The sequence below is a fragment of the Schistocerca cancellata genome, chromosome 7 (genome assembly GCF_023864275.1).
Source record: "Schistocerca cancellata isolate TAMUIC-IGC-003103 chromosome 7, iqSchCanc2.1, whole genome shotgun sequence".
Taxonomy (NCBI): Eukaryota; Metazoa; Arthropoda; class Insecta; order Orthoptera; family Acrididae; genus Schistocerca; species Schistocerca cancellata.
In genome coordinates, this window is record NC_064632.1 from 14839933 (window position 1) to 14912021 (window position 72089).

Consider the following 72089-nt stretch of genomic DNA (forward strand, 5'->3'; position numbering starts at 1 on the left):
TTGAATATCCCAACTGGTGAACAATTGTGACAGCACTACCAACAGAGATGTCAAGTTGAGCACTGAGTTGTTTGATGGTGATCCGTCGATCATCTCGAACGAGTGTGTTCGCACGCTCCGCCATTGCAGGAGTCACAGCTGTGCACGGCCGGCCCGCACGCGGGAGATCAGACAGTCTTGCTTGACCTTGCGGCGATGATGACACACGCTTTGCCCAACGACTCACCGTGCTTTTGTCCACTGCCAGATCACCGTAGACATCCTGCAAGCGCCTATGAATATCTGAGATGCCCTGGTTTTCCGCCAAAAGAAACTCGATCACTGCCCGTTGTTTGCAACGCACATCCGTTACAGACGCCATTTTAACAGTTCTGTACAGCGCTGCCACATGTCGGAAGTCAATGAAACTATACGAGACGAAGCGGGAATGTTTGAAAATATTCCACAAGAAATTTCCGGTTTTTTCAACCAATATTGGCCGAGAAAAAAAATGTGTTGCATTACTTATTGAACTGCCCTCGTAGACTGAAGCGGCGAGTGAAAATTTGTACCAAGGGCGGGAATCGAACCCGGATCTTCTTCTTACCAGACATATGCGTTAGCCACCAAACTACTTTGAAACAGAGGTTCAGACAACTGCGTGGATCACCCTGGCTCGCCTCGCTCCTCCATCCATATTCCCAAGGCGGCTCGGTGGCTGACACATCTGCCTGGTGAGCAGGAGACGCAGGTTCAGTTCCTGGCCTTGGTACAAATTTTCACTCGCCGCTTCAGTCTATACGCATAAAATCTAACCCGTATCAGACCAGTAAAGTCTCTGGTACTGTCATTTCATTTGTATAAGTATCTATATCTAGGTTTCCAGCTGGATCCCCCACTTGCTTTCGACGCTGATGGGCTGTTCCAGAACATAGAGAGCCTCAGTAATTCCGCTCTTCATCAATACTCCGCAAGCCACCTGACAGTGTGTGACGGAGGGTACTTTGATTACCTCTAACGGTTCTCCCTTCTATTCCAGTCTCGTATCGTTCGTGGAAAGAAAGATTGTCGGTATGCCTCTGTGTGGGCTCTAATCTCTCTGATTTTATCCTCATGGTCTCTTCGCGAGATATACGTAGGAGGGAGCAATGTACTGCTTGACTCCTCGGTGAAGGTATGTTCTCGAAACTTCAACAAAAGCCCTTACCGAGCTACTGAGCGTCTCTCTTGCAGAGTCTTCCACTGCAGTTTATGTATCATCTCCGTAACGCTTTCGCGATTACTAAATGATCCTGTAACGAAGCGCGCTGCTCTCCGTTGGGTCTTCTCTATCTCCTCTATCAACCCTATCTGGTACGGATCCCACACTGGTGAGCAGTATTCAAGCAGTGGGCGAACAAGTCTACTGTAACCTACTTCCTTTGTTTTCGGATTGCATTTCCTTAGGATTCTTCCAATGAATCTCAGTCTGGCATCTGCTTTACCGACGATCAACATCATATGATCATTCCATTTAAAATCACTCCTAATGCGCACTCCCAGATAATTTATGGTATTAACTGCTTCCAGTTGTGGATGGACCTGCTATATTGTAGCTAAATGATAAAGGATCTTTCTTTCTATGTTTTCGCAGCATATTACACTTTTCTACAATGAGATTCAATTGCCATTCCCTGCACCATGCGTCAATTCGTTGCAGATCCTCCTGCATTTCAGTACTATTTTCCGTTGTTACAACCTCTCGATATACTACAGCATCATCCGCAAAAAGCCTCAGTGAACGTCCGATGTCATCCACAAGGTCATTTGTATATATTGCGAATAGCAACGGTCCTACGACACTCCCCTGCGGCACACCTGAAATCACTCTTACTTCGGAAGACTTCTCTCCATTGAGAATGACATGCTGCGTTCTGTTATCTAGGAACTCTTCAATCCAATCACACAATTGGTCTGATATTCCATATGCTCTTACTTTGTTCATTAAACGACTGTGGGGAACTGTATCGAACGCTTTGCGGAAGTCAAGAAACACGGCATCTACTTGGGAACCCGTGTCTATGGCCCTCTGAGTCTCGTGGACGAATAGCGCGAGCTGGGTTTCACACGATCGTCTTTCTCGAAACCCACGCTGATTCCTACAGAGTAGATATCTAGTCTCCAGAAAAGTCATTATACTCGAACATAATACGTGTTCCAAAATTCTACAACTGATCGACGTTAGAGATGTAGGTCTATAGTTCTGCACATCTGTTCGACGTCCCTTCTTGAAAACGGGGATGACCTGTGCCCTTTTCCAATCCTTTGGAACGCTACGCTCCTCTAGAGACCTAAGGTACACCGCTGCAAGAAGGGGGGCCAAGTTCCTTCGCGTACTCTGTGTAAAATCGAAGTGGTATCCCATCAGGTCCAGCGGCCGTTCCTCTTTTGAGCGATTTTAATTGTTTTTCTATCCTTCTGTCATCTATTTCGATATCTACCATTTTGTCATCTGTGCGACAATCTAGAGAAGCAACTACAGTGCAGTCTTCCTCTGCGAAACAGCTTTGGAATAAGACGGTCATGTTTAAGGCGGGAATTTAAAGCAGACTGGGGTGGCAGTGAGATTTCGATGAAGGAGGGATGCGTGCCAGGATAATCCGTGTATTTGTGTGGACCGCTGTGCCAAGGTCTCACAGTGGCTAACACGTCTGCCTACTAAGGAGGACACCTGTACCCAGCCTTGGTACAAATTTTCTCTCGCCGGTTCAGTCTACATACATAAAATCATATCTGTATGAGACCAGTTAAGTGTCTGAAAATGTGTCATTTCATTCGACAAGAATGTGTGTATAAAATAAGGGACTCCTGAATAACGATACAAAAAATAATAACATCGAAGTCGTAAGGAACGTAAAATGATTATCTTAATATAAAACGCTTTGGACAAAAGAGTACGGTGCAAATGGAAAGTTAGAAGAACAAGTTGTAACACCTGAAGAGAAGTAAGACCTGAGTGTAAATAAAATAGGAATGACTGAATTCAGAATATGCTGCGAAAAACTAAAAATAGGAAGGCACCAGGAAGTGACAACCTAAACATCGAACTGATCAAATACGTCAGTCCTCTTACGAAATCTAGCTTCCATCTCTTCATCAACAATGCTGGACAACGAAAGAATTTCCGAAAAGCTGGAAGTTAGCCGTAGTAACACCCATATTTAAGAACGTAGTTGAGAACTACATTGAAAATTTTAGGAGCACTACTGTTCTCAACATTGGATATGAAATATTTTCGAAGATCATAACACAAAAACTTGCAGTAATTGTAGAAAATAAATTGCTGGAGGAGGAAGCTGGCTTCAGGAAGTGTAGGTTCTGTTCAGGTAAGACGTTTGTCATCAGACGGTTGAAAAACGCATGGAATTTAATACAGAAATCATCCGCTATTTATTGCCTACAAGATGGCCTTTGATAATGAGGATACGAAAATGTTATGGGAAATACACTCCTGGAAATTGAAATAAGAACACCGTGAATTCATTGTCCCAGGAAGGGGAAACCTTATTGACACATTCCTGGGGTCAGATACATCACATGATCACACTGACAGAACCACAGGCACATAGACACAGGCAACAGAGCATGCACAATGTCGGCACTAGTACAGTGTATATCCACCTTTCGCAGCAATGCAGGCTGCTATTCTCCCATGGAGACGATCGTAGAGATGCTGGATGTAGTCCTGTGGAACGGCTTGCCATGCCATTTCCACCTGGCGCCTCAGTTGGACCAGCGTTCGTGCTGGACGTGCAGACAGCGTGAGACGACGGTTCATCCAGACCCAAACATGCTCAATGGGGGACAGATCCGGAGATCTTGCTGGCCAGGGTAGTTGACTTACACCTTCTAGAGCACGTTGGGTGGCACGGGATACAGGCGGACGTGCATTGTCCTGTTGGAACAGCAAGTTCCCTTGCCGGTCTAGGAATGGTAGAACGATGGGTTCGATGACGGTTTGGATGTACCGTGCACTATTCAGTGTCCCCTCGACGATCACCAGTGGTGTACGGCCAGTGTAGGAGATCGCTCCCCACACCATGATGCCGGGTGTTGGCCCTGTGTGCCTCGGTCGTATGCAGTCCTGATTGTGGCGCTCACCTGCACGGCGCCAAACACGCATACAACCATCATTGGCACCAAGGCAGAAGCGACTCTCATCGCTGAAGACGACACGTCTCCATTCGTCCCTCCATTCACGCCTGTCGCGACTCCACTGGAGGCGGGCTGGACGATGTTGGGGCGTGAGCGGAAGACGGCCTAACGGTGTGCGGGACCGTAGCCCAGCTTCATGGAGACGGTTGCGAATGGTCCTCGCCGATACCCCAGGAGCAACAGTGTCCCTAATTTGCTGGGAAGTGGCGGTGCGGTCCCCTACGGCACTGCGTAGGATCCTACGGTCTTGGCGTGCATCCGTGCGGCGCTGCGGTCCGGTCCCAGGTCGACGGGCACGTGCACCTTCCGCCGACCACTGGCGACAACATCGATGTACTGTGGAGACCTCACGCCCCACGTGTTGAGCAATTCTGCGGTACGTCCACCCGGCCTCCCGCATGCCCACTATACGCCCTCGCTCAAAGTCCGTCAACTGCACATACGGTTCACGTCCACGCTGTCGCGGCATGCTACCAGTGTTAAAGACTGCGATGGAGCTCCGTATGCCACGGCAAACTGGCTGACACTGACGGCGGCGGTGCACAAATGCTGCGCAGCCAACACCGCGGTTCCTGGTGTGTCCGCTGTGCCGTGCGTGTGATCATTGCTTGTACAGCCCTCTCGCAGTGTCCGGAGCAAGTATGGTGGGTCTGACACACCGGTGTCAATGTGTTCTTTTTTCCATTTCCAGGAGTGTACTAGACAGGGGTGCCTGCCATACCACCTACTAAGAGTAAACCATCAAATCAACCAAGACTCCGGAACTGCCGTTGCCAGAAAAGAGAATGTTAAAGTAATAACAAATTTAGGCTAGCGATAAGAGCCCAGTTTGTCTCCGTTACTTCCAAATATCCGTATTGAGACAATGGAAAAAAAATATAGTTTTACACTCATAACTTCAACCAAATAAAATATCTGGGGGCAAAACTCTTTTCTGACGATCAAATTCTTATAGCTGATTGCGAGGACACCTTTCACATAGCCGTTTTCTAATTAAATATAACGAATAAATATAGCTTGTCTCGACCCAAAATCAAAAGTCATAGTTTTTGAACGGGAATGTCTGGTCTCAGGCAAAATCGTAATTAATGATAAGAAAATAGACTGAGTGAATTCAGATTGCTCTCCCCTTCAAAACGGAAAATACATGCCGAAAAGAAATAAAAGTTGAATTTAGGATCATGTACATGACATTGAATAAAATGGTAAGAAAAGAACCCAAATAAAGTTCAATAAAAATGGCAATATCATTTACACTTTATGACACTTGGACAATGAAAACTGAAAATGAAGAAAGAATACAAGCTGCAAAAATTATTTTTTTAAGAAGAGCACATACCTACAGAGCGTCTCGTTTTATAAGGGGTACAACAGTCAGACAATAACAAGGACTTAAAAGCCAAATGAACAGATCAAAGGGATTGAAGTAAAAGAACATGTCATAAGAATGAATGAAAACAGAATACGTGAATTAGTAAGAAATTCTCTGCCAATAGGGAAAAGATCAGTACGCAGATTCAAGAAAGAGGTGACAGATCAAATAACAATTAACAGCGGAAAATATAGACACTGGACAAGAGGACGTCGCTGGCAAACGCCTAATGCTTAAAGAAAGAAGGAAATGATAACAATATGGCGAAATACTGAAGCTGATCGATAAGGCTCATGACAGAAACAAGTAAAATAACCGACTTAAAATCCTTAGGATTGGAAGCACCTAGGATTACTGAAATAAATTCTTCTTCTATAAAACGATTCCTCTGTTATTCCATAGTAAATGGTGCAATCCTGATAGCTGATTTCGGTACAGTTTGACAATATGAAAACTTCCGTTTCAATTTTATCAGTGGTGTAGTCGCTCAATCTAAGACATTCTCTGAGTCCTAATATTATACAAAAATGCAGCTACTTGCCTTCAACATCGCTTTTTCTTGATTGTTAATGCTTTCATCAAAACGTAAACAGCAACTAAACATTCACACCGCATCCTTTAGGAGCAGAAAATCTTGCAATAATTTATTATTTGTTTACGTTTCTCCACCACTAAAAGAGGAAATATGATAATACCCTTTGCCAGAAACGTAGCTGCAAGTACTGAAAACGATTATACTTTAAATGTAACATATGCCTCAACCATCACAAAGAATAATACTGTTGCGATAAATATTCACCCAAGTCCTATAATGTCGCATTGTTGAGGGTATCGAGACTATTACCAGTGTTGCCAACTCTAAAAAACCTGAGTCGCTAGATTCAATATCAAAAGTCGCTAGATAGTCGCTAAAACTGATTTTACTAGTAGTATACTGAAAATTTCGTGCTGTTAATGGTGCAATAAGCCAGTGGGGGGTTAATAAAATATTAATAAAAATTGACTCATACGTAACTGCTATATTGTCTTAATTAAAGGCATCGCTTGCAACAACATACATATAAAATACGCTAACGTTTAATTAAACATGTTATCATTATTGACACATCACATAAATTGTTGTTTCAATCACAGTAGTCAAATATACTAGAAATATACAACTGTATTTGTAACAAAAGGAAGCAAGAACTCAAATTAGGTTACAAAATATATACATACCGGTATGTGAGCTGTTCATCGTCGTCACTCAGAAGATCGAATAACTCTTCCGATTCATGCTCTGACAGAACTGTAGTTGATGTAGAGGGTTGAACGTCGCTCAAAAGATGATGTTGCAGTTCGACTGGTTTTGTCGCAAAAGAGTAACTTTTGTTCGTTCCAAAAAGCTCCAATACATCTGACGGTATGTCAAAAATGCACAATCTTTATTTTGTTTCTTCAGCTGGTCTCTCAATATGATCAAAGCATTAATTGTCTTTAACGATAATCTGTTACGTTGTTTAGTTTTTATAATGTTCATAGAACTGAATATTCTTTCCACTTCTGTATTTGAATGCGGTAGGCATAGAACAGTGATTTCTAGCTGTGAAATCAAAGAAAAAGGATTTTCCCCTGCGGCATTTTTATCCTGCAAAACCTCACTCCAAAATCGAACAGTGTTAGTAATGTTATTCCACCTAATGAAGTTGATATTATGCCATTCTTGCAGCATACCGTCTATGAAATCGCCACTAAAACCCAATTCTTTGGCTACATACGCTACAGCATTATTTTTATTCACTTTTAGTGTTTCTTCAACATTCAGCATTGACATTTTTTTCAGGTAAGGTGGTTTGTATTTTTTTAAATCAATTTTTTGTTTATGCTTAATAGTTTTCGAATGCTTTCTAATATCACACAATTTAGCATAAAACTCTCTTGCATGTACTTGACATCTTGCCTTAGATAAGTCTGGTTTCAGCCACCCATTGAATTCAGGTTTTGCTTCCCACGCATCCCGATGTTTTTGAGCGTACTGCTTCTTCTTCTGCGGTAAATCCATTATGTAAGCCAGCACAACATAAGTTTCACTAATTTATAATCACTGAAAATACATTCAAACTCAGGCGAACTAGAGGTCATGAAACAATCTACTCATTCGGTAACTCGATATCAGTCCTATTGTTCATTGTTTAAAACGTAATAATGTCTGAGATACCCCCACCGAATTGTTCTTGCGTTACCACTGTGCATGTGGTAATAATTTGACTGCGAGTTAACATTTCGAAAAATTAGAGGTTGCTAGACAGAAATGTATTTTATTATACTTAATATTACGTATGTTTTTTGTCAATTCGAAAAACAAAGGGAGTTCAAAAGTTGAAGAATTATAGATCGATACGCTATCGACGACAACAGGCTAGTGGGTAATGAATAATGAATTGTTCTATAGTCAAGGTTTTCTTACTCTGTAGGCAATTCCCACATTCAGGTTTACTAAATGCTGAACAATGCTACATGATCTGCTAAGAACTTAATTTAACTTGGTAAGTCTAGAACAAAGTCAGTGTAGTATCCATTCTATAGTTAAAATCTTAGTCCCAAAATAGTTTTGATTTGTACTTAAAAAGTCGTCAGTACCTCAAAAGTCGCCAGATAAGTCGCTAAATAATTTTTGTCGCTAAAAAGTTTTTTTTTTTGTCACTAAGACGAAGGCAAAAGTCGCCATTTCTAGCGACACAGTCGCTAAATTGGCAACACTGATTATTACGCATTTCACATAAAAATCATACCATGTATGGTATGAGACCTGAAATGACTTAAGGATTCGAGAGAACGAAGCGTAATGCCAAATTTCCACAAATTCGTGCAATAACTGGAATAATGTGTCCTTTCAGAATCCATACAGCAGGTACGTAGATTAAAGACAACGTCGGACATATCGTAGGGATTGTCTCAGAAAAATTATGTCCATACTGCTCAGACCACTGTAAAGGGCAGGGCACAAGTTAATCACCATTGTACCAGTTATTAGAGTTTCTTCCCATTTCATTCACGTACAGAGGACGGGAACAATGTCTATTTAAAATGCCTCTGTGTGCGCTGTAATTAATATAATGTCGTCACGATTCCTACCAAAGCGATACATAGCACGATGTAGTATATGCCTAGCGTCATTTAAATCTGGTGCTTCAAATTTTTAGGCTTTCTCAATGAAAAAAAAAAACCTTGCTTTATCTCAGTTACTGTGCGAATTTGAGGACGGTTTCGTTTACGCTTCGTTTAGCTACTTAAAGTCTCATGTTGATTACATTACATAGTTTTTATGTTAAACTCGGAAAAACTTCGATTCCTTCAACAATGCGTCTATCTGTGTCTACCTGGTCAGTTTCTTCAACATCTCTGCGACACACTCCACGGATCTAAAAGATCTGTGACAATTCGTACTACTTTTAGTACCAGACGGTGATTTAGATTCCCTGCCTACCTCGTGCATCGATATGGAGCACTGGCAGAGATACTTGACATTCAAACGCCTTCCGCAGTTTGGTCCCGCGAGAGGTGCCGCCGCAGACGTATCACGAGGACCTGCGAATGGCGCGAGTTTGCTGGTAGATGCCGCGGATTCACAGTTTCCAGTCCGCCCCGCTAGTTGATTGCATCCTTAGTCCGGTATTACAAGACAGACCTATCGCACACAAGTCTGCACCAGCGCCCCAAGCGTTTTTGTCTGGAACTTGTAATGGTCGCCTGGACGTAGATATTGCTAATTGCTATAATCGCACTATTTCACTCCCCTTTACGGAGCTTGTTAGCACTTGATGTTAGGTTGGCGCCATTACAATGCATTGTAGTACTCACTGCTGCTTGCTGGATCGCTGCTGTGTCTCGATGTTGATGCTGGCTCTAAATCTGGTTGTCTAGGGTTAAAAACATGAGGTCCCGTGTTTTTTATGTGCTTTTGATGATAAAGAATGAACGAAACCAACAAATATGTAAACTTCAAATATTTATTTCTCTGGTGGCCATCTTAATTCCACTGTCCACCAAAGACTATGACACAACACAACTTCCTTTACATATTCTTTGCATTGTTTTTCCACCTCAAACAATAACACACAAACACACTGTACCAAAGTGACATTCCGACTGCCTCTCGACCCTTCTTGCTGCTCGTATTTATAACCTTGTCAAAGAACTACTAAAAAGAGATATAGTTTACAAGTCACATGTACATCTGTTATCATAATTTGTGCAGAAAAGTTATTAATTTGCATCAAGTGACATAATTTAACATGTTATTAAAATGACAGACAGATTTGTTGACTTGACAGAATAATTCTTTGTTACAAAAAGTCCGTTTTTTAGAAGTTTGTCAATTGACTTCTCTAATTTGCATAAATAAGTAATTAACATGAATTATTAAGAAATACATTGGTTTTCGTCTAAAACAGGATTGATTTCGTGAATACTAAGTGAAACCGCTCCTAGTGAACAAATAGGTTTCACTGGGTGATTTTTGTTTAAGGAGATCCAAAATACCTAAGTTGTACACTATTTTTCGTACTTCATATTAATTATTTAAGATGAACTCAGTGTTTTTACATGATGACATTTGCTGTATCAGTGATCAAGTGATATTAACTTTTGTGTGGGTTAGTTATTCAGTATAATTTAATGGGTTGACTGTTTATGGAGACATGTTACGCAATCATTGTCAACATACACAATAACTTTTCTATAATCATAAATACTCGTTAAACTGGTTGAATTTGGCGGGTATCGCATACTTCGGTACAGTAAAGCCTTTAATATGTTCCGTTAAAATACCCCCCTCGGGTAATATCATTTACAGAATGTTAATGATATTAGCCGACTAGGACAAATGTGTCAAATGGTTAAAATTTGGAAAAGTACTACTTTAATAAAAATTTTTGTTTTTTTTTGTTTTACTATGCATAATGTGAATGTATGCAATGACCGTTACACCGTTCCAAAATGACTTTTTCCCGCAAATATTTTAGTTGTGTTGTTTCAAATGCACTTTGTGTTATGTCATTCAGTATGACAGCATAATAAAAATAATTAGTAATATATGAAAGTAAAAAAAATGTTAATCTTTGCTCCCAGTGAGCCACATGGAAAATGATTAAAAACAGACACAAATATATCACATGCGATTTTAAGATATATCAAAAATATATGTAAATTATTTCAAAGTCAGTTCTCATTGAGTCACAGATTAATCAAGATAATAGAAGGAACATAAATATATTACATAGATGGACAGGTCATATGTCCATAGGAAAATATTGCAACTGTCTGCTGTTTTTGAGCCACATAAAAGAAATGAAAACAAAGAACATAAATATAAGTATGGACATGATATATAAACACAAACACTAGAGAAGTCACATGTATGAATATAATATGCACTTGCAAAAAAAAGGAAATATTTAAAAAACTTGTCTCCCATTGAGATGCAGTCAAGACAGTACAAGAACATATTAATACTAAAATTGGACACTTAAATTGGTCACAACATAACACAAACATCAAACTTGGTGAACATCTGATTAACTGTAGAAAATTGTACACAAATCTTATGCCTAAGAACACAATAGTCACAAAATGATGGGTCTTGCACAACAATTTTTTCATTGTCTTTTATTTGGTGCAAGTATGTCCCATATTCAACAATACAAAAGGAAAGTAATAAATGTTTGTCACCTTCTTGCCCGTTGCAAGTAAAGAAGATGTCTCAAAATTTAATATTCAATAGTGACAATATAAATATAAAAACATTCTCTCTGAGATCTGGAACTTCTCCAGGGTCTGTAGGATGAGTGGTAGTTGCTATTAGACACACCCAGTAAAAACCTTTGCTGATAACATGCTTTATGGAAAATGGGTAAGTAACTGTATTCAAACAGGGAAATGTGCTTAATCATGTTTATATGGTTTCAATTCAGTGATGTTTCTTAATCCAAATAACCTTCTTGATCTGGGAAAGATAAGTTTATAAGCTTTAGGATGTGGGCTTTCTTTTATTTCAAATGGACAAATGTCAATGTTTACTTTAACATATGGACAACCTAACTCAACATCTTTGTCTATTTCTGTATTTTCAAACAATAGATCATTTTCAATTTCTTTAGTTCCTAAGTCTAATGTCTCTTTCCTACACGTAGACACATCCCTCTCTGTTTGCAAAGCATTGACATTTAAACATGAACCTTTATTTTCATCTGTTCCTTTTAACACTGTGTTGTCACTTAAACTACTGTTTTCACCCCCTTTTTTATAAAGTCCACTACGGATTCTTGTCCACCATGTAGGATACAAGGTTGCACTTACCTTTGCTAATTCTTTCCAAAAGGCATCTTTGTTTATACAGTTTCCATAGTTGTTCCACAAAACTTCTAAAAACTTTTCCCCTTTCTCTTGAAAACATTTACATTCCATCCCTTTATATTTTCTTTAATATTATTATTATTACCATTCTCATAGATTAGTGTTTCATAGTTCCCAATAGGCAATAGCTTGTCCTCAGATACACATTCCCTAGTCTGCATTTCACTTACATTAACCTCATTATGACCCATGTTTGTCACACCACTTACCTTTACCTCATCATCACTTTTCAATTCTACAAATACTTTTATTTCTTCCTCCACACTCTCATCAACAACATCACTTGATTTAGGATCATTATTTAAATGTCCCTCTATTACTTCTTCCTCCTCCTCCGCAACAACCCCATCTTCAGTTTCCCCCCTATGTATCTGAATCTCAGCAATTGAGTCTTTGGCTCCATTAAACACTTCGTCATCCCCCTTCTTATCAAATAAACCCCCCAAAATAGCTTCTATTTGTGGTGTGTCTGACTTGATATTAACACCAGTATCTTTTTCAGCCCAACTATGGAACTCTGCAATACCTTCAACTTCTGCACTTTCACTAACTACCTGTGCTTGAACACTGTTTTTATTAACTGTATCACTTTTACTCATAGTATCCCAAAACCTTTTATTAAATTCTAATTTATTCATTCTAACAACATCAGAGTTTTCATGGTACTTACTCTTTACATTGTATCCTCTCCTTTTCCAGTTTTGGTTATGTGTTGTCCTATCATAATATTGTCTAGCCCCAAAACTACGGACTTCTAGTGGGACTGTCCACCGTTTCCCGGCTGGTTCCCTCGGTCTGTCCGTTTGTAGTTGTCGTTTTGTTCACTAGTTTCAGCAAACCCCCTTCTATCTTGTTCTCTTCCCCAATACCTACTTCTATCATTCCTGTTATCTCTCCTCCATCCTCCCTCCTGTATATTGTTTCTGAAATCATTTCCATATCTATTTGGAGCATTATTTCCAGAATTTTCAAAGTCTCTCCTCCCATAATAATCTCTATTTACATTCCTGTTCCAGCCCCCATACTGGTTGTTGCCAGAGCCAAAACTTTGGTTATTTTCTCTTTCCAAGGCCCTATCTAATCTATCTACAAATTTCAGGAACTCTTCCATTGAATCGTCTGGTCCATGGACCAATTCCCACTGCAGTCTCTCTGGTAACCTTCTTTTTAAAACATCAATTTGTGTCATAATATCAAAAGAGTTATTCAAGTGAGCAAGCTTTTTTCAATTGATCTCTGCAAAATTTTTGCATTCCCCTACTTTCCCTCTATACACTGGTCCATTTAGAAATTCTGACTTTAATCTGGCTTGTATGGATTGAGACCAAAATTTGCAAATAAACTTAGCTTCAAACTCTTCAAAAGTATTCCAAGAATCATTATTCTCATTTGCCCAGGATAGGGCCTCCCCTTCTAGAAACCGTTTTACTAACTTGATTTTTATGTTATCTGACATTCCTACCACAAACATATCCTTACATTGGTGAATAAAGTCAATAGGGTGCAGATTTTCACCAGGAAAGCATTTCACTTGGATGTGCCCATACATTGTATTTTGATTGTAAATAGTTTGTTTGGACATCAATGCGTCCTCCAATTGTGTACATTTAGTGTGTATATTTTCTACTTTTGTATCTACATTAGTGGTATACAGGTTGTATTCTTGTTTAAGGTTTTCTGAAGTTTTGTCTATTCTCTGATCTAATCTTTCAACTTCAGTATCTACTCTGTTGTAGATGACAGCAATGCTGTCTGCGTTAGCTTGTATGTTTTCATTTAAACTTTCAACTTTAAGTTGAAATTCTTTTCTGAAGTGTATCAACTGTTCTCTAGTGTCCTTACTGAGGGTAGTTTTAATTTCCTCACACTTCTCATTGAGAACTTCTTTCAGTTTCACACTTATTTCTTCACTGGATTGTTTAAGTTGCGAGCTTATTTGAGTTGCAAACCCTGCTAGCCACTCTGTTAAGTTTAATTGTTCACCATCCCCTGGTTCAATTTTTATATTTCCTATGATCTCATCACTCTCAGGTAGAGACATGTTAACTATTAATTATTTTAAATGACAACAACAACAAAATACCTTGCTTTATGCTATGATGTCGTGATCGGTGTTCCTGTTGGTTTCTTCACTTCTATTCGGTTTTATTGAAGCTGAGGTCTTGATTGATGACTTCTGTTGACATAATCCAGACGTTAATCTTCCGAGCGGTGTGATGATGGTTTTAGGTAGTCGCACAAACACACTTTATTTATTTATTTATTTTTTGACATATTTTCACTGTTGCCACACTGCACAAATAAACTTTTTTTTTTGGAATGCTAAGCACTTACGAAATTTATCGCTGCACTATTATCATCGATGCACTTAAAGATCCCGGACGATTCCCCACTTTTGTAATGGTCGCCTGTCATAGATATTGCTAATTGCTATAATCGCACTATTTCACTCCCCTTTACGGAGCTTGTTAGCACTTGATGTTAGGTTGGCGCCATTACAATGCATTGTAGTACTCACTGCTGCTTGCTGGATCGCTGCTGTGTCTCGATGTTGATGCTGGCTCTAAATCTGGTTGTCTAGGGTTAAAAACATGAGGTCCCGTGTTTTTTATGTGCTTTTGATGATAAAGAATGAACGAAACCAACAAATATGTAAACTTCAAATATTTATTTCTCTGGTGGCCATCTTAATTCCACTGTCCACCAAAGACTATGACACAACACAACTTCCTTTACATGTTCTTTGCATTGTTTTTCCACCTCAAACAATAACACACAAACACACTGTACCAAAGTGACATTCCGACTGCCTCTCGACCCTTCTTGCTGCTCGTATTTATAACCTTGTCAAAGAACTACTATGTACATCTGTTATCATAATTTGTGCAGAAAAGTTATTAATTTGCATCAAGTGACATAATTTAACATGTTATTAAAACGACAGACAGATTTGTTGACTTGACAGAATAATTCTTTGTTACAAAAAGTCCGTTTTTTAGAAGTTTGTCAATTGACTTCTCTAATTTGCATAAATAAGTAATTAACATGAATTATTAAGAAATACATTGGTTTTCGTCTAAAACAGGATTGATTTCGTGAATACTAAGTGAAACCGCTCCTAGTGAACAAATAGGTTTCACTGGGTGATTTTTGTTTAAGGAGATCCAAAATACCTAAGTTGTACACTATTTTTCGTACTTCATATTAATTATTTAAGATGAACTCAGTGTTTTTACATGATGACATTTGCTGTATCAGTGATCAAGTGATATTAACTTTTGTGTGGGTTAGTTATTCAGTATAATTTAATGGGTTGACTGTTTATGGAGACATGTTACGCAATCATTGTCAACATACACAATAACTTTTCTATAATCATAAATACTCGTTAAACTGGTTGAATTTGGCGGGTATCGCATACTTCGGTACAGTAAAGCCTTTAATATGTTCCGTTACAAACTGTTGCATTAAACTTTCTCAGACTTCTTGGCCAGTCAGTTCAGGGTAAAACGTCGCGCTTTCGACGATTACCTCCATCTTCTTCGTCACGAGCAACTCACTGTCAAAACTGCTGCTGTGGTCGCCTTACATAGTCCGAAGACGGCTTCTGATTAGTCGGTAATTACGTCATGCTGTCGCAGATGACGTCAACGACTGCACTGGTGGCGCCACCGTTCCCGCCGTAGCGTAAACATTGCGACGAATATCACTACTTCTTTGCATCGAGAGCTCCCTTCTCCCTCACCCACTTCAGATTTGGTGGTAAGATGGTCCAGTTCATAGCTGAACACCGATCTAGCATGAAAACATGAAGACGGCGTAATAAACTGCGAAAAAAGAAGCAAAATCGAAACAGTGAACTTTCCAAGCTCAAGATGCGCAACATAGTGCGAATCTGAATAGAAACGGCGTGGTGGTTATGTGGTCAAGGTCTTGGACTGTCCTGCGGGAGACCAATGTTCACATTTGCCCAGTTTCCCATTTTTTCCATAAAATTATGAACTGTCCATCCAGTCATTGACGTATCTGTTCGCTGTATTGGTGTCTGGTCGTGGTGTAACGTCTGCTTGCAACAGCGCCGTGTACGGAAGAGACCTCCGTACATACGTACCTCCTATTTGTTCTACAGAATTACATGTTGCGACTCTTGCGTTCCGTTTTGGAAGTTTTGACTTGAGCCGTGGCGGGACTGGTGCCAGGGCTATCTTTGGTTAGGCACTATCGATTCCCTCTGGCCGAAGTTTGTCTTTGGAGCCTGGGTCGGCTCCTTCGACCATAGATACTAGTAGACTGGCCTTGCTGTGCAGAAGCTATAGGGCTGGTGTGGCTCCAACATAAACCACGTGACTGTTGGCAAAACGTGGAGGGATTTCAAATCAGCGGTCTTCCATCCTATGTTTGTATCGTATTTTCCCCCCATTTATCAACTGACTGCCAAACGCTTCCAACAAAAATTACTTTTTTATTTGCGAAAAATTATGCCAGAACAACATTTGACCTGGATTTGTTCACAGTACCATTTATAAAATCTAACAAATACATCGAACGCCACTCTGGTGGGCAGCGGGACGAAACTACTATAAATTGTCAATTGAAGTAAAATGTCGTTAAAATTCTTTTAAACTGTAAGAGTGGGCTCGTGTCAAAATTCTAAACATTTGATTCGCCACGTTTTGAGCTCTAGTCACTTATAATAGAAAGTGGGATAAGGGAATTATGTCAACTATAGGTGCCAAAATTGTCGACTTTAGGAGCAGGTCCATTTTAGAGTATCAATTTCAGGTGCACGTCAAAGGTTCAGTTCCCACTATTTTTACTAAAGTTTAAACTATCAGTTTAAAAAAAATTATATTTTAGATGGAAGGTGAGACTTTGAAGTTCCAGAAAATAATTTTGGAGCCTAGGTTTAAAAATGACAGAGACTGTAAATATAACTTGTAAATATACATTATAAATAATAACTAACTTATCAAAACACTTCTCCGCGAAGTGCTTCGAGCAAAGGCGCGTATGTGCAGATGGCTTATAGTTTTTCCGTTTCAGGGCCTGTATCCAAAGCTGCCTTCGGTTTTCATCCTTAGGGAACCTATGAGTAGGAACGAGAAACAATTATACTTACTTCTGTAACCGAATTATCACAGATACTTTCCAACATGTAATAAGAGTCTGACATTACAGGCATCACTTTGAACACTTTAATTTACGTGATACTCTATTTCCAAGTGTAAAAAACATATAAAAGTCACTTCAGCAGAAATCAATAAAGGCATCTGCACTATCATAGAAACACAAGTGAAATGTAGTGCCATTTCCCCCGACAAAACGCCGAGTACAGCCATAAGCGTAACACGGAACAACCATGTTTTGCCAACATTCACGTGACTCTAGCCCAGAGATGTTGGAGCCAGGAAAATGACGTCAGGGCCAGTCTATTATATTTATGGTCGAAGGTCGGCTCAGAATATAGCGGGCAGTACGGAGTGGAAAGGGACAACAACGGTGGGCACGGCACGCGGAAGTGCGCGTATTGGAGAGACGTTGGAGAGAGGACAGCGAGCGCGGCGTGCCCGAGTACGGGCGGCAGTTGGTGCTTGATCGTACTACGTAACGTTAGCGACAGCCCCGGACGGTGCACAAGTCCCGCCTATTCACCCCCCCCCCCCCCCCCCCACACCAATCCATATCCTAAGCGCCGGCCATGGTCTGCCGCACGTTCCAACATCAAAGTTGTTCGTATCACAGATATTCCAGTCATAACAAGGGAGAAAATCAGTAGTTAGTACGAAATATAGTTTTTCTGGTAGCATTGTGAAAAGAATTAGAAATATGTTCATTGAATATGCGAGTTGAAAAATCATCAATAAGAAATAAAAATAAAAATGGCATCCACACTGTCTTTTTTTACTTCATGAGCTTTCATCTGCACTATATAAAAAAAACCTGATATTTGTTAACTGAAGTGAGCGCAAATTTCCGTCACCTCGCGTAGTGTAAGAAATTCTGTTGGGAAATATTAATTGGTAGTATCGCCAAGGATGCTGTCCATTATCTCGATTGTCTAAAGCCAATGTTGTGCATAAACAAGGCAAAGTCGATGTCTGTTAAGACTAAAGAATATAAGAGTGGGGTATCGTAGAAATGCGTAATGCAAGCAGTCAGATATTTATACAGTGACATTCTCCATTAATATTTGCCTGTGTAATGGGTGAATTTTTACTTGTGAACTCGTATGACTGCTTTCTTATAACAGACACGAGATTACTTTGAGTTCTTCTTCAGTGTTTGAGAGCTTTAGAGGTGTCTATTGTTAAACATATGTACATAATTTCATCAGTGTCATTCCAACACATCTTATCGTACTTTAATGTCTGTCAGAAGTACTCATTTTAAATACCTTTAATTACACAAACTGCTAAGAAGTTTAATTACAGAAACTGCTAAGAAGTGCTAACAGCACAACACTACTAGTATGAACAACCACGGTTAAACAAAAAACGACGAACAAAAACACGACAGCGACGAGGACTACCAAAGATCATATTGATGCGCTGTTGGTTGGTGTGGCGGGGGGTAGGTGTGGAGGGGGGTAAATGGGCGGGACTTGTGCAAATGGGGCTGTCGCTAACGTTTCCTGATCGTACTGGGGTCAGCAACAGCGGGCCGGCGCTGTGGCCTCTTGGCAACCTCGTGAAGCAATGCATGTGCTCGCTTTCGTGAAGGAACACGCTGTTACTATCGGACTAAGCAACGTCTGGTGTCTTCGCCACATCGATCCAGCAGCGGCATAAAGTTAAGTAATTCAAGTCCTACCAACGACTACTGGAATATAATGATGATTGCTCTTGAGGCAGAAAAGCGCTGCAAGGACTGTGATGTGATATTTCATGCCTCTTATTACGTGTGTGCTTCGCTCCTTAATAGTATTCTTCTTACTTCAGCTGGCAAGTGTCTAAAACACTGATACGTGTGCGCAGCCTTACCGAACGATATATATTCCGTGTCTGAAGATTTCCGTGTGGTACCTTACAGGCCCACATAAGGTGTTCCATGTGATGCTTGGGTTTTAATGAGCCAGTTCCGTTTGAATCATTCGTGTACGTGGCTCTGCTTAAAGGAATGAAATCAGTTTTATTATTGTCAATTTTATCGAAGTAGTTTTCTGTATAAGTTTGAGTATTAAGGTGAAGGAACGGTTGTTTGGTTCCCTGTTGTCGCTTCTGATTTATGTCTCAGAGATCGGAAGCAGTGGGCCACCGGAGTGCAGAGCCTCCCCTTTTAAATTACTTGCGGGCGTACGGGCGGTGGACTTCGCCTGAGCTCGGGTGTGCTGTTTGGTTCCGATTTCGGCGTTCTGAACGGGGCGGAAGTACGAACGGAGTCCACACCTTAATTCGAAGATGAGTACTCAGTCGCCTCAACCGTTCGTGGCCAAGTCGCGGCCTCACAGTCTCGGGCCTCAGTTATTGTACAACGTTTTCTAAAACTTGTGGTGGCTCTGCAAGGTTGCCCGGGTTAAATGTTTTAAATATTTGTCTTAACAATTTTGAGGCATTTCTAGAAGATGTGTCTCAATTGAAACCGTTTTCTAAAATTACGGTGCAATTCAGCCTAAGTGGCGTATGTCAATTTTGTTCGGGAAGTAACTGGCTTATTATTGATCAAACTGTCTATAACCTTGTAAAGTTGTTTGGTAATATCTCGCCCGGGAGGGGCGGTTTTCAATCTTTGTGGAAATAATAATTCATTTCCTGGTTATTTGATGTAAAGTTCATTTTAAATGATTTACTTGGCCCGAGTGGCGGTTCTTTCAAATGTTTGCAAAGAGATTAATTCGCTTGTGGTTTCATATAACAAGCAGTTTGTAAAATTGGCCTGAGTGGTGGGTTTTTAAATGTTTTTAAAGAGATTAATTCATTTGTGGTTTTATATAACAAGCAGTTTGTAAAGTTTGCCTGAATTGCGTTTCTTAAAGAAATTATTATCTGATTTATGATCGTAATTCTCTAAATGATTTATCTATGATGGAAATAAAGATGTTGAAATGAAATGGTCACTGCATGGATCAAGTCCTTCCACTACATTTATATTAAAGGTCAAGGAAATTGCAGTTCAAAATAGAAATACCGTACCATGACTGTTCAATTCCTTTGTTGTAACATAGTTCACACCCATTTATTTGTTGTCTTTTCTCACTATTTATCACATTTACTTGCGACGGTAATACATCCTTTCCACATGACTCATATTCTATAGCCAATGTATAGTATGACAATTGCCAGGACAACAGAAGGAGAGCAGACAAGTCAATGACCGGACAGAAAGTTCATAATTCTATGGAAAACAAAATATTGGGTACGAGAGAGATCTGTTGACGGATCTCCCGTATTGTAGTCCAGCACCGTGACCACAGAACCACGACCCCGTTGTCATTCAAATTCGCTCGATGTAGCACGTCTTGAGATTGGACCGTTCACTGATTCTATTTAACTTCTTTTTTTACAGTCCAATACACCTTCTCGTTCTCGAGCTTGATGGGTGTTATGCTTCTGACGGGCTATCGACTAGACCATATTACGACTAAATCTGAGTGGGTTGCTATGGGGGGTTTCCCTCTTAAGATTATCTGCAGTTGCTGGGCACAGATTCACAAACATGAAACACTCTTTGACGAAACAAAATTTTCGTCCTGTGCTCCTACACGCTGGGGCTCTGTAATCAAATAGGCTGTAGAAATAAGAATTCGTGACGAAATCTTCGACCGAGACAGCGGATATAATCTTAGCGGTGCATGGAAGCTAGCTCTACGGCAGAAGCGGTGACGCCATCACCTGCGACGGCGTGACGTAAGTACCTACCAGTCAGAAGCCGTCTCTGCGCTACATTAAGATCACCACAGCAGCAGTTTTGACAGTCAATCGCTGCGCACGGAAACGATGGAGGTAATTGTCGAAGGCTCGAGGTTTTATCTTGAACTGACGCGGCAAGAAATCCGACAACGTTTTATAATGAAATTACTTTATGACCGTACAGAGTGTTCGTTTTATGGCATAATGGCACAAGCAAACGATTATCTATGTTCACGTTTCACAGCATTTCACACAATAAGGACGCAATTTTCCATGCAGCATTTGCTGTAACAGATTCAGCCATAGTCAGTGCGAGAGGAGTAGAACGACGACGTAATGCCGGGAGTGAGAATTGGCATCGACGCTGGCTGGGAAGATTGGGTGCACGCTGGGACGTATACTTCCTGTTAATGGAGGAGTTGAGCCATAAGATCTACAGGGATTTAGGAACTTCGTCAGAATGGACGTGCCTCGTCGATCGTACATGACGGGATTCACGAAAGTGATACAGTAATGAGAGAGGTGCGACAACAAAGACGCAAAACGACTTTTTACAGTCCTCACAGGGAGTACGACTGCTCTCTCTTCTTTTCCTCTCAGCATTATCCTTCGTGGCATGCTGAAACAATACGAAAGATGCAGTCAAATCAAACACATGCGTTAGTTTTAAGATGATACGAAAGTAATACTGAATGCTAATTTACGTAACACTTATAAATCCAGAGTTACACATTTGCAGACGTACCTTATTGTGATACAGCGTATCTAGAGAATCTTATTGACAGACGCCTTTCCTCCCTGTATGTCTCAATATGCACGCCTATGCTTTCTTTGTTTCTTTCCATTTCTACAATAAGCAGCTGTCTCTAGATATACAGTTTTTGTCAACGGTAATACAAAAATGAATTTTGATTAGTCTTGTTGGGCCGGCCGGAGTGGCCGAGCGCTTCTGTCTGGAACCGCTCGACCGCTACGGTCGCAGATTCGAGGTTCGAATCCCGCCTCGGGCATGGATGTGTGTGATGTCCTTAGGTTAGCTAGGTTTAAGTAGTTCTAAGTTCTAGGGGACTGATGACCTCAGATGTTAAGGCCCATGGTGCTCAGAGCCATTTGTCTTGTTGTTGTATAGACAAAATATTACTCGTTGAAGAATGTCAAACAACGGAAACTCCAGGTAAGTGTATCAACAAAGTAGGAAATGGCATACCGGCCAGAGATGCTGGACTGGGCGATCGTGTGTGCGTCAGGTGTGCTTGCTTGTATTTGTGAATTGTGTGTGTGTGTGTGTGTGTGTATGTGTGTGTGTGTGTATGTGTGTCCTTTACTGATGAAGGCTGTGACCGAAAGCTTTATGTAAGTATCTTTTAACTATGCCTGTCCGCAACTTGTTTTCTTTACGGTAACAATCCATCATTTCCAACATTGTTGATTGAAGAATGTCTTGAATATACCTCGCAACAGCCAAAAAGTCCTCAAGAGCTCTCTTATTTCTCGCCTGCTGACCACATGTATAAACAATAAGCAGATAGCCCTCTCGAAGTGGTGTTTTCTATTCTCACACACACACAAACGCGCGCGCGCGCGCGTGCGCGCGGATCTTATTTCTCCCCGGCGGATAAACCATCTGTTGAAATGGGAGGTTCAGCCGTTCTGCTGCTAGGTGACAGCCCTCTACACCTGATTTGTACACGTTAGGTGTGTTGTGTAATACCTTCATTAGATACGTGCCGTTGATTACGTTCTTATTTTGGATTGCTCCGTGGACTGATCGTGTACGCTTACGACGGTTTTTTCTACGCTCTTGACTTGTTTTTGGCTAGCCATTCACTTCGTGAACTCTGCAATCATCGATCTGAGGGAACGCCTGTTTGTTCCACCGGTCTCTGCGTTACCGCCTGTGCGAGTGATCACGAACTGCGTTCTTACGCATAGAAGGGACAGTAGTAGCGACGAGTTCTCACCGTACAACTATCTACGGAGACGCGGATGCCGTGTTTCTGAAGTTGCACCTACAACAACAGCTGCAGCAACAGCAAGAAAAGCAGTGGTAACTCAAGAAGCAGCAACAATTGCAGCAATAACAGCAGAGGGAATTCCAAATATCAACAGAATGAACTGCTGCAAAACCAACAATAGTCTGCAGTTGCAGCTTCATCGCCTTCCTCATCGCCATTCGCATGCTTTAACGAGGCAACCGCGAGTTATGGAGCGGACGGGGGTGGGGGTGAAGATACGTCGTTTTCTTCTCCACTGCAAGGCAAATCAAATAAATGACTTTATCTGCACACTCTTACTGTCTTCTAGTAATGAATTGTATGAAGTAGTGCACAAATTACGTCCACTCGTGTACTCCAGTGGTTTGAGATTTTCTGATGTTTGTGGTTTGCTGACTGACAATTACAGTCACCAAACCCAGATAGCTGCAGCTAGGCTCAAATTTAAGCAGTGTGTTAAGCAACGTAAGCAAAAGGTTGACACACAACGCTTAGCGTGCGTGACTTTTCCTTTAAACAGTGTGGCGCATCATATGCAGAGTCATTAATCGGTGATATTATTATACACTTCTCTCTTGATAGAAAAGTTAGTGCGAAGGCCTTTTAGTTTGGTCAAATCCTAAGCGTGTGCCAAAATTTTCTGAAGATACAAAGTAACAGCATCAGCACCAGCTATGTTTTATGGTGTTCCTTGTATCACCTTTATTAGTAGTATATGTATGATGCAGATCTGTACATTTTACTACAGTCTAGGCTGTGTGCAAATAAATATTTACTGGAAGAAACTTATACTACATGCACTTAGCGCATATAGAACAGCAAATGGCTGCATGAACAGGTGCAAGTAGGCAGTTTAGGTTTTTACGTTGGTAACGCCAAGTAGTGCTCTGTATGAATCACTGACTGCTGTGTGCAGTCTGTGGCTGGTTGGGATTCCTGGAATATTCGCTATTGTAGTGTTGGGCAGTTGGATGTGAACAGCGCGTAGCGTTGCGCAGTTGGAGGTGACCCGCCAGCAGTGGTGGATGTGGGGAGAGAGCAGCTAGAGTTTAGAGATGTTAATATGACCGGACGATCTGGACGTGTGTCCGTCAAACTGGATGTCACAAATTATATATATATATATATATATATATATATATATATATATAATTTCACAAATATGTCACAAATTATATATATATATATATATAATTTGTGACATATATGTAATTTGTGATATATATATAATTTTTGACACCCATAATATGGCTTTTTAACACTATTAGGGTAAATACATTGATTGTTCTCTATCAAAATCCTTCATTTGCTAACTATGCTATCAGTAGTTGGTGCCTTCAGCAGTTAGAATCTTTGATTTAGCTGGCAGTATTGGCGCTCGCTGTATTGCAGTAGTTCGAGTAACGAAGATTTTTGTGAGGTAAGTGATTCATGAAAGGTAAAGGTTATTGTTAGTCAGGGCCATTCTTTTGTAGGGATTATTGAAAGTCATATTGCGTTGAGCTAAAAACAAAAAAATGTGTGTCAGTTTAGCGATGATCAGAATAAATAAAGAGAGAAATGTCTGAGTACGTTCAGTTTTGCTCAGCTGTTTTAAAATTAAATAACGTAAGGGGTTTACCAGCACAGTCATTCGTAATTTTTCTAAGGGAATTTTTCACTTTACAATAAAAGATAATTGAAGGTAGCAACTCAGGAAAACTGCTATAATTATTAACAATATTTGTTAGTAGAATTAATTGCTGTTTTCTCTGCGATCGAATGTTAACTTCGAGTCAGCGTCATTACCCGATTTACAGAGCACCCGTTCGTCTAGTATGGTGACTCGGAATTCAGCGGTTAGTGCGGTAGTTAGTGATTCACTGTTCTCATCATTGTTTGAGCTGCAAAAACTCGTTCGCCAACGGCGTGCCGCAAATTGATAGGAGACTCATTACAACAGTTTCCGCCACTTCGTTGTCAAACGATCCCAGGAAAGTTCGTCATCAAATCAAATAGCATCCCGATTGCAGCACTTGGCATCAGTGGCATCACTGCCTATGCTGTGCAGTCAACGGTTTTGCTTTACCACAATTCTGGGCATCTCATCAGTGTCTGCCTTGGCCAGTGTGCGAAACAACCGCCGGCGCGCTGCGTACTATCTTTGCCGGTGCCCATAGCAGCAGCAGCAGGCGGGAGGCGGAAACTCATGCTGGAACTGGAAATTCTTGGAGCAACGGCAGATTGAGCGGTGATGGTGGGGTTGCAGGCAGCCGCTGTAGGGGAAATGCTGAGCGCTGGAGGGGAAGTGCTGTTCAACCCTGAAGTCTAAGCTAGCATTTTTTTGTTGTTGTAAATATTAAGTCGAGCCCCCCCCCCCCCCCCAACCACACTTGCATGGTGACCATTCAAAAAGATCTCCCACCTCTGCTTGGGTTAGTATCTAAAAATAATTCCACTGAAGATGCAACAAAAGCAGCGACTTATTTCGTTTGGATTGTTAACCACTCGTAACTTTCAGAGAAGCGTCAACAGCTGCGAATTTTGAGTGTAACCTACTTTTTTCTCTTGCTGCCATGTTAAAATTTGCTTCTTTTGGGGAGTTTACACAGTTCACCTCACTAACACTGTGAGGTAACGGGCGAGTCGTCGCGCCCTGAAAATATTCTAAGTCCGGAGGAAGCAGCGGCCATACGGGCCGCTCGCCAGGCCGACCAGGTGGTGTTTGCCGGACGCTGGCTGAAGCGAGAGGGGTCCAGCCGCGTGGCTGGGAATTGCATGGTGACGCTGTGTCCATGAAGGACACACGCTGGGAGTGTCAAAGATGGCGGACTTTGTGAAACCTTAATGGCAGACATTTCACAGTTCGTATAGAAATCAGGAGTAGCCAGATGAATCGTGATACCTCAAAAAGAAACATGTACATTACCTTTATTTGCACAACGATTCTGATAGTGTAATGAGATTTTCAATATCTTTATTAGTTTAAAGTTTAGTATCTGACGGTAAGTTATACAAGTAACACCCAGCAACGAATTTCCAAAATATAAACGCTTCACCCAATTTTGTCGATCGCTGTGTCTTGAGAAAGCTCTTAGTGTAATCCTAAATTGGTATGAAATACAGGTATTTAACGTCAGTAGTACATGGGATACTGGGGGGTCAAAGTGGCCGATTACTATCGATTGTGTCATGCCATAAGTACTCCACAGTTACACGAAAAACCGGTAGCAGCATTCTTATATATATATTTATTCATCTATGTCGTTGTCTATATCCGATATATACTATTCATGAAGAAATTGGTTAAATATTTACTGGCCGCAGGACCTGATGGGATACCAGTTCGATTTTACACAGAGTACGCGAAGGAACTTGCCCCCCCCCCCCCCCCCTTCTTGCAGCGGTGTACTGTAGGTCTCTAGAAGATCGTAGCGATCCAAAGGATTGGAAAAGGGCACAGGTCATCCGCGTTTTCAAGAAGGGACGTCGAACAGATGTGCAGAACTATAGACGTATATCTCTAACGTCGATCAGTTGTAGAATTTTGGAACATGTATTATGTTCGAGTATAATGACTTTTCTGGAGACTAGAAATCTACTCTGTAGGAATCAGCATGGGTTTCGAAAAAGACGGTCGTGTGAAAGGCAGCTCGCGCTATTCGTCCACGAGACTCAGAGGGCCATAAACACGGGTTCCCACGTGGATGCCGTGTTTCTTGACTTCCGCAATTCGTTTGATAGAGTTGCCCATAGTAGTTTAGGGAACAAAGTATGAGCATATGGATTATCCGACCAATTGTGTGATTGGATTGAATAGATCCTAGACAACAGAACGCAGCATGTCATTCTCAATGGAGAGAAGTCTTCCGAAGTAAGAGTGATTTCAGGTGTGCCGCAGGGGAGTGTCGTAGGACCGTTGCTATTCACAATATACATAAATGACCTTGTGGATGACATCGGAAGTTCACTGAGGCTTTTTGCGGATGATGCTGTGGTATATCGTGAGGTTGTAACAATGGAAAATTGTACTGAAATGCAGGAGGATCTGCAGCGAATTGACGCATGGTGCAGGGAATGGCAATTCAGTCTCAATGTAGACAAGTGTAATGTGCTGCGAATACATAGAAAGAAAGATTCTTTATCATTTAGCTACAATATAGCAGGTCAGTAACTGGAAGTAGTTAATTCCGTAAATTATCTGGGAGTAGGCATTAGGAGTGATTTTAAATGGAATGACTATATAAAATTAATCGTCGGTAAAGTAGATGCCAGACTGAGATTCATTGGAAGAATCCTAAGGAAATGTAATCCGTAAACAAAGGAAGCAGGTTACAGTACGCTTGTTCGCCCACTGCTTGAATATTGCTCACCAGTGTGGGATCCGTACCAGATAGGGTTGATAGAAGAGATAGAGAAGATCGAACGGAGAGCAGCGCGCTTCGTTACAGGATCATTTAGTAATCGCGAAAGCGTTACGGAGATGATAGATAAACTCTAGTGGAAGACTGTACAAGAGAGACGCTCAGTAGCTCGGTACGGGCTTTTGTTAAAGTTTCGAGAGCATACCTTCACCGAGGAGTCAAGCAGTATATTGCTCCCTCCTACGTATATCTCGCAAAGAGAACACGAGGATAAAATCAGAGAGATTAGAGCCCACACAGAGGCATAGCGACAATCTTTCTTTCCACTAACGATACGAGACTGGAATAGAAGAGAGAACCGATAGAGATACTCAAGGTACCCTCCGCCACTCACCGTCAGGTGGCTTGCGGAGTATGGATGGAGTTGTAGATGTAGATGTTTTAGAAACCACCTAGACATTAGGCTAGTGGCCTACTTTTTCTTGCTATTCCTTTGATATATGTTTATTTAATTTGTTCATATATTTAATAATGTGTGTTACAGCGTGTTTATGGTCGAGCCGTAGAAATATTTTTTTAATTTCAAGTATTTAAATGTAAAGCCGGTATTTCGTATGTGCTTAAATATGTTTGTGAGTGTACGATCACTTGGAGACATGGAGGGAGCGATCTAGCCAATCACAGCGCTCGTTAATGGCGAGACTGTATGGAAGTGGGGGAGGAGGATCGTTTGCAGAGAGGACACGAGGTAGTTCTGGCACGGCGGTAGTCCTCGGCAGGACGGCACAGGATTGAGCGCCCGCGACGTATGGACAGTCGGCGGGAAGACTTGGACAGTGGAGCAGTTTGCGCGTGGTCTACATTTACATCTACGTGATTACTCTGCTATTCGCAATACAGTGCCTGGCAGAGGGTTCAATGAACCACTTTCATGCAGCCTCTCTACCGTTCCACTCTCGAACGGCACGCGGGAAAAGCGAGCACTTAAATTTTTCCGTGCGAACCCTGATTTCTCTTATTTTATCGTGATGATCATTTCTCCCCATGTAGGTGGGTGCCAACAGAATGTTTTCGCAATCGGAGGACAAAACTGGTGATTGAAATTTCATGAGAAGATCCTGTCGCAACGAAAAAACGCCTTAGTGTTCATGATTGCCACTCCAATTTACGTATCATGTCTGTGACACTATCTCCCCTATTTCGTGATAATACAAAACGAGCTGCCCTTCTTTGTATTTTTTCGATGTCATCCGTCAGTCCCATCTGATGCGGATCCCATACCACACAGCAGTACTCGATAATAGGGCAGACAAGTGTAGTGTAAGCAGTTTCTTTGGTAGAGCTGTTGCACCTTCTAAGTGTTCTGCCAATGAATCGCAGTCTTTGGTTTGCTCTTCCCACAATGTTATCTATGTGATCGTTACAATTTAGGTTATTTGCAACTGCAATCCCTAAGTATTTAGTTGGATTTACAGCCCTCAGATTCGTGTGACTTATCGCGTAATCGAAATTTAGCTGATTTCTTTTAGTACTCATGTGAATAACTTCTCACTTTTCTTTATTCAGGGTCAATTGCCAATTTTCGCACCATACAGATATCTTATCTAAATCATTTTGCAAGTCGTTTCAAACACTCTAGGACGGCTACACAGATTGTCTCCCACGTCGTTAATATAGACCAGGAATAATAGAGGGCCTATAACACTTCCTTGGGGAACGCCGGATATTACTTCTGTTTTATTCGATGACTTTCCGTCTATTACTACGAACTGTGACCTTTCTGACAGGAAACCACGAATCCAGTCGCACAACTGAGGCGATACTCCGTAGGCACGAAGTTTGGTTAGAAGACGCTTGTGAGGAACGGTGTCTAAAGCCTTCTGGAAATCTAATAGTATGGATTCAGTTTGACATGCCCTATTGATAGCACTTATTACTTCATGGATATAAGGAGCTAGTTGTGTTTCACAAGAACGATATTTTCTGAATCCGTGCTGATTACGTGTCAATAAATCGTTTTCCTCGAGGTACTTCATAATGTTCGGATACAGTATATGTTCTAAAACCCTACTGCAAATCGACGTTAGTGATGTTGTTGTTGTTGTGGTCTTCAGTCCTGAGACTGGTTTGATGCAGCTCTCCATGCTACTCTATCCTGTGCAAGCTTCTTCATCTCCCAGTACCTACTGCAACCTACATCCTTCTGAATCTGCTTAGTATATTCATCTCTTAGTCTCCCCCTACGATTTTTACTCTCCACGCTGCCCTCCAATACTAAATTGGTGATCCCTTGATGCCTCAGAACATGTCCTACCAACCGATCCCTTCTTCTGGTCAAGTTGTGCCACAAACTTCTCTTCTCCCCAATCCTATTCAATACTTCCTCATTAGTTATGTGATCCACCCATCTAACTTCAGCATTCTTATGTAGCACCACATTTCGAAAGCTTCTATTCTCTTCTTGTCCAAACTATTTACCGTCCATGTTTCACTTCCATACATGGCTACACTCCATACAAATACTTTCAGAAATGACTTCCTGACACTTAAATCTATACTCGATGTTGACAAATTTCTCTTCTTCAGAAACGCTTTCCTTGCCATTGTCAGTCTACATTTTATATCCTCTCTACTTCGACCATCATCAGTTATTTTGCTCCCCAAATAGCAAAACTCCTTTACTACTTTAAGTGTCTCATTTCCTAATCTAATACCCTCAACATCACCCGACTTAATTCGACTACATTCCATTATCCTCGTTTTGCTTTTGTTGATGTTCATCTTATATCCTCCCTTCAAGACACTATCCATTCCGTTCAACTGCTCTTCCAAGTCCTTTGCTGTCTCTGACAGAATTACAATGTCATCGGCGAACCTTAAAGTTTTTATTTCTTCTCCATGGATTTTAATACCTACTCCGAATTTTTCTTTTGTTTCCTTTACTGCTTGCTCAATATACAGATTGAATAACATCGGGGAGAGGCTACAACCCTGTCTCACTCCCTTCCCCACCACTGCTTCCCTTTCATGTCCCTCGACTCTTATAACTGCCATCTGCTTTCTGTACAAATTGTAAATAGCCTTACGCTCCCTATATTTTACCCCTGCCTACTTGATCCTCTGCTGAGGCACGCAAGCCTCCCCACCAACGGCAAGGTCCATGGTTCATGGGGGGGGACGTTAGTGATATGGGCCTTTTAATTCAGCGGACTACTCCCACTTCCCTTTTTGGGTATTGGTGTGACTTGAGCAATTTTCCAGTCTTTAGGTACGTATCTTTCTGTGAGCGAGTGGTTGTACATAACTGCTAAATATGGAGCTATTTTATCAGCATACTCTGAGAGGAACCTGACTGGTATACAATCTCGACCGGAGGCCTTGCCTTTATTAAGTGATTTAAGCGTTGTTATCGCGCAGTGAAGGTATTGATTGTGTCTTGCCACTGGTGTGCTTTATGTATGACCAGAGTCTCTTTGGGTTTTCTGCCAGATTTCGAGACAGAATTTCGTTGTGGAAATTATTGAAAGCGTCTCGCGGAGGATAGAGATATTTCGGAGTGCGGACTTGTGACATTTGCGAGGTTTCTACAGTGAAGAAGCAGCGTGCGTTTAGAAGTGAATTTCTCGCGAGCTATGTTGTTGTTGATAACTAATTACGTGCAGTAGAAATCTATTCTTTCCCTGTTATTCAACTTATATTTTATTTAATTGCTGTACCATCGACACCAAAAAGTGTTTTGCAGAAATATACTGCATTCTCAAAAGCACTTCTACTATCGTACTCATCATTTAATGTCGTTAAGATAGCACCTGCAGAGTTTGTTTAACTGCAGTCTTTCATTTATAAATTTATATGTTACATTCATAATTTGTAATTGCCGAGTGATAGAAACCTTCGACTATTCGATTCGTGTGTGTATTCTAATTCTATACTGTAGACTCAGCAGTATTTGGCTTGTAATGAGGCAACTACGTATCCCAGCCCCTAGACGACGAAACGACCAAAAAATATATATATATATTGCATCTCTGAGTCGGAGGGTACATGGTTGAGTGCCACTCAATACTCATTTCATTCATTATTGTTTGACAGACCGCAACACGTTGTGCAGACGAAATTGCGAGAGAATTCTGAAACAATGGTTTATTAAGTGAGGAACTCAGGAAAAGTAAGGTCAGCATCTTATGAAAAAGCAGATACTCAGTACAAAAATAAACATTCAGCGTCTTCACTTACGCTGTTCCAAAACCCATAGCATTTCTCGTTTCACCTTGCTATCGATGGCCCTAAAAAGTTACTTTCTTTCATAGAAAAAGTCTGCAGCTATTGGAATAAAACGGTAGATAATGAAGTATTGCATGATAACCAATGCCAAAATACTCTCCTCTTTGTGTGCTATAATTTCCCGAATTTTCATTTCGATATCTCAAATCATTTTTGAAATATGAGGAATGTTGTAGATATTTCACTCTGGTTTTATCACTAGCGCGAGCGATCGCAAATGATACTGCTGCATGAGATCAATTTTCTTGAGACTGGTGACAGAGAACTCCATACAAAACTCAAGAAAAATTCAATATGTTAGCTAAATTTCATGTGCAGCAACATATTATGTAATGTGCACCAAACGCAAAATCATAGTGACCTCTATTTTTCGCTGCAAACTTATTCGAATTTCCGACAGTGTCTCTCTTGAATGCAAATATCACAATAATAATGATCATTAACGAAATGATGGGCACATCGTCATAAAGCTCACATATAAAGCTATAATAACACAAAAGCAAAACTTTTTACCGAATACTTCCTGTAAAATTGTTTGAGAAAAATTGCAGGATGTACGCCTCGGTTCCGTCATCGCTGACTGGCCGAAAGGAAGCGAACACTGTCGGCTTTTCCTTCCAAAAAGCAAATGAGCTTTGAAGTTCTCTGAGGAACCTTAATTCACTAAAACTAAGACGAATTTCGCGAGACGCCACGTGGCTCTCTCAGTGCTAGAGAATGGTAACTAGGTATTCAGTGGATCACTGGTTCGCATCTTCCTATCGTCTTTTAGGTGTTTAATTTTTGCATTCATTTCGAATGCCTAATCATTTAAACAAAAATATCATGAAATATCTGCTAATTAAGACATATCTAATCATCATTATTTATGAGAAATGTACGTCTCTTTGTTTGTATTACACGTTGCATGCAAAATTCCAGTTTTCTTTGCAAATATAAATTGTGAACCGTCGATATTTTACAAAAGATGAATAAATTTGTAATGTTCGTTAAATTAAACAATCTTTTTAATTTAAATTCTTACTAATCTATATTTTATAGAAGATTATTAGTAAATCTGTGCCATTTGTTTAACTTAAATAATCTTTGATTTAAATACTCTTCATTATCTTTTATAAAATACTGATAATTAACATTTTATATTTGCAGTGCATTTGATATGTAATTAGAAACAAAAAGACGCGCATTTTTCATAAAAATGACGATTATATATGAGTTAATTAGCCTATATTTGATGAAATTTATATATAAATGATGCAGGTATTTGAACTGACCGAAATTAAAACGAAAAAAGCAGCTATCCACGGATTACCCATTTACCACTCACCATCGCTACCGAGTGAGCCATGTGCATCATTGTGAAAAATCGCCTGAACTTTGATGAATTAGAAGTCCCTCAGAACTGTTAAAAGTCGATTTTTTCGATAATTTTTGGGCGTTGATATTTCATATTTGATTTCTGGAATTCACGTATCATAAACATAAAAAAATACAAAAATACAATTACTGGGGGGGGTCTTCTTAGACGATTTTGCGCTTTTAGGTTTCCAATTTCAGTATTAAGTGAATCTAGCTTCAAATGGAATACCGTTCATAGACGTCATACACCATGTTGGCAACATAAGCAACTGTTGATCGGACAGTGGTTCTGCAACAAGTTTCCAAGCCTATCTGCCCTTAAAAGAATCATCAACGCCTAACTTTTACAGAGCAGATCCAGTGCCTTTCACCAAATGAGACCAAATTAAAGTGGAACTAGATAGATTGCGAAGTATCAGAGTAATATTCCCAGTAACATCTATCCAGTAGTCATTCGCCATAGTCATAGTAACAAAGGCAAATGGATCACTTAGAATTTGTGGTAATTTTAAGCCTACCATCAATATTCAAGCAATGTCAATATGTATCCAGCTCCTCGGTCGGAGGAATTATTGGCAAAATTGCCTGGGGACCATTATTTTTCTCAGGTAGATCTCACAGATGGATGTTTTCAGTTGCCTGCAGATGTTCAGACGAAATATTTTTTAGTGATTAGTATGCGATTCGGCTGCCATTTGGAGTCGCAAGCGCTCCACGATATCTCAGAGATATCTCGAGCAACTCGTTCTGGGTATCCCAACCTGTGTTAATTATTTAGACGACTTGCTAACTACTAGGGCCACGCTGCCCAATCACGTTGAGCGGAGAAAAGCCCATGCTCTGCGCTGTCGCCTAGACAATGTAATTCCTTTGAGCCAAGTGTAAAGTACCCAGGACATACCTTGTAACCTCCCCACAGAAATATTTAAATTTAAAATATTTACCACGTATAAACTCCCCACGGACATATTTATTAAATGATTTTTAAAGTATTGTAACCTCTTAATAAAATTCGTTCCCATTTATAGTCTCTGTGCAGAAATGCATTCACATTTAATGTTCCCACAAAATTCTTTCCTCATTTAATCTTAAGTTCGAAACACAAAAATTCCTAAACACCAAAAATAATTTAAAAAATTCAGTAACCTGGTAAATTTTATGACGACAGCAGCGCTGCCTTTCGGCCCTGTATTCTGAATAAAAAAGGCAAAAATTCTTACCTCAACAAAAACTGCGAATATATCTGCTCTTACCTAAAAAATTTTCGGCACAGCTCCGTGCAATGCTAGCCTATGCTTTGTGATTCTTGAAAAGAATGATCATGGATTGTATATATTCTTTAAATTGAAATGAATGCTTCTTTTTAAAAAATTACTTTATATCATAAAAAATTATTATTGGGGCATTTTTTTAAAAGAAATTGGATGACAGTTGACATACATTACTAGATATGCGCAAGGCTGCTTCTTTACCTTCTGCAATAATACTCATCCTCCAGACTACCGACCAGAGCAGACTGCCGACACGCGCCGACTACTGTCGACTACTGCCGACTCACGCAGACTACTGACAAGCAACAGCTAACTACATACTGCTCTCTGGTCAGAGACTCTCCTAAGTCTTGCCTGTTGCAGGCAGCGCATACATCGCATACCTCTTACAACCTTCTCGATATGTATAAACAGAATTCGCCACCTCGCGTCCGTCTGTACGTGTAGGCTAATCTCAGCAACTGCTATAGGGATTTTGATCCGGTCTTGACTAGTAGATGAACTGATTCACGAGGAACGACGCCATTGCTCCTTAGCGGACAGCCGCCATAATTGGAGAGACTGGCAGTGGTTTCAGAGAGCAGGATGCGTAAAGAGAGTTGCATCAGGTGTGATGGAACAGCGACGCCGATACGGCGGCTCAACGTATTCTGTAATAAAAAGAACTGAGTGAAATCTTCAGTGGTAAATTTGAAGGGGGTGTTCTTTGCCTTCCACCCAGACCAAATGGCGAGAAAAGTTACGAAAAATGGTGTGAAAAGTGGAAAAGCGATTGTCAGAGAACCCAAAGGTTGCAAGTTCGAACCCCACCTGGGGCACTATTTTCTTCACTTTGCCTTTTAATCTACAATTCACGACTCAATGATACTGAGATTCGCCAGAAAGGAAACGGGGCTCGGATTCCACTTTACACTGTAGCTCCCCTTTTCCCAGTTGTACAATTGGTGAGGGACATGCATATGCCTAAGTGACATCCAATTGATTGCAATCTTTTCGAAACAACTGCAAAGCGAAAAAAATAGAATCCAAAACCCGTGGTTTTCACTTCATGCATAAAGTAAAACGCAGCATGAGGTGCAGCTTTGGTTTGTTATTGTAATGAAGTACTCGAACAACGCAGAATATGACACAGCTTTAAGCTTTCTGCTTTTCTTGAGTGAAACATAGATGCGGGCACGATACTCAGGGTGGTGTTGCGATAGACATTATTTGTTTGGACAAATGGTTCAAATGGCTCTGGGCACTGTGAGACTTAACATCTGAGGTCATCAGTCGCCTAGACTTAGAACTACTTAAACCTAACTAACCTAAGGACATCACACACATCCATGCCCGAGGCAGGATTCGAACCTGCGACCGTAACAGCAGCGCTGTCCCGGCCTGAAGCGCCTAGAACCGCTCGGCCACAGCGGCCGGCTTGTTTGGACTCTTGCAAAGTGTACTGACGACAAAGAGCTTTAGACCTTTTAAAGATCATAAAGACGTGGACACGATGTTCTTGAATGAGGTTCAGAAATTTCTTCTGGATGAATACACTAGGTTTCGGAATACTTCTACAGACGCATTTCGAAATATCACGACAATTTCAGAATGCGATTTTCTCCTTCCCTCACATTAGCAATCGCAGTTCTTGCTCTTCATTCTGTGCAAATTATTCGAACAACTGGCTGTGAGTTACTCAAGTTTGAAGTATTCTAATAATAATGACAAGTAACGAAATTATCATCTCCTCATGTGATGTGAGACTTAAAATAAGAAAGAATCAAGGATTTTTAACCAATAGCTCCCCTGCAATCGTTTGAGAATAATTGTATAGCGAAAAAACATCCGAATCCGATATATGCGGTGTTTTCTTTTTAATGCTTCAAGCAAAACTTTTCCGAAAAACCACTTCAGCAACTTTGCTTCTTTTATATGTAGTACATTCTTTCAGAAATGCAGGAGATGACTCAACTTTCAGCTTCCTGCTTTCCTTGGCTCAAACTAATATATGGGCACGATTCTTTGCTTGGCCCTGCGAAGAAGTTTGCCGTAAAGAATCCACGTCAAAGATGGGCTTAACATACTATGCTCCACAAGAAAAGTGCTGTAACACCGTGCACAAGCATATTATGTGCGTTTTTATTATTTTGATCATTTTTTATTTTATTTATGCCGTCTCATGCAGCCTCCGATACATATTGAAACACACACACACACACACACACACACACACTCACACACAGACCCCCCCCCCCCCCACACACACACACACATGATTTGCATACAATATTTACGTTGGTTGTAAACATATTACATACGTCACGACGCGCTCCAGTCACTGCCATGAGATGCCACTCCAAACGCCATTTCTATATTGAACACACAACGTTTATGCCCCCAGACAATTTGCATGCCTGCCGTGTACTGCTTACTCCGAAAAGTGGATATTCACTACTTAACGTTGTTCTCCGAAAAAAATTTATTCGTGCCCTACAAACAAAAACGCTACGTCAGTCCAGTCGTCTGATCGTAGATAATTAATACTGCCCATGCGAAGTTGAGCCAGATCGCTTGAATTAAGTAAAAGCGGACCTACAGTCACCAAGATCATGTGGACACAATCACTAACCTACCAGATGCTAAAAATTTAACAGAAATACTGTGGCTCCTGTGAAAAAAAGGAAAAAAATGCAATTATCTTTCCCAATGCGGCACAGAATTTTACCAGTCGCTTAATCAACTGTGTAAAATGGGTGTTGAATTTGTGAGGTCAGAGACATGCCAGAAGGCATTCTTCCAACTTAGAAAATAGCCGTTGGTCAATCCCTTGTTTAGCAACATAATATCCTGAAAAATGCTTAACGCTTGCCACTGGTGTATCAAACTCTGGCAGAGGTGTCATGCTGTCCCACTAATACGCCAACGGCACGGAAAAGATCACAGCATTTTCATTTAAAACGTCACATGCAGCACAGAAGAAATATTCCGAAACAGCACGGAAGAGGTCAATTTGTTCGAGATACCTTGTTACATTGGAGATCAGAATATGTTTTAAGATTCTACTGTAAATGGATACCGGTATCAAGGATACTGGGCACCTCTCTCCTATTTTTCAAACTTTAGCACTTTCACATTGGACCCAGATGTGCTAGTCCTCCATGGTATTGCCCACTAAAGACACGCGTTTACGTTCGAGTTTAAGTTAGGCACTAAGATTTAATACATGCAGAAGTTTCATAACAGCGCGCATTCCGATATCGAAAGAAAGGTTCATAGTTTTGTAGTTTTTTGCTAAATTTAACCTTTGCGTATTTCGGTGGTTAATCTCTAGGCTGTGGGCAAAAGTAAATTTCGTATTGTTTTGTTCGTTGAGAAATTTCCTAGGGACTTTAGCCCTCAACTGCAAAAGAACTCTTACTTTCATTCGGTGTTGACCATCCAACTGGGAAGAGTCACTCTTGTATGTTTAAAGGTAACTGTTCGTTGACAGAAGACACTAGCGGACCACTGGCATTTGATTTTCAAGTGCATCAGTGTAGTATTCTTGTTAACCATTCACCAGGTTGTCGAATCTATCAGAATAATTGCAGCTGTCGGCATGAGGAGCCTCATAATAGTCTTCCCAACACACAACAGATCAATACGTGGTGTCTACGGACGCATACTGCCTGGGGTGTTAATTATTATATATTTCATTGCTTATTATCCTTTGGTTTGGATCGGTTCTGCGGCGAGAACGTGTTGTGTAGACGGCATTTTGCTTCTGAAACAAAATTATTATCATGGCTTTTAACCTCCCAACAGATGAAAACATAATGACCTCCCAACAATAAAAAATATAACATTCACATTCAGCGTAACCTACCAACAGATAAATTCCGTAACCTACCAATAATAAAATGTGACTAATCTCTCAATAAAATTGTGGCTCTCTTATAACCTTTCAATAATTGACTGTGAATTTAAACTGGTAAATTTTCGACGTCAGCATTGCTGCGTCGTGGCCCTGAAAGATCATTCTGAATAATTGATAATTCTTACCTCAATGAAGTCGCCGGATAACGCGTATATATCTGCTACTATAAGAACTTTTTCTATCACAGCCCAGTGCAATGCTGGCCGATAGATTTGTCACGTATAAAAAGAAACAACTGATTTTTCTTTACAATAATCGCGTTGACCATGGATTGGAGAATTGGAGAAATTAGTAAATTCTTTAAATTGAGATGAATGATTGTCAAAAGTTAATTTTTATAAGAAAGATTATTATTAAGAGATTTTTTTTAAAACATTTACATGGGACTTGATATAACAATAATACATATGCTCGAGGCTGCTTTTACCTTATACTACATCGCTCAGGCACCACCATCGCTCCCCACGACCGGCCCAGCCAACTCCACACACACGACTGCTAGCAACAACTTACTACTACTACTGCTACACAGTTCCTACTGCAGCCAACACTGCTCTCTGGTCTGAGATTCTCTTATAGCTTACATATCGCAGGCAGCACGTGAGCAATCCAACGAAATTACACCTGCTCGAGTGCGCTAGCAATAAAGTCCGTAGCCATGACCTCTTGCAGCCTCAACAAACGATTTTTAAAATATTCGTGCAAATCACAATAATTGATTCTTAGACCAACGTCACTTGAACGTCCCCTAAAGGGACGATCATCAGTTGCATATAGATGCCAGAAATCAATTTAAACTCCTGAGCTAAGGACGTGAAATTTGTATCCACAAGACTTGCAGTCGACTAAAATAACTTCATGAGATCAGTAGTACGGCGGACAAGGCGAACGTTCTACGAATGCTACTGTATCGAACTTTGTACCTTGTGGCAAAACTGGAAAATCTGAAGAGAGAGTAGGAGAGGCTGAAGTTCGTAAGGACTGCTGAAATTAAATGGAAAGACCACTAGAAGATAGTAACAACTGCATAGCTGAAGGATGTGGAAAGCATTAGTATTGTTTTGAATATGTTGGTAGCTTTAAAAAGTTAATTAGTACGAGCGATTCAGTAACGATAGAAGCCAAAAACCGTTGCACGCTTTTACCTGCCCATGCATTATGAAGTATAGAGACAACACCTGAGGAGACAGAGACACTGACTTGTGAAGCAGGTGACACTACAGGAGTCTTAGGTGTCTCGATCACTGTGGTACTGGAGACAAAAGAAGGTAGAATTACTAGAGAATGTAGACTGATGTAAAGAAAGGAGATAGGTAAAGGTTGCGCTGTTGTGCAACAGACTGCAACATTTTAGAAACCTAATAACAGACTGCACAGCTCACCTAGATTTGAATCCGGATTGAGGTCGTTACCTGGTGATAATGTATCGTATAAAACAAGATAAAGAAAAGTAAGAGTAGTACGAAGTATGATAGCCAAGTTATAACAAAATGTGTAACTCAATCAGGAACTAATGGTCCACGTAAAAGATCTGAGGAAGGCTCCTAGAAATGTATGTAATAATGAAGTAAATAAATTTTGCCTGTGAGGCCACCAAGTCACAAAAAATACGAAGACAAAAGAGCCATGAATTACTCAAGAAATCAACTTATCAACGAATCTTGGAAATAAGCAAAACTAAATAGACTGGGAATCAGAAGTACTGCATAATACGCATGGGAATTACACTCCTGGAAATGGAAAAAAGAACACATTGACACAGGTGTGTCAGACCCACCATACTTGCTCCGGACACTGCGAGAGGGCTGTACAAGCAATGATCACACGCACGGCACAGCGGACACACCAGGAACCGCGGTGTTGGCCGTCGAATGGCGCTAGCTGCGCAGCATTTGTGCACCGCCGCCGTCAGTGTCAGCCAGTTTGCCGTGGCATACGGAGCTCCATCGCAGTCTTTAACACTGGTAGCATGCCGCGACAGCGTGGACGTGAACCGTATGTGCAGTTGACGGACTTTGAGCGAGGGCGTATAGTGGGCATGCGGGAGGCCGGGTGGACGTACCGCCCAATTGCTCAACACGTGGGGCGTGAGGTCTCCACAGTACATCGATGTTGTCGCCAGTGGTCGGCGGAAGGTGCACGTGCCCGTCGACCTGGGACCGGACCGCAGCGACGCACGGATGCACGCCAAGACCGTAGGATCCTACGCAGTGCCGTAGGGGACCGCACCGCCACTTCCCAGCAAATTAGGGACACTGTTGCTCCTGGGGTATCGGCGAGGACCATTCGCAACAATCTCCATGAAGCTGGGCTACGGTCCCGCACACCGTTAGGCCGTCTTCCGCTCACGCCCCAACATCGTGCAGCCCGCCTCCAGTGGTGTCGCGACAGGCGTGAATGGAGGGACGAATGGAGACGTGTCGTCTTCAGCGATGAGACTCGCTTCTGCCTTGGTGCCAATGATGGTCGTATGCGTGTTTGGCGCCGTGCAGGTGAGCGCCACAATCAGGACTGCATACGACTGAGGCACACAGGGCCAACACCCGGCATCATGGTGTGGGGAGCGATCTCCTACACTGGCCGTACACCACTGGTGATCGTCGAGGGGACACTGAATAGTGCACGGTACATCCAAACCGTCATCGAACCCATCGTTCTACCATTCCTAGACCGGCAAGGGAACTTGCTCTTCCAACAGGACAATGCACGTCCGCATGTATCCCGTGCCACCCAACGTGCTCTAGAAGGTGTACGTCAACTACCCTGGCCAGCAAGATCTCCGGATCTGTCCCCCATTGAGCATGTTTGGGACTGGATGAAGCGTCGTCTCACGCGGTCTGCACGTCCAGCACGAACGCTGGTCCAACTGAGGCGCCAGGTGGAAATGGCATGGCAAGCCGTTCCACAGGACTACATCCAGCATCTCTACGATCGTCTCCATGGGAGAATAGCAGCCTGCATTGCTGTGAAAGGTGGATATACACTGTACTAGTGCCGACATTGTGCATGCTCTGTTGCCTGTGTCTATGTGCCTGTGGTTCTGTCAGTGTGATCATGTGATGTATCTGACCCCAGGAATGTGTCAATAAAGTTTCCCCTTCCTGGGACAATGAATTCACGGTGTTCTTATTTCAATTTCCAGGAGTGTAAATCAATAGAGTTGAAAATTGGGAAATTATAATTAATGAGTGAATCGTGAAAGAAATTATGATCCTTTACGAGGAAACATTTATGCCTAATACAAAAAATCTGGCTGCAATGTAACTGGAGAGAAAATAAAGGGGAGCTGCTAGGAAGTCTCCTATAAGAGTGGAGCGAAGCCAAACAAAATGGCAGCAATAGATCGGAATCCTGTGCGACGGAGAAGAGATGTACTTTAGCATGTCATGAGTAGAGTGGGAGTGTGTTGGAAGGAAACAGACTAATCACGAATGCTACCAGAATCTTAGCACTAAATGATTAGAGTTTTAGCCGCATCAGCAGAAGCCCATGGCGAGATACTTCCGGAGATACAGAAATCTTGTAAGAATTAAATGATTATGATTGGTTCGCAGGAGAGCTTCTGTAAAGTTTGGAAGGTAGGAGACGATATACTGGCAGAAGGAAAGCTGTAATGACGGGGCATGAGTCGTGATTGGGTAGCTCAGATGGTAGAGCACTTGTCCGCGAAAGGCAAAGGTCCCGTGTTAGAGTCTCGGTCCGACACGCAGTTTTAATCTGCCAGGAAGTTTAATATCAGTGCATACTCCGCTGCAGAGTGAAAAATCTCATTCTTAAAAGACTGTGTCTGTAATGTCAATGAAACAATACTTTCCACGTGCTTTTCAAATATGCTTCACCATCACCGCCGAAGAAGGTGAGGGATATTAAGTGTGACGACTATGGAACAACCTGCGAAGTTTCTGACTAGAGTATTGCACCGGAGAACAGAAAGGAAAATTATGTCGTCCTCATCGAATGTTCGACGTTTGGAGAACAAGGACGAAAAAGTATTGACAAACGAGTAGTTTGTAATATTCACTCAAACGGTAAATGTACTGGAGAATTTCCGAAGTATGTGACCAGGAATAAAATTGAAGGGGAACCAAACACCAATTTTAATGTCCGCTACGCATCTGTACAGAAGTAAATGGAATTTTAAAAGACTGTCCAGTGTAATGGTTAACCTAACCTCAAAATTTACGTAAAGAATTAACAAATTAAATATTAAAGAATTATGAACAGAGTAAAGTAAAATAGCGACTTGCTGAACAGAAATTACGGAAAACGCGGGTCTCAAAGTTGGACATGATATAACAATAGAAGAAGAAGAATAATGCGGAATAAAAAGCGGTACTTCATTTTTAAAACTATTTCTACAGTTGAAGTATGAAATGAACAGTCATTAGGAAGAGCACGCTAGGAAATAAATCGAATGAAAACCCCTGTAAAAGTAAGAAACAACATAGTGAGACACGTGCAGGGTGACAATTATTGAACTATATGAAAATAAACTTCAATTAGTTGCAAACTACGGCGTGCACACACTTTATTCAACATGTAAACAACACTACAGATATTCGGATTTAGGTTATGACGTGTTACATATGCCTGTCATCATTGGCGAAATTCTGCATGACCCGCTGAAGTGTCGGAAAACCGGTGCTGTCAATGACCTCCTGAATGGCTGTTCTCAGATCAGCAATGGTTTTGGGGTTACTGTTGTACACTTTGTCTTTAAAATAGTCCCACAAAAGGGAGTCCTATGTGTTCAGATCCGGAGAACATGGCTGCCAATCGAGGCCCATGTCAGTGGGCTCTGGGTACCCCGGAGTCAGAATGTGGTCCCCAAAGTGCTTCTTCAGGACATCAAACACTCTCCTGCTTCGATGATGTCGAGGTTCGTGTTGCATGAACCACATCTTGTCGAAATCAGGGTCACTTTGGATAACCTTCACGTACCGTTCGGTAATCACCGTGGCATCAAAGAGTATCTACATCTACATCTACATCCATACTCCGCAAACCACCTGACGGTGTGTGGCGGAGGGTACCTTGAGTACCTCTACCGGTTCTCCCTTCTATTCAGGTCTTGTAATGTTCGTGGAAAGAAGGATTGTCGGTATGCCTCTGTGTGGGCTCTAATCTCTCTGATTTTATCCTCATGGTCTCTTCGCGAGATATACGTAGGAGGGAGCAATATACTGCTCGACTCTTCGGTGAAGGTATGTTCTCGAAACTTTGACAAAAGCCCGTACCGAGCTACTGAGCGTCTCTCCTGCAGAGTCTTCCACTGGAGTTTATCTATCATCTCCGTAACGCTTTCGCGATTACTAAATGATCCTGTAACGAAGCGCGCTGCTCTCCGTTGGATCTTCTCTATATCTTCTATCAACCCTATCTGGTACAGATCCCACACTGCTGAGCAGTATTCAAGCAGTGGGCGAACAAGCGTACTTTAACCTACTTCCTTTGTTTTTGGATTGCATTTCCGTAGGATTCTTCCAATGAATCTCAGTCTGGCATCTGCTTTACCGACGATCAACATTAAATGATCATTCCATTTTAAATCACTCCTAATGCGTACTCCCAGATAATTTATGGTATTAACTGCTTCCAGTTGCTGACCCGCTATTTTGTAGCTCAATGATAAAGGATCTATCTTTCTGTGTATTCGCAGCACATTACACTTGTCTACATTGAGATTCAATTGCCATTCCCTGCACCATGCGTCAATTCGCTGCAGATCCTCCTGCATTTCAGTACAATTTTCCGTTGTTACAACCTCTCGATACACCACAGCATCATCTGCAAAAAGCCTCAGTGAACTTCCGATGTCATCCACCAGGTCATTTATGTATATTGTGAATAGCAACGGTCTTATGACACTCCCCTGCGGCACACCTGATATCACTCTTACTTCGGAAGACTTCTCTCCATTGAGAATGACATGCTGCGTCCTGTTATCTAGGAACTCCTCAATCCAATCACGCAATTGGTCTGATAGTCCATATGCTCTTACTTTGTTCATTAAACGACTGTGGGGAACTGTATCGAACGCCTTGCGGAAGTCAAGAAACACGGCATCTACCTGTGAACCCGTGTCTATGGCCCTCTGAGTCTCGTGGACGAATAGCGCGAGCTGGGTTTCACATGACCGTCTTTTTCGAAACCCATGCTGATTCCTACAGAGTAGATTTCTAGTCTCCAGAAAAGTCATTATACTCGAACACAATACGTGTTCCAAAATTCTACAACTGATCGACGTTAGAGATATAGGTCTATAGTTCTGCACATCTGTTCGACGTCCCTTCTTGAAAATCGCACCGATTATTCCGTGACTGGAGACTGCACACCACACAGTCACCCGTTGAGGGTGAAGAGACTTCTCGATTGCGAAATGCGGATTCTCTGTCCCCCCAAGTGCGCCATTTGCTTATTGACGAACCCGTCAAAATGAAAGTGAGCTTCGTCGGTAAACTAAACCATGCATGCGCGTACTAATTCTCACCATGCCCCGCGGTCAATTGTGCAGTCTGAACGTCCTAACGCTTATCGTTCAGAAGTTATGACGGTTTATTTCATATATTTATATAGCTCATTAACTGACACCCTGTGCAAATAGGACGGCACACAGGGAGGTGGGGGAGGGGAGCGGGTGCGGTGCAGGAGGGCTGTACCTGTCCCCCCCCCCCCCCACTTGACATTTTCTAGGTTCACAGTGCTTTCGTAACATTATTCATCCTTGATTATGACAAAGTCAAGTGATAGGAGTTCCATGTGCAAACAAAGTGATACAAAACAGCAGAGAAGGATTCAAGGAACTAAATGAGGCTTCAGAAAAGATGGTGGTTTCATTGTAACGCCAGAAATGCATATCCTCCTATTTCCATCTATTGTACTATATTCTTTCCTTGCTTTGTTCCCTCAAGATACTACGTTTCTGTCTCTTTGTATATTGTAATTGTTTTACTATTTGTATATTTATGCATTTATGTCGATGTATAATTGGTTTGTTTCGTAAATATTATTTGTATTTTTACGCTGGGTCTTGCCTAGGGAAAACTGCTATCGAACGATTACATCGATAGGTCGTATGAAGAATCAAAGTGTGTAGGATCTTTGGTAGTGTTAACTCTGCCGCGTGGAGTGCGGGCTGAGCAGAAAGAGTCTGGCGGGGGTAGCGAGTGGAGCAGGTGTGTTGTGTGACGCTCCCGCGAGTTGCCGCGCTTTCGGGGTTTGGCAGCATGTAATTGCGCTCGACTTGTGATGATAGTTTCTGACATGGTGTCGCGGACGGGAAGCATTAGCTGGCGCACATCAAGAGCCCGTTTCGCCTGGTGACCGTGTCGAGAAGAAGGCGCGCCAACATACAGCTTCTGCAACAGCGACGGCCGACAATGAGTGACTGTCGCCACCTCCTCGATCGACGGCTTCAAACCTTCAATCAACCAACAAGGAAGACTGGAAGCAAGTAAAGTTTTAGAAGTGTATGGCAGACCTCAACTTTTCAAACTGTACCATTTTCGTAACTGTAATTACAGCAACTTAGCATGAACCTTTGTTGCTCATTGTCCCAATTGCATTGCCAAGCAGGGTCCCTTCCTTTTCCGGAATGAGCCCGAGTGTCGTTGAAATTCAGACGCCAGCATTAAAGTAACATCATTTCAATGCTTTAATTTCAAAGTTAGATTACACAAGCACAAATTAAGAGTGCGAGTTTTGTTACCGTATTTTAGCTTACCTGTGACTGCAGCTCAGCTTGGTACGTACTAAATTTTACTATTGTTAATTGTTCAGAATCATTTAATTCAAGTTCAAAGTTAAATCTCTTATTTCTAAATTGCGTAGATTCAAGTAGCTTTTGAAATGATTGTTGAGGTAGTCCAAGACTAACCGTATTTTACTGAATTTCGATGTGCTTCAGAAAGAAAGCTCACTATTAACTTCAGTCACTAAATTAACTTTCGATTTTCCGGTTTTATTCATTCTTTTGCTAAATTAAGTCAGGGTGTAGCGAAATTTATTACTTCTGACAAACTTTCAGTTTTCACACTACACGTGTCAACCTTCAGTTGCCACGCTTCTAGTGCTAATTATATGTGTAATAACCTTTCTTTTTCAGTTGCTATAGTAATTGTCCTTAGGACTGGCAACCGTGATTTCCCCCAAATCTCAAATACCTAATTACCGCTAGTTAATTGTTAACGTAACGGCTGCACATTTACTTTCTTTATTAACTTTACCCCTTTTCAAAATTAATTTCCACCAGTTTCATTAGCACTTTTCCTTTCATTTAGATGTAACTCTTTCCTCCCTCATTACCGACAGATTAACTTCGGTGACGATTGCTTTTCCGAAATTCCCATTAGGTACACGCGGTTTAATTTTTCACTGTCATTAAGGTCGGTAAGTGAGGGGGGAGGCTACACGTGGCGACCTGGTGACAGGACAATCTTCGGATTTGAGGTTGTTCTGGACACGAATTTTGCATTGTGCAAATCTCGTAACAAAGTACTGGTTACGTACAGGCCGTTACGTCAGCGAGAATAAGTAGTGGGAGTAATCCTAATTATATTTGAGATTTGTCATTTATATTGAAAATTATTAAAATGAGTGAAGGCAACAATTACCAAAATTTGGTAGACTTGGATACGGAACAATCGGTCGAACAGTGGGAAACGCGCACGGCGGTTCCCATTGTTCAGGGGCAGGCGGCTAGCATGAAAGACGCGACCGCCGAAACGCAACAAAGAGCAGAAATGGAATTCCAAACTTTAGAAAATGTTTCGGAATCGGAAGCGAAAATCGAATCTGTACCCCTTGATGATGAATACGGGGGAACATATATAGAGGAACCAGCTACGGAAGTAAAACCGGTAGTCTCCGGGAATTTAACTGATTTATTGAATGTTTTGATTAATGAAATCAAGAGTCAATCGGCAGAAATTATAGCTCTGTCTGCCAAACAAGAAGCTCAGTCTGAAAAAATTGAACGAAAGCTAGACAATCAGAACAAAGCTATTAATGTTGTTAACAACAATGTTGGAGTTGTTAATACAAAAGTTGATAAAATCAAAGAAGATATTGTTGTAATTAATACCGAAATCGGTAATCTTAAACAGGAAATGATAGGCGTTCAGGCGGAAATTGCGAGCATAAATACTCGTTTTGATTCCGAAATTAGCAGAATCGAGAAAAGTGTAGGAGAAGCAGTTGCTCCGATCATCGAGAATAAGGTGACGGAACAAATTCAATTAGTGAAAAAAGAGGATCAACAGAAGGTGGAAACTTTAAAGGCTTTAGTGTCCGAAGTAGACACTAAAGTGAGAGAGCAGGCTAATACCTGCGAAGAGAAAAAGAGGGAAGTGGAAACGCTTGCGACAACCACTTGCCAAGTAATTACGAGAGTGTCGGAATTAGAAAAGAAACTTGACGAAAAACAGAGCTATATGCCAATCTGTGCACATATTTCGGAATTGTTGACGAAAGAGGAGCGGTTCGACCCCTTGAAAAAAGGCGGTATACACGCGACGGATTTCATTAAAAATTGTGAAAGAGTTTTACCCAGATCATGGACTAATGAGAGAAAAATTAATGCGGTTATTGATGTGCTGGCTGGTGATGCCAAGCGTTGGGGCTTAAACCTCAACATTACGAACCTGACTTTTGACGAGTTTAAAAATTTGTTTCTGGCTGAATACTGGTCAGAGCAAAAACAGCAAAGTGTCTGGCGCGAATTTGTCGTATCGAGGCCTTTCGATGCGAATTCGCGCGGTTCGATGAGGGAGTTTTGTGAGGGCTGGATGCGCAAGTTGGAATATTTGCGTGATCGCCGCACGGAATCCGAAATAGTCTGGGAACTCTACAAGAAGCTTCCAGATGATACAAAACGCTACGTAGGAAGCAATTACAGGACAATCAATGATTTCCTGGAAAGAGTTGAGGACGAGGACAATTGGCGCAATAATCGCGACAATGGTAGAGGCCGTGGTAACAACAACGGGTACCACCCCAACCATAACAACGATAACCAAGGGAATAATGCATACCGCAGCAATAACAATAATGATTCGGACCGTAATAACAATCGGTACAATGCAAATAATAACAGGAATGACAGAAACCTGTATCATACTAACGTGATACAGGCTTCACGGAATAGTAATAACGCCAGAGGGTGTGATCAGCCGCCTCAGCAGCATCCGGGGAGCGTATCTGCTGGGACGAGACAGGGAAACCATTAGCCGCGCCGGTGAGGGGCCGAGCGGGCGTGGAGAAATTTTGGCGGCCCAATAACAGGAGAAATCCCAGGTATCGTCATTATGAAAATTCCGTGTGGAATAATCAATGGCGGGAGAGTGTGCCAGTGTTAAGAGAAAAGAGTGCGCCCACAAGTAGTAGATCAGCTGTATACACGGCAGTAGAAAATACATTCGCTGTCAGTGAGAACAATTTAAGTAGTGTTCCGGAAATCGATCATAAAGTGGCAGCTGTAATACCCACAGCGGAACTGGAGATTGAGTTTAATAATGATTCACAAGTGTTGAGAGAAGATCAGATGTCGGATAAAACGTCCGTCATCGAGCGAGGGGATGCAGAGAGGGATGAGGCCTGGTTAAGGCAGTTCGGTCGCTTATACGACGAACTAAGAGATTATAGGGATCTGTATGGGAGAAGCGTTCATGGGGAGCGCGGGCAGGATTTGCCGCGTCTCGTCCCGCAGGAAGATAGTGTTTGTGAAATGATAGAAAGTTGTGGCCCTAACCGGCAGACTTTACTAGAAATAGTTGATGTTAATGGGGAGCACGAGCAAGATTCGTCGTGTTTCGTCCCGCAGGAGTTGGATGTTGAAGTAGTAACGGAAAGTTCTGGCCCTAACCGGCAGACTTTACCGAAAGTTATAGTGGTAGAAGTAGCCGACCCATCCGATGCAAACCTCCAGTTTAAACATTGCGAAAGTATTAAGGAGAAAGATTACGAAAATTTCAGTGATAGCCAGACACGATTGGTAGAAAAGCACGTAGATTACAGCGTGTATGAGGTTAGAGCTGACGTTATACGGTCAGACGGTAGCAGTGTGGGTTGCGCAGATCCAGAGGAAGTAATTGCAGATAATACTGGGCGCATTCCTCCAGGTAGATTGGCAGATGAGATTAATCTGACCAAAGTGGAATCAACGAAGGTGACAATTAGTAAATTGATAGCAAAGGGACACTCAATAGTTGACGAGTTACAGGAAAAGGTTTCGGTATTGGAGGCGAAGCTACAGACTAAGCCTAAGGACAAACGTGTTGAAATTAAAACTGTATGTGAACAGAGGCCGAAAAAGCCGCCAGATAAGCCAGATTTAGGATCAAAGCCGGATGGTTTTTTCTGGAATGACCTGGATATAGACGAGGATTTATTGTGGGAAAATAAAGAAACAGTCGAGGACAAGTGTAGACAGATAGTAGTGTCTGCTAATATGCATGACCTACAACTAAACGTGTTGATTGACACCGGTGCAGAATTGAGTGCTGTATCTGGGAAAATATTTGAGTTACTGAAAGACAGACCTGGCATCGTAGTTATGCCAGTAACAGGAGTGAAAATTATCGGTGCTACTGGGAAGGCCAGTAAACCGGTCACAAAACAGATTTTTGTCAACTTCGAGATATGTGGGGCACGATTTCAACAAGAGTTTGTCGTCGTGCCAGACTTGACTACGGAAGTAATTATCGGGTTAGATTGGCTATTAAAGTACCGTGCAGTGATTAATTGTGAAAGCAAAACTTTGACATGTACGTCACAAGATAAAACGATAGTAGTTAGTTTTGACGAGGCAGGAGACGGTGTGCATAGGCAATACCAGCCTATACACATTGTTAACTGGCCGGATGACATTGACGTAGGTATGAATTTGAACTACTGTAATGTGAGGAATCTCGGCATTGACAATAGTGTAGAAAGTGAATTGGAAGAGATAATCAAATTCCCTCCACGGATTGACATTAGTATTGGTGTGAAAAAAGATCGTTTGCGAGAAGTAATGAAGCTAAAAGCTGTTGCTCGCATACGTCGTCATGATGCTAAAGCGCGTTTTGCTAAGTTTGCAATCGGAGACTTAGTACTTGTAAAAGCTCACGAGAAATCGAGCGAGATAGACCATGAAATCTCTAAATTTAAGTTTGTTTATAATGGACCATATAAAGTCATTGGTATACCTCACACAAATGCTTATTGCTTAGAGTATCCAAGCTCTGGAAAACGATTAGGTATACGGAATATTGTAGACTTGAAATTGTACCAACCTAAGATCGATTAATACCACACAATGGGTAACTTGTACAGTATGTAAATATAGAGTGTAAGATTTAAGGATGTGCCATGTTACGATGCTTTTGCCTGACCTAGAGGTCATTAAAGAAGTTGTAATTAATAAGTAATTAATTTTGACTAAATGATTTAAGAGTAACTGATTAGTAATCATCTGAAAAATCCAAGCTGCTAGTTTAAGTTTTCAGCTGAGTCACAGTAGATTAAGGAATGTAAATATGATATTGTAACTTGCTGTAATATTTCATGAATGTGTGTTTTTATTAGTCATTGCCGATGTACTTAGACGCTGTTTTAAGTTTCAGGCTAGTACATGCGTGTCATGATGGACAGTGTTGAGTTATCCGCTGTGATAGTGTTTATGGACTCCTTGAGATTACTCAGGAGTGAGTTTTTCCGAAAGAATTCAGTGAAACGGACGTTCTGGAAACGCCGTTACACAGGCGAGTGAGATCAAGCGTGCCGCACAGGCGGGCGCAACAATACTTGCGAGGCGAAGCCGCTGTCGGCTCTTGTGCCGCTGACGGCTCTTGTGCCGCTGTCGGCATCCTTTGTACTTGCGAGTACGGAAGGTGGAGTTGTTTTTCTCCCCGGACAGCTGATGTGACAGAATTCTGCTGTCAATATTTATGTTTTATTTTATCTGCTGTATATTATTTTCTTGTTTAGCGTTAATTGGACATGACGAGAATATTAATTATGAAAAGGTTACATAAAAATGTGTATTCTATGTAATTAATTATTAGTTTGCGTATTTTGATATACCTGTTTTTTATGACCATGTACTCTGATTAATATTGTGAATTGTATTCCATTTCTTGATACTGTTAGGAATTTTGACGATTTTGGAATAGCTAAACCATTTTCTATATTTTCTATGAATTATAATATGTTGTCAACCTGTTTTATTTTGTGCGAGATGACAGAGTGGAATAAGATTAGGAGTGTCTCCACTCAATTATTATGGTCTAAAAATTGATTTATGGTTAATTAGACGAATGCTAAATTTTTTTTGATGTTTTGAACATATGCATTTCCGCTGTTTCTTTTTTGGGACATTTTCTGAGTCTGTTTACGTTACACGAACATCCTCAGACAATGTGGGGCACGTGTAACGCCGGAAATGCATATCCTCCTATTTCCATCTATTGTACTATATTCTTTCCTTGCTTTGTTACCTCAAGATATGACGTTTCTGTCTCTTTGTATATTGTAATTGTTTTACTATTTGTATATTTATGCATTTATGTCGATGTATAATTGGTTTGTTTCGTAAATATTATTTGTATTTTTACGCTGGGTCTTGCCTAGGGAAAACTGCTATCGAACGATTACATCGATAGGTCGTATGAAGAATCAAAGTGTGTAGGATCTTTGGTAGTGTTAACTCTGCCGCGTGGAGCGCGGGCTGAGCAGAAAGAGTCTGGCGGGGGTAGCGAGTGGAGCAGGTGTGTTGTGTGACGCTCCCGCGAGTTGCCGCGCTTTCGGGGTTTGGCAGCATGTAATTGCGCTCGACTTGTGATGATAGTTTCTGACATGGTGTCGCGGACGGGAAGCATTAGCTGGCGCACATCAAGAGCCCGTTTCGCCTGGTGACCGTGTCGAGAAGAAGGCGCGCCAACATACAGCTTCTGCAACAGCGACGGCCGACAATGAGTGACTGTCGCCACCTCCTCGATCGACGGCTTCAAACCTTCAATCAACCAACAAGAAAGACTGGAAGCAAGTAAAGTTTTAGAAGTGTATGGCAGACCTCAGCTTTTCAAACTGTACCATTTTCGTAACTATAATTACAGCAACTTAGCATGAACCTTTGTTGCTCATTGTCCCAATTGCATTGCCAAGCAGGGTCCCTTCCTTTTCCGGAATGAGCCCGAGTGTCGTTGAAATTCAGACGCCAGCATTAAAGTAACATCATTTCAATGCTTTAATTTCAAAGTTAGATTACACAAGCACAAATTAAGAGTGCGAGTTTTGTTACCGTATTTTAGCTTACCTGTGACTGCAGCTCAGCTTGGTACGTACTAAATTTTACTATTGTTAATTGTTCAGAATCATTTAATTCAAGTTCAAAGTTAAATCTCTTATTTCTAAATTGCGTAGATTCAAGTAGCTTTTGAAATGATTGTTGAGGTAGTCCAAGACTAACCGTGTTTTACTGAATTTCGATGTGCTTCAGAAAGAAAGCTCACTATTAACTTCAGTCACTAAATTAACTTTCGATTTTCCGGTTTTATTCATTCTTTTGCTAAATTAAGTCAGGGTGTAGCGAAATTTATTACTTCTGACAAACTTTCAGTTTTCACACTACACGTGTCAACCTTCAGTTGCCACGTTTCTAGTGCTAATTATATGTGTAATAACCTTTCTTTTTCAGTTGCTATAGTAATTGTCCTTAGGACTGGCGACCGTGATTTCCCCCAAATCTCAAATACCTAATTACCGCTAGTTAATTGTTAACGTAACGGCTGCACATTTACTTTCTTTATTAACTTTACCCCTTTTCAAAATTAATTTCCACCAGTTTCATTAGCACTTTTCCTTTCATTTAGATGTAACTCTTTCCTCCCTCTTTACCGACAGATTAACTTCGGTGACGATTGCTTTTCCGAAATTCCCATTAGGTACACGCGGTTTAATTTTTCACTGTCATTAAGGTCGGTAAGTGAGGGGGGAGGTTACATCATAACATTGTTAAATCTGTATTTGCGTAAAGATTTTGGTGTATTTGAAAACAGGTCACCCAAAGAAAGTGTCTCAGTGCCATACTTAGGAAAAATGTTGGTGGAACGGGGGTGCGTCTGGGCTATTTCGGAACAGAAGAGAATAGTCTCAAAGTTGGTATCTTTGCTCTAAAACTAGTGAAAAGTAAATACATACCTTTCACCTAGAAAACAGATAGCGAATGATTTTAGCAGGAAGGGTCATCTGAAGTGGAATAGACCTATCAAAGCAAGAGTATCTTTAAGCCCTTGTCCATTCATATCAAAGTAGACATCTCCAACCATACAAAAAAGTGGAGCCACTAGCTAGGATTCACTTAACTAGGATTGTTCATAGATAAAGTTATAAGACAGCTTTAGACCCAGTTAGTTACTGGATGGAACGTGTGTGTGAGTGTGTGTGTGTGTGTGTGTGTGTGTGTTACCAATGGAGAAGGCTGTTTCGTAAGACAGCGCATTCAGTACTTTGCGTCTTTACTTCAACTGTGCTGCAGGTAGAAACAGGGTCACCGTAGCAACTCCAGTCAATGGAATTACTGCAAGTAATGCGAACCATTTAATTCTTTATTTCAGTACTTCTAAAGTGAAATGGCATTAAGCATTTCATCCACCCTATAAATATTTCCGAGCCAGGAAAAATTTATTTAACGAGATATGGTGTGGGTTCCTGTAGTCGTGTCCTAGTTCATGGACCACGGGCAACGTATCAGTGGCCAAGTAAGTGGTCCAGACAGTCGGGATACCAGTTACTTTGGAATAAGGCTGGGCATCTCGGACATATTCTGAGTCGTGGTCACCTTTGTGCTCATACGGCAAAGACTACCAAATCCACCGGTTAGTCCCTCAACCGTTAGGGGTAAAACCCAATGGGACTCGGGGCAAGTAAGGCTAGCAACCTGCTTCCCTGGTACTTTAAATATGATGCTGGCAACAATCAGAGCAAAATGCCTCGGACCTTTGGAGGTGACGGAGTCCCACCTCTAAATGACAAACCAGGGACTCCTAAGATACGACTTGGCAAACAAATGGTAATGAGATGGGGAGCTATTAATATCATTGGGGGCTACTCTGGGTAGAAGGTACAGCTGGCAGAGGCTGCAAGTAAGTTGGGGCTGGACGTTTTGTAAGTAGGCTGTTTATGTTTTCTTATTGGCAACGTTATGTAGCCCTCTGTACGAAAAATCACTGGCTGTGCTGTGTGCAGTCTGTGGCTAGTTTGCATTGTTGTCTGCCATTGTAGTGTTGGGCAGCTGGATGTTAACAGCACGTAGCGTTGCGCAGTTGGAGGTGAGCCGCCAGCAGTGGTGGATGTGGGGAGAGAGATGGCGGAGTTTTGAAATTTGTAAAAATGGATGTCATGAGCTGCTGTATATATTATGACTTTTGATGACTATTAAGGTAAATACATTGTTTGTTCTCTATTAAAATCTTTCATTTGCTAACTATGCCTATCAGTAGTTAGTGCCTTCAGTAGCTTGAATCTTTTATTTAGCTGGCAGTAGTGGCGCTCGCTATTTTGCTGTAGCTTGAGTAACGAAGATTTTTGTGAGGTACGTGATTTGTGAAAGGTATAGGTTAATGTTAGTCAGAGCCATTCTTTTGTAGGGATTTTTGAAAGTCAGATAGCGTTGCGCTAAAAATATTGTATGTCAGTTTAAGCTCAGTCCTGTGCAATTTTTCTAAGGGGACGTTTCATATGTCGACCCTTAGCCGAGGATACCTCACTGGAATCTTCTGATTTTTTCTTGTAGTTTGTGTAATTAGTGTAGATTTTGTTTATTGCTATTGCGTAATTGTAGAGAGAATCTCCTTTGTAGTTGCAGTCTTTCATTGTTGTACAGTGAAACAGTTGTGGCATGCATGTAGATTTGCACCAAGTATTTCGCAGCTGCGCTTGCAATTAACTAGATATTATTTTCAGTGCTATGTTAATGTATTCCCCTATTTTTGCTCTTCAAATTGTGTTTTTCTGTGTTGTTGTGTGAAATATTGTGACAATAATGACGTGTGAAAAACGTAGTACTAGGCTCCAAAGTAAACTGAGAAATGACAGTGAAGACGAAAGAAGTGTGTTAGCGCCACCATGTAATGAATTAACTAATGTTCAACATAGTAATTTGGTAATTGTGCATAGGGAAATGGAGCGGGCGGCAAACAATGGCGTAGGCAGTGAAACAATTAGTGAACAGGGAAGCATTATCGATCGATCGCTCGGCAACAGCTCGCCTCAGGAATCCGAAATGATAGGACAGAATTTTGCAAATACTGTAGATTCAGGTTTTGCGTCCTCACCGTTTTCTCAAATAAGTCAAGATACATTTTCTGCTTGTCAAAATGTGAATTTTGCTGGTGCAAATGCACTGCCGAAAAGCGTAGAGGAACAGATTCCAGACACTAATGCATTGTTATTACAATTAATGGAACAAATGGGACAAAATCTTTAAAAGTTAGACACAATGGAACAGAATATTCAAAAGTTAGACACAGTGGAACAAAATCAGAGACAAACACAAGAAAGGCTTCAAAAGTTAGACACCACACTTGAACAAACACGTGAAGATTTAACTACTGAGTTACATAACATTGAATCGAAATGTCAAAAAGTCTGTAATGACGTAAAAACACAAATTTGTGAGCATTTTCAACCTATTTTTTCGCGGCATGAAAATGCATTACAGAATCACGAAGCAGCCATAAAAGAACTGCAAACCATTGTTCATGAAAATCATGAGACCTTGTGGGCTAAAATTGACTCAGTTGCATCTACCGATTCGGTTACGCAACTTCCAAAACCTCAAGAAAACTTAAAGGACACAGTAGATACTCTGAAAATTGGTTCAGAAAGACACACGGAGGAAATTAGTTCATTATCAGAGAAAGTAGTTGAACTTTCGGATCAGCTAAATAATTTATCTGCAAAGGTAGATGCTGATCTGAATGACACAAGACCTGTAGCCATCACTGACACAGAAGAGTGCGAACAAATTAGGAAATTCAAACAAAATCAGAATCAAATTAATACGCAACACCAAAGAGAAATCCGGGAAGTACAAGATCAGCTGACACAGGTAATACAAGAATTACGTATTTCAGAGGCCACTCGCGCTCCAATACGGGAAGAGGGACATAGAAATACGGAACAGCCACAAAATAATAACACAGGGCACTTCGGAAATTATGAAAGAAATTGGCAAGGTGCACCGAATTTTGAAATGGAACCGCCGAAACGACGTAACAATGACCGATATGGGACTCGCCGACATGATGATTTTGACTATAAGCTGTTCATTACTACACGTAAAATCAAAACATTTAAGAATTCTGACAACGACATTCATCCACGAGCATGGCTTCATCAATTCTCTCATTGTTTTCCTCCCAACTGGTCATTGGAGCACAGGTTAGAATTTATGTGTGGCTACTTGGAGAATGAACCAGCTGTAAGAATGCGATCGGTCATTCACGATTGTCACAGTGAAGGAGATTTTTATCATGCATTCCTCTCAGCATATTGGTCTCAAGCTACACACGACCGAGTAAAACATAGTATCATAATGATGAAACATTTCGAACCTTCTGAATTTTCCAGTCTTGTGAAATATTTTGAAGACATGTTGCACAAGAATCAGTACCTGTCAAACCCATACAGCCCCTCAGAACTCATCCGTATTTGCTTAATCAAACTGCCTGAACATTTACGGCATATTATTTTAGCAGGACGTTGCAAAGACGACATTGAAGCTTTTCAGGGACTCTTACAAGAATTAGAAATTGACACAGACAGGCGCGGGATGCGAAAACGGGAAAACAATCACTACAGGTCACATCCGTCACAATTCCGTGACGACAGAAACAATAACTGGACACGACAAGTCTATTCTTACAACGCAAATCGTGACCAAAACAGACACCACCCATATGACAACCACTGGCAGAGTAATACTAGTTACAGAGAAAGATCGCATTTCCGTAGTAATGAATATGACAGAGATTACCTTCAAACAGACAATATGGGAACCAAAACAATTATTATCACGGTAGACAGATTAACTTTAGACGCAACGGTCCAGCGTGCAGTTACGACTCAGGGAGAAATTCTCCACCACGTGACCGACAAGAAAGAAACTATGGAATCTACTGACATGACGACAAACAATATGATCGTAACGACAGACCTGAACTGCATCAGAACTGGCGGGATTTAAACAGGGCAGGGCCCTCTCGTCACGGCGAATTTGTAGAAGTTAGGTCTCCAAATCCCAATAACGACGCGCGTCAACAAAGAGATAATAGGCAATGACTCGCACAGCAGGCTGACGCGTGAGCCGGCTGGCTCAGAGAAAAATAACATAGACGCTAACCTTGAGAAAAATTCCAGTATTCTTTACCGACGTATACCACATGATAATTGCGTTAAAGTTGAAACTCTGCATTCTAAGAAGAGCATAGATTTACACCACATTTCACATGTGAAACCGTTTATTGAAAGATAATTTGCCTTTTAACTTTGTCTTTGCCATATAACTTTTCACTTTACATTGCTAGTATGCTTTGTCAGACTTAGAATCTGTTAACATGCAACAATGTTGGAAGTTAAATATCAAATCAAGAACCAAGAGAACTTACTTAAACAGAAATTACGAATGCATTGTTATATTGAACAGACATCACAGTGTTATTGTGTGTGTACATTCTTGCTTATTAGTTGCACGATTATGTAACGACTATAAGGCTTACATACTTAGAACATATACTGCCAATGAGATTTTAATGCAACATTTTGGTTTACTTGAAAATACATTCTGGATTTAAAGCACTTTCCGAGAGATACCAGATGACACAGTGTTTAGTTTATGTGACAGCTACAAGATTATATCACGATGTTAGGAATGAGTGACAATTTACAATGTTGCTTTTGCGGTGTATCTGTTTTATATCTGCACAGTTTTTCTGAATTCTTCTCGAAAGCAAAACATGTTTTAGTAGTAACTTTTGTGGTATAGCTACTATGAGACAGCCTTTTCCGTAGCACAACAATACGTTACAGCACAGTAATTTCTTCATCACAACAATAAGCGTAATAACTAAGATATCTATACGCAAAGCATTTCACTTTTGTTTATCATGAGGTAAGTACATTGACTTCTGCAGAACTTAGCTTTCGGAGGACAATAACTGCGACACTTCCACAGAGATTATCTTACAGCAAGACGCACATTTGCGCTACAGGACACGTATTAGAGTGATTAATTTTGTACTTAAATCATTTATTTTTAAATATATTTGAAGTACAATGATACAAAGGTTTTCCGTAATACATTTCATTCCATTCTTGTAATCTGTAACACCTGAGGGTATAATTACATTAATCCTCAGGGGGGTATTCGCTTACTTTGTGTACCATGTGTTTGGCAAGCACAAGGAGCCCTAGCTAATATGGTATTTGCTTATACAACTTTACACATCGGTGCCATATTTCTCTAACACGCAAATTACACAGCTATCTGATCATTTAACTGAGAGATAAAAATTTTTTTACTACATCAATGACACATGTTTACGCAATTACACAGTTGGGTAACTTCACATTTACGAAATTGTATTTTGTCTGTACTTTGTGAACTGTTCATATTTTTTTCAGAACCATTGTGATAATATGAGAGCTTTGAATGATGTATTTGGTATAAGATCATGATTATTAAGGTACGTTAGAGGTAGCTGACACTTTTGATATAAGCAGAGAATTTTTTTAGGTTTTGAAATTATTGGAGGAAGCTACGAAGATTTTGAGAGTTGACTGAGGTGTTATGATGTTATTATTACGATGACTAAGTGTATTATGCTGTTGCGGTATGTTTATGATCAATAAGCTGATGCTATATGAGTTATTTGATTAAGCTACATATCTGTTATGATGAAATATTGAAGAAGTGTCGACGAATAAGGTAAGGAATAATGAATAGTGGTTAGGGACTCTGACTTGTGAAAAAGGATGTTGGAAACCAAGAATCGTACTTTAAGAGTTATGAAATGTATGTAAATGTGTCAATGTATCACAATGCCGACGAAAATATTTTGGACACTGTTATATCAATAGGATTTTGTTTCTACACATTTGCAACGCAAATTCTCGACCTGTGAAATATTTTTATATGAGACTGTCACTGTAGCGGAAACTGCTGTCGTAAATATTTCGGTAACAAAGGTAAGTGACCATGATTACACAATGCATTGTGAGCGGCCAGGTGTGCCAGCCACCTTGAGACAAAGCCATTAGGGTGTGCATTTCAGCAGCACAGGCAGAAAAAAGAAAAAAAGAAATGGGAGGCCATTATCCTCGCTACTGACATTTCCTTGTTGAAAGCATACTGTGGAGCTCGTAATTTATGATATTTACTAAAATGCCTAATGAAATGATGAGAAACATTTTACATCTATTGTCTTTGTAGTTGAGAGATTGCTCATTTTGTTTAATATCTGGTTTCCAGCTGTGTTGCAGCATTAGTTTTATAAAATAAACTTAGATGTATTTGCTAATGTGAACACTTTCTGTCAACAGATCTATTAAATAATTATTTTATGATCCACATTCTTCGAAAAAGGAGCTCTTGGAATGGAAAGAACAATAAGAAGGGGCTGATAACAATAACTGCATATATAATTTTCTTTTCGAGTTCTTGGTAATTTTTTGTAGAATTATTTGTGGAGCACCACTTTAATTACATAGACATTAAGATGTGAATATACATTTCCCTTGTCTGCATTATTGTCTTTAGTGTAATGTTTTTTTCTGCTTGAGCTATGCCATGTTTAGATACGTCATTTGCTGCTGCTGTTTGCCAGGCATAGTGTTACTGAATTTGACTTTGTGTTACTCTGCTAAGCCAGTTTACTACTGATTTATTTTTCTTGTTTGCTGCTCATTGCCTTATATTAGTTGTAATATTGTTGCTTACTTTAGTTGTAATATTGTTGCTTACTTTGCCAATTTGAATTTTTTTGTCATTGCTGTTTGCATTAATTGTTTTGTGCTGCTGCATTGCCTCATCCCTTAGTTTATGCATCTGAGCTCAGTAGATTTAAGTTAGCTTAAGAGGGGGTAGCATATAAGAGAATGAGTTGCGATGAATTTGAAGAAATGCACTGAGAGGTTATACGAGAAAAATACAGAAAGCATGCTTGGATAGGATTTTTTTGGTGGAAGCAAAGGTTGAAATAAGCCGAAAGCTCCATGGAATGAAGTTTTGGGTTGGACCGCAGTACCAAATGTTACACTGAAAACAAACCCTGTCCTTTCCTTTTGTGTTATCCCACTATGTGTTTGTGTACCCTTGTGTATTTTTCTTCCTGTCTCTGTGTAGTTTCATTGAATTTTTTCTTCTTCTAATACTAAGCTACATTCACTATGATGAGGAATACTGTTACCCTCGAATATGATTTGCATTAATAATATGTTATTTACTTTGTAAAGATGTTTAGACATTATTTATCTGTTCTGTTTTGTTGCTCATGTGTGAAGTTGACGTTTCAAAAGTTATTCTGATCTTTTATGCAGGTACTTATAATTCCTGTAACACTGATGTATATGTTATTTCGATTCTTTTGTAAAGACTGTATTACTACAAATGTTATCTGTATTATTATGCTTTTAATGATGTATTTTGTACCTTTGTTATTGTATTCTTATGTTATAAAATTGTAATTGACAGCAGTTCATCAAATTAAGTAACTTGTAAGTTCCATTTCACTGCACATGTTTCTGTTGGTCATAGTATATGGACAATATGTGAGATGTAGGGACTGTTAGTGTTTGCACATGTGTTAATAATTCACCAAGGGACTGGATAACAGCATTGCTGGTTCTAAGGACAATTCCAAAAAGTTTTTGAGTGCACAAGTAGTGGTTATGGACTTGCTATATTATCCACAAGACTCTTCAATGGTGATTGTGCACCTGCACAGTCACAACAGATGGCTGCTGACCATCTCTACAAGGACCACAGTGGGTCTGCATCTTTGATGACCCACCAATACCCTTATTTCTACAAGGACTACAGTGGGTCTACACCTTTGCTGACTCACCAGTACCGTTATTTCTACAAGGACTGCAGTGGGTCTGCACCTCTGGTGGCCCACCAATACCATACTCTCTACCAAGACTACAGTGGGTCTACTATGTGATGACCTACCTACCAATATTCATCAACTTCGACTGACTCTGCGGTGGGTTTGCTCTGTTGTGGCCCATTACCTGTCTGCATGTCAAGAGTCAGCACTGTCTTTCCGTTGGAAGGACAACACTACGTCTTCAAGACTGCATGGAAATCCACTACTTCTGTGTGCAATTTCTTTTACTAATGAGACTTTGTGAAAAAAAACTGTAATTACTATTATGGTGAATGATCAGGACTGTCTTTATGGACTGTGAGAAAATTTTAGCTTTTGACCAACATTGTATCAATAATTGTGTGCATTTGATTTCTTTGTTATTGTAATTACGATTATGAAAAATTTTAACAAATATGTATTGCCCAGTGCCCAAAACAAATTGAAAAATTTTTTGTGGGGAGCATGGGGGCTATGTAAGTAGGCTGTTTATGTTTTCTTATTGGCAACGTTATGTAGCGCTCTGTACGAAAATCACTGGCAGTGCTGTGTGCAGTCTGTGGCTAGTTTGCATTGTTGTCTGCCATTGTAGTGTTGGGCAGCTGGATGTTAACAGCGCGTAGCGTTGCACAGTTGGAGGTGAGCCGCCAGCGGTGGTGGATGTGGGGAGAGAGATGGCGGAGTTTTGAAATTTGTAAGACTGGATGTCATGAGCTGCTGTATATATTATGACTTTTGATGACTATTAAGGTAAATACATTGTTTGTTCTCTATTAAAATCTTTCATTTGCTAACTATGCCTATCAGTAGTTAGTGCCTTCAGTAGCTTGAATCTTTTATTTAGCTGGCAGTAGTGGCACTCGCTGTATTGCAGTAGTTCGAGTAACCAAGATTTTTGTGAGGTAAGTGATCTGTGAATCATATTGGTTAATGTTAGTCAGGGCCATTCTTTTGTAGGGATTTTTGAAAGTCAGATTGCGTTGCGCTAAAAATATTGTGTGTCAGTTTAAGCACAGTCATGTATAAATTTTCTAAGGAGACGTTTCAGTTTTAGCTGTTAGTGACATTCGGGTAAGGGGTGAGAAAGAAGAGGAAGTGGGAGAATACAAGGTCTACCTGTCAGGAGTCAAAGCAGGAATAGCACAATGGGGTGTAGGGCTTTACATCAGGAAAGAAATGGAACCCAGTGTAGTTGCAATAAGGTATGTAAACGAACGAATGATGTGGATAGATTTGACAGTGTCTAGCAAGAAAATTAGGATTGTGTCAGTATATTCGCATTGTGAAGGGACAGATCAAGATAAGATGGATAGGTTTTATGAGGAACTCAGTGATGTAGTTGTTAGAGTAAAGGACAAGGACAGTGTTCGGCTCATGGGTGATTTTAATGCCAGGATTGGAAATCGAACAGAAGGGTATGAAAAGGTTATGGGTAAATTTGGAGAGGATATGGAGGCCAACAGGAACGGGAAACAGCTCTTCGATTTCTGCGCCAGTATGGGCTTAGTAATCACAAACTCCTTTTTTAAACATCAGAACATTCACCGGTATACTTGGGAAGGCAGGGAAACCAGATCTGTCATTGACTATATAATAACAGATCAGGAATTTAGGAAGGCTGTGAGGGACACACGTGTATTCAGGGGATTCTTTGATGACACTGATCATTATTTAATCTGCATTGAAATTGGGATTGTGAGGCCGAAAGTGCAGGAGGTCAGGTCCATATGTAGGAGTATAAGAGTGGGGAAACTTCAGGATAAGGAAATCAGGCACAAGTACATAACAGTGATCACAGAAAGGTACCAGTTAGTTGAATGTAGTCAATTAGTCATTGGAAAAGGAATGGACAAGGTACAGGGACACAGTACTAGAAGTGGCTAAAGAATGTCTTGGAACAGTAGTGTGTAAAAGTAGGATGAAGCAAACAGTTTGGTGGAATGACACAGTCAAGGCAGCCTGTAAAAGGAAAAAGAAGGCGTATCTAAAATGGCTACATACTAGAACTCAGGTAGACAGAGAAAGTTATGTTGAAGAAAGAAACAAAGCCAAACAGATAATTGCAGCATCCAAGAAGAAATCTTGGGAAGACTGTGGAAACAGGTTGGAGACTATGGGTCAAGCTGCTGGAAAACCATTCTGGAGTATAATTAGCAGTCTTCGAAAGGGAGGTAAGAAGAAAATGACAAGTATTTAGGACAGGTCATGAAAACTGCTGGTGAATCCTGTGGATTCCTTGGGCAGATGGAGGGAATATTTTGAAGAGTTGCTCAATGTAGGTGAAAATACGATCAGTAGCGTTTCAGATTTCGAGGTACAATGGGATAGGAATGACGATGGAAATAGGATCACATTTGAGGAAGTGGAGAAAACGGTCAATAGATTGCAGTGCAATAAAGCAGCTGGGGTGGATGAAATTAAGTCGGAACTCATCAAATACAGTGGAATGTCAGGTCTTAAATGGCTACACAGGATAACTGAAATGGGCTGGGAGTCGGGACAGGTTCCATCAGACTGGACAAAAGCAGTAATCACACCAATCTTTAAACATGGAAACAGAAAAGATTGTAACAACCACAGAGGTATCTCTTCTCAGCGTTGTGGGTAAAATCTTCTCAGGTATTGTTGAAAGGAAAGTGCGAGTATTAGTTGAGGACCAACTGGATGAAAATCAGTGTGGGTTTAGGCCTCTTAGAGGTTGTCAGGACCAGATCTTTAGCTTACGGCAAATAATGGAGAAGTGTTATGAGTGGAACAGGGAATTGTATCTATGCTTTATACATCTAGAAAAGGATATGACCGCGTTCCTAGGAGGAAGTTATTGTCTGTTCTACGAGATTATGGAATAGGAGCAAACTTTTGCAAGCAATTAAAGGTCTTTACATGGATAGTCAGGCAGTAGTTAGGGTTGACGGTAAATTGAGTTCATGGGTCAGAGTAGTTTCAGGGGTAAGACAAGGCTGCAACCTGTCTCCACTGTTGTTCATATTATTTATGGATCATATGTTGAAAACAATAGACTGGCTGGGTGAGATTAAGATATGTGAACACAAAATAAGCAGTCTTGCATATGCGGATGACTTGGTTGTGATGGCACATTCGATTGAAAGTTTGCAAAGTAATATTTCAGAGCTAGATCAGAAATGTAAGGACTATGGTATGAAGATTAGCATCTCCAAAACGAAAGTAATGTCAGTGAGAAAGAAATATAAACGGATTGAGTGCCAAATAGGAGGAACAAAGTTAGAACATGTGGACGGTTTCAAGTACTTAGGATGCATATTCTCACAGGATGGCAACATAGTGAAAGAACTGGAAGCGAGGTGTAGCAAAGCTAATGCAGTGAGCGCTCAGCTACGATCTACTCTCTTCGGCAAGAAGGAAGTCAGTACCAAGACCAAGTTATCTGTGCACCGTTCAATCTTTCGACCAACTTTGTTGTATGGGAGCTAAAACTGGGTGGTTTCAGGTTACCTTACCAACAAGGTTGAGGTTACGGGTATGAAAGTAGGTAGGATGATTGCAGGTACTAGTAGATGGGAACAATGGCAGGAGGGTGTCCACAATGAGGAAATCAAAGAAAAACTGGGAATGAACTCTATAGACGTAGCAGTCAGGGCGAACAGGCTTAGATGGTGGGGTCATGTTACACGCATGGGAGAAGCAAGGTCACCAAAGAGACTCATGGGTTCAGCAGTAGAGGGTAGGAGGAGTCGGGGCAGACCAAGGAGAAGGTACCTGGATTCGGTTAAGAATGATTTTGAAGTAATAGGTTTAACATCAGAAGAGGCACCAATGTTAGCACTGAATAGGGGATCATGGAGGAATTTTATAAGGGGGCTATGCTCCAGACTGAACGCTGAAAGGCATAATCAGTCTTAAATGATGATGATGATGAGATATAAAGTAATTACCTAATACCGACTCTGAGTTTAAAATACGTAACACAGATCCGAGTTAGCCTTGGAACACACTGTTTTCCAGTAGAGCTAGCTGGAAATTCTAAATTATAGCGACCAGGATTTGGTCACTGCTTATTCATAATCATAACATTAGACAGAATTCGTATCCACCTATTCAATATAACAAACAAACAAGAGTAGCCCGACCAACTTTGTTTCAGAGTCGTTTCTCTGCTAGCTAGGTAGGTTATGTTAAATGATTTATTGATAATCTTACAAGGGGAAGCCACGAATAGGATAATGGGGTATAAGACTAGCTAAATTAGTAGTACGCTTGAAGGTTGCACACTTACAGAATTGACAGAGCGCACTAGCCAGTCAGTTTGTAAGTAGGCTGTTTAGGTTTTCTTATTGGTAACGCCACGTAGCGCTCTGTATGAAAAATCACTGGCTGTGCTGTGTGCAGTCTGTGGCTAGTTTGCATTGTTGTCTGCCATTGTAGTGTTGGGCAGATGGATGTGAACAGCGCGTAGCGTTGAGCAGTTGGAGGCGAGCCGCCAGCAGTGGTGGATGGGGCGAAAGAGATGGCGGAGTTTTGAAATTTGTAAGACTGGATGTCATGAACTGCTATATACATTATGACTTTTGAACACTATTGAGGTAAATACATTGTTTGTTCTGTATCAAAATCTTTGATTTGCTAACTATGCCTATTAATAGTTAGTGCCTTCAGTAGTTTGAATCTTTTATTTAGCTGGTAGTAGTGGCACTCGGTGTATTGCAGTAGTTCGAGTAACGAAGATTTTTGGTGAGGTAAGTGATTTGTGAAAGGTATAGGTTAATGTTAGTCAGGGCCATTCTTTTGTAGGGATTTCTGAAAGTCAGATTGCGTTGCACTAAAAATATTGTGTGTCAGTTTAAACACAGTCATGTATAATTGTTCTAAGCGGACGATTCAAATTCTGAGAATAAAACCTGTAAAATCTCAAGTGTAGCTTTATGTGTTTCACCGTACAAAAGCTAACTTCAAACGCATTCCCACCCATACTGTCACCCCCCAAATGGCTCTGAGCACTATGGGACTTAATTTCTGAGGTCATCAGTCCCCTAGAACTTAGAACTACTTAAACCTAACTAACCTAAGGACATCACACACATCCATGCGCGAGGCAGGATTCGAACGTGCGACCGTAGCGGTCGCGCAGTTCCAGACTGTAGCGCCTAGAACCGCTCGGCCACCCCGGCCGGCACTGTCACCCACCACCTGTCAGGAATATTTGTGTGTTGTTCATGACACTCACAGATATCACTGTACAAAACACGGCGACTACACGAATTACTTATTATATTCGACCTTTGTCGGTCTTCAGTGACCGGGCTGTTAGCTCACCGACTTAGTCCTACATTTACAAATTGCAAAATTGTTGTCTGTGCAAGATTTGCCTCACAGTATTATGAATTTCAGCAATATAAAACTAGGAATTAAATCCTTTTGTTTGTCTGTCTTTCCTACTATGAAACTACAGTGCTTGTAAGGGTTAAGTTTACATAGAAACGTAAACGTAAACCGTTTTTGTGTCCTTGGAGTCCTTCATGGCGGCATGCTAAAATAAAATCTGCTCATTTTACAAACCGCGTCATTTCGAAAAAAAGAAACACTCGATATATCGACAGCTGTTTTTTCTTTCATTACTGTCAATGGGAAGTGTGTAAATTAATTATGTGAAAGAAATTGCTGACTGTGCCATTGGCGTAATAACCCAGTCAATGAATACCAAAAATAATCGAATATGGCAAATAATACCTGTAGTGGCAAGTTTGTTGTTTACCGTTGTAGGAGGGAGTGCCATGGAAAGGATACAGAAAACCATGGGTGGATGAATGTGGTGTGTGAGGATACATTTAATGGACTACTATAACATAAAAAGTCACGCGAGATAGAATTAGCTTTCCGATTTCGTTCCCCCCCACCACCACCGAAAAATAATACTGTGTGCGGGCCTGTGCATAAAAGGAAGAAAAAACAGGAACACTTAAACTTTGATAAGTATAGAGTAGAGATACCAGAATACCTAAAGAGGCTATTGAGGGTGCTGTGTAGAAAAGAAACAAATAAAGATTAGCACAAGATCTGTAAAGGTGAAGAATGGCTTCAAGTCGGTAAGACAGCCTACGTTTCATTTACATTTTTACGTGTGTTATGATGTTAATAAATAATCCGCATTTCAGAATTTATTCTTATGCTCGTTACCGCTTCCAGTTCCGTTTTTCTCACACGGAGATAACAATTACAGATAAACTTGTGTTAATTTAAAGATTATATGGAGCTGTGAAGAAATTTACGTCTTGTTTTGACTTGCACTATTTGAAGACCTGCGGAGGATTAGCTGAAGCAATAGTCACGGCGGACGTTCCCATCCGGTTGCTCATGATCTCAATCCGGTCTGGCTTGTTCAGGTACTTATATAAGCCTCCGTACCTCAACATACCCAAAGGCTCCGCCATTACTGCGCGCTTTAAGCCGTTCCGTGCACAGTATCTTTGTAAGCATGTACCTCCACTAAATTAGTGTCAGCTTGTTATCAGCTTCAGCAGCTGTCGATACATAGCAGTTACGCCCGAGGCGGCTAGAAGCGTGTTTGCATAAATTAATGAGACGCGGTGAAAGGTCAGCTGAGTTATCGGCAGCGTTGAAATGTCGATAACGAGCTAATCTCTAAATAGTGGTCTTTAATGCTCACCTTGTTAGTTAAAGGTCTTAACATACGATTCTAGAGTCTGTTATCTCTGCCTTGACGACTCAGAAACACAGCTAAATACACTCCTGGAAATTGAAATAAGAACACCGTGAATTCATTGCCCCAGGAAGGGGAAACTTTATTGACACATTCTTGGGGTCAGGTACATCACATGATCACACTGACAGAACCACAGGCACATAGACACAGGCAACAGAGCATGCACAATGTCGGCACTAGTACAGTGTATATCCACCTTTCGCAGCAATGCAGGCTGCTATTCTCCCATGGAGACGATCGTAGAGATGCTGGATGTAGTCCTGTGGAACGGCTTGCCATGCCATTTCCACCTGGCGCCTCAGTTGGACCAGCGTTCGTGCTGGACGTGCAGACCGCGTGAGACGACGCTTCATCCAGTCCCAAACATGCTCAATGGGGGACAGATCCGGAGATCTTGCTGGCCAGGGTAGTTGACTTACACCTTCTAGAGCACGTTGGGTGGCACGGGATACATGCGGACGTGCATTGTCCTGTTGGAACAGCAAGTTCCCTTGCCGGTCTAGGAATGGTAGAACGATGGGTTCGATGACGGTTTGGATGTACCGTGCACTATTCAGTGTCCCCTCGACGATCACCAGTGGTGTACGGCCAGTGTAGGAGATCGCTCCCCACACCATGATGCCGGGTGTTGGCCCTGTGTGCCTCGGTCGTATGCAGTCCTGATTGTGGCGCTCACCTGCACGGCGCCAAACACGCATACGACCATCATTGGCACCAAGGCAGAAGCGACTCTCATCGCTGAAGACGACACGTCTCCATTCGTCCCTCCATTCACGCCTGTCGCGACACCACTGGAGGCGAGCTGCACGACGTTGGGGCGTGAGCGGAAGACGGCCTAACGGTGTGCGGGACCGTAGCCCAGCTTCATGGAGACGGTTGCGAATGGTCCTCGCCGATACCCCAGGAGCAACAGTGTCCCTAATTTGCTGGGAAGTGGCGGTGCGGTCCCCTACGGCACTGCGTAGGATCCTACGGTCTTGGCGTGCATCCGTGCGTCGCTGCGGTCCGGTCCCAGGTCGACGGGCACGTGCACCTTCCGCCGACCACTGGCGACAACATCGATGTACTGTGGAGACCTCACGCCCCACGTGTTGAGCAATTCGGCGGTACGTCCACCCGGCCTCCCGCGTGCCCACTATACGCCCTCGCTCAAAGTCCGTCAACTGCACATACGGTTCACGTCCACGCTGTCGCGGCATGCTACCAGTGTTAAAGACTGCGATGGAGCTCCGTATGCCACGGCAAACTGGCTGACACTGACGGCGGCGGTGCACAAATGCTGCGCAGCTAGCGCCATTCGACGGCCAACACCGCGGTTCCTGGTGTGTCCGCTGTGCCGTGCGTGTGATCATTGCTTGTACAGCCCTCTCGCAGTGTCCGGAGCAAGTATGGTGGGTCTGACACACCGGTGTCAATGTGTTATTTTTCCATTTCCAGGAGTGTATCTATCAAACAAGCAACGCTCACAGCTGTCTCTCGACAGACACTCGCACATCTACAACAAAGAGGAAGTCTTCAATATTGTTAACTATAGTGTCTGCATAAATTTTCGAGTAACATATCATCTAGTGCTAGACTACGATATCATGAACGAAATTTGCTATCAAATATATAGCTAATACTAAATTTAGTTTGCTATTTGTGAGATCTGAGCCAATATTTAGTTGGAGTTTATGTGTGATCTTACTATTCTCGCCTTCTAGTAAAATAAAATTTTTCTTTTCGTGTTAAGAATGTTTCTGTTCGGTTTACTGTATCGTAACTGTGGTTTCTTCTCCGTCAGTACTCACAATGATGTCAAAATATCGATGTAGTGGCAGACTGCCCTCCCTTAACGGCCTACAGCAGCGGCATTTGGGTAGAGCTGTCAGTGCTGACAGGCAATCAACACTGCGTGTCGTAACTGCAGAAAACAGTGTGGGTCATACGACGAACGTATCCGTTAGGAAAGTACGGCGAAATTTGCGCGTTGATGGGCTTTACAGACGAATGGAAAAACTGGTAGAAGCTGACCTCGAGGAAGATCAGTTTGGATTCCGTACAACTGTTGGAACAAGTGAGGCAAAACTGACCCTACGTCTTATCTTAGAAAATAGGTTAAGGTAAGGCAAACCTACGTTTCTAGCACTTCTAGACTGAAAGAAAGCTTTTGACAATGTTGACTGGAATATTCTCTTAACTCTGAAGGTCGCAACAGTAAAATACAGAGAGCGAAAGGCTATTTACAATTTGTACAGAAACCAGTTGGCAGTTAGTGTCAAGGGGCATGAAAGGGAAGCAGTGGTTGGGTAGGGAGTGAGACAGGGTTGTAGCATCTCCCCGATGTTATTCAATCTGTATATGGAGCAAGCAGTAAAGGAAACAAAAAAATCGGAGTAGGAATTAAAATCCATGGAGAAGATATAAAAACTTTGAGGTTCGCCGATGAGACAGTAATTCTGTCAGAGACAACAAAGGACTTGGAATAGCAGGTGAATGAAATTGACAGTGTCTTGAAAGGAGGATATAAGATGAACATCAACAAAAGCAAAACGAGGATAATGGAATGTAGTCGAATTAAATCAGGTGATGCTGAGGGTATTAGATTAGGAAATGAGACGCTTAAAGTAGTAAATCAGTTTTTTTTATTTGGGGAGCAAAATAACTGTGATGGCCGAATTTTGTTAACATCGATTATAGATTTAAGTGTCAGGGAGTCGTTTCTGAAAGTATTTGGATGGAGGTAAACCCTGTATGGAAGTGAAACGTGGACGATAAATAGCTTAGACAAGAAGAGAATAGAAGCTTTAGAAATGTGGTGTGAAACATCCCCTTAGAAACATTATACATGACTGTGCTTAAACTGACACACAATATTTTTAGCGCAACGCAATCTGACTTTCAATAATCCCTACAAAAGAATGGCCCTGACTAACATTAACCTATATCTTTCACAAATCACTTACCTCACAAAAATCTTCGTTACTCGAACTACTGCAATACAGCGAGCGCCACTACTGCCAGCTAAATAAAAGATTCAAACTACGGAAGGCACTAACTACTGATAGGCATAGTTAGCAAATGAAAGATTTTAATAGAGAACAAAGAATGTATTTACCTTAATAGTGTTCAAAAGTCATAATATATATAGCAGTTCAGGATAGTCAACAAGTTGACTGTTGACGACATTGAACCGGTTTAAAGTCTTCATTTTTAGTGATTAGCGGCTGCATATCATACAGCTACTGCGTCCACTGTTGTTGCGCTTTACTTTAATAATGTATCTTGGATTTTAAAAAAATGTATGATGTGTAATGATGGTTTCGTAATTGCATATTTCTCTACCGTGAACAATGGTCCTGGACTGAAACCGGTCGGTTATGTTATGCATTTTTTACAGTATTATTAACGAGTAAGCACGAGTTTTACCTGTGAGTAATAAACGAATGCCACCGAAAAGTAAATACACTCCTGGAAATGGAAAAAAGAACACATTGACACCGGTGTGTCAGACCCACCATACTTGCTCCGGACACTGCGAGAGGGCTGTACAAGCAATGATCACACGCACGGCACAGCGGACACACCAGGAACCGCGGTGTTGGCCGTCGAATGGCGCTAGCTGCGCAGCATTTGTGCACCGCCGCCGTCAGTGTCAGCCAGTTTGCCGTGGCATACGGAGCTCCATCGCAGTCTTTAACACTGGTAGCATGCCGCGACAGCGTGGACGTGAACCGTATGTGCAGTTGACGGACTTTGAGCGAGGCCGTATAGTGGGCATGCGGGAGGCCGGGTGGACGTACCGCCGAATTGCTCAACACGTGGGGCGTGAGGTCTCCACAGTACATCGATGTTGTCGCCAGTGGTCGGCGGAAGGTGCACGTGCCCGTCGACCTGGGACCGGACCGCAGCGACGCACGGATGCACGCCAAGACCGTAGGATCCTACGCAGTGCCGTAGGGGACCGCACCGCCACTTCCCAGCAAATTAGGGACACTGTTTCTCCTGGGGTATCGGCGAGGACCATTCGCAACCGTCTCCATGAAGCTGGGCTACGGTCCCGCACACCGTTAGGCCGTCTTCCGCTCACGCCCCAACATCGCGCAGCCCGCCTCCAGTGGTGTCGCGACAGGCGTGAATGGAGGGACGAATGGAGACGTGTCGTCTTCAGCGATGAGAGTCGCTTCTGCCTTGGTGCCAATGATGGTCGTATGCGTGTTTGGCGCCGTGCAGGTGAGCGCCACAATCAGGACTGCATACGACCGAGGCACACAGGGCCAACACCCGGCATCATGGCGTGGGGAGCGATCTCCTACACTGGCCGTACACCACTGGTGATCGTCGAGGGGAC